Below are 72,089 nucleotides of genomic sequence, written 5' to 3'. Positions count from 1 at the left end.
AGTTTGCAGGTCTGCTATTTCGCAAACAACAATTTTGAAATTTGCACTTATAAACCAGTCCCTTCCCACTCCACAAGACCTTAAGGCTCCAGGAAAATCTCAGATCTGGACTCTTAGGACAGAAAGTCAACATGACTCCTAAGGAGAATGCACAAATTATGATTAACATTTGCACAACCCGAAATGCATAATTAGTGCACAATTCCACCCATTACAGGCAGTGAACAATGACTTGTTTCGTAATTAGCTTCTGCAGTTTGTGGAAGGCTTTTAATGTGTCAAATCAGGGGTGCAAACATCATAACATAACATTTGCATATGTAAAGCGCACCTCCACCCAAGGGTACCTTGGCTCTGCCTAACAGATGTTTATTATTACCCAACTCAATGGTACTCATTTTATCGACCTCAGACGGGTGAAAGGCTGAGTAAATCTGCCAGGATTTGAATCTGTGACCATGAAGTCGATCACAGCCACCAGACCCCTCAATCACCACCACTTATGCCAAGACCATATTCCTTTTTGGGTGCAACAGTATGAGTTTCCTTCTTAATCAGGGCCTGCATTTCTATGCTGGAGCCATGGAGATAGAAGTTTCATTTTATCCTGAGGGTTTGAATGAAATGAACATTAACATCCATCACCATGGCCCCTTGCTAAACCTCAATGTACTTACACAATCCACTCCATCATACCCTCCCCTCAGATCCCCACTCCCTCGTGGAAAGAAGATGACTAACACATTGGCTGTGAAACTGTACATCTTTCTTCACTTGGCTTCAGCTTGCAGCTGGGATCTGGAACCAGCTCCACCCCCTTGAGGCCTACCTGGAAATACCCCAGAATCCTGATGTCCCAGTCATGCTCTCAGGGTCAGGAAGATGCTGCAAGTAATTAGGGTGCAGTGTAGAGAAAGATTCATGACTGGGACTGTTATTACACTCCACCCTAGTTGCTAGCATGCTCCTGTTACAGAGGCCCAGAGAAGGGAATGTTTCTGCTCAAGTTGACCATGCATGCTAATCTGCCTTCCAGCATGCACTGCCCCTTTATTTATGTCCTGCAGGGTTAGATTGGGAGAAAAAATAAGCCCCGGGCAAGCCAGAAAATGTGGCCCACATTTGCAGATTGCGCCTTTCCGCAAAACACTGCTTCAGTGTTTTAAGTTTTATGAAAAGAAGGGGAGCGTGTCTCTAAAAGAGTCATGGGGGCATATTATCAAGGGGGGCAATAGGCACTTTTCGCCGGTTTAGCTGCCGTTTTCGGCCGCTAAGCGGCGAAAATTCTATCGCCCTTTTATCAAGCTGTCGCTAACAGCAGCTAGCGACAGCTTGAAGGCGATAGCGAGCGGTTTGGGGCCCGCTTTGCATGTCAGCGATATTTATTGCTAATGACATGCAAAGTGGGCGTACCCAATCCATTAGCGACTGAAAGCAGTCGATAACGTCGCTATCGCCTATTCACAAGGCTGGCGTAGCGATGGAAATATTCCCGCTATCGCCAAAAACTAACGCCTGCTCTGACCGGTTCTTAGCCATGTTATCTAATGGGAGGTGGATAACATGGCTAAGAGCATTTTGTCGCTAATGCGAGAATATCGCTATATTCTCAGCGATATTCTCGCATTACGCCGCTATCGCTGGATATTTTAGCGCTATGGAGAAAACTGTTGCTAATAGCTTGTTTTCTCCGCTAAAATATCCAGCGATAGGCAGCGATAAAAAAAGTCGCTAAGCGCATTTAGCGATAAATATCGCTAGTTGTTGGTAATATGCCCCATGTTTCCTTAAATAAATGGAGATAAAAAAATGCAAATGTTGCCTGCACTCTTTGTGCATGGATTAGTTCACTCTGGTGAACCACAACTGAATATGGTGAGTGAAAGTAAACGAGTGAAAGTTAGAGCCAACTGCTTCAAGATCATCTACCATCCCAATCTGTCAAAGCATCGAAAAAAAGGTTCAAATATAACACCCTTGAACAACTTTCTGATTCCCTTTACTTTGACCAATACCACAGCGGCCGATACGGGAGGTTAAAAACGTATCTAATTTTCTTCACCAACATCCTGGACCACTTTCTTCAACAACATATTTAATGTAACTTCCTCCTCCTCACTCTCACATGGGTACCAACTACAAAATGTCCCTTCTGCTTGCTTCAATGGATCACTCACTATCTACATGCATGACAATGGTAAGCTCATGATTCAAGCTAAAGACACATGTTTCTCTCTTTTTGACCACCTGTTTCCATCAATGCTCACCATACTTGGCTCTCCGTTCCCTCCTGACTCTCCAATGGACTCCTCTGTTGCTTCACACTCACTTTCTCTATCCACCTGGACACCAGAAGACAACATTTCACTCCTCAAGACCATCCTCAACTCCATCCAAGATTGGATGTGAACTCATCATCTATTTCTGAATCCCTCTAAAACTGAATTCCTTCTTCTCTCTATCTAAAACTCTCCTGTTCATTCACGGATGGATAATCTGAACATTCTTTACAACAAACCTACCATCATTGACAGTGCCAAATCCCTAGGTGTCATCCTAGACAAAAGACTCAACTTACATTCCCAAATCCACATCATAGCTAAGAACACACGCTACCAACTGCGCCTTCTCTTGGGGGTTTGGTGTTTCATTCCTGAGCTAGACCTGAAAACTCTGGTACAATCTTTGGTTCTCTCCAGACTGGACTACTGCAATTCTCTCCTTGCTGGCCTACCCAAAACCCTCCAATCCCCTCTAAAATACATCCTTCATTCAGCAGCACATTTTGTCTATGGGACCCAAAAAATGATCATATTTAAAGTGATTTCTCTTCGCTGACTTCCCATTGAAGCTAGGTCAATTTACAAGACTGCATGCATCACCCATAAAGCCATACACAATTCCACCCCTCGCTACTTGGCCAACCAAGTCAAAATATCAGGTGGCTCCAGACCTTCATGCAATGCTGAAAATGTACTGCTCGAAACTACAACTTTCAGAAGGGAAAGACTTGTGGTGCAGTCCTTCTCAGGTAAAGTGACCAGAATTTGAACTTTCTACCTCCAATTCTTTGGACCACTGCCTCATTCCGGACTTTCATAACAGATCTTAAAACTCTTCTCTTCCAAAGACACGTAATTTGACTCATCCCAGGTCATGACCCTGATTGCCACATGACACTCATGAGAGCTCAATTTTGTAAATATGTATTCTGTACTTGTATAACCCTAATTGGGCCACCTTTTCATATTTTGTAATCTTGAATGCATCTGTAACTTGTTAATATGTAACTGTCAACCCAAGTATCTATAAGTAATTGTGCCTACTTCCATGCTACTCTCATTCCTTATGTAATTTACTTCGCTCTATTGTAAAGCGCTCTGACACCTCTGGGTAAAGTTTGCTATAAAAAATGCATAAATAAATAAATAAAAGTTAGGCCACCTCTGCTCAGGCCCCTGATCAAGCTGCGTACATTAAAGAGCCGGTCAAGTGAAAGATGACACCTCTGCCTCCCCACCCCATCCCCCATTAGTAAATGGAAGGTAACAGAGACCCACCCATCTGCCTCCAGAATGATTGCTTAGGCCCCCACTGGGCGCTGGCGTCACCTAAACAGCACAGATAATGCAAAATCACCCACCATGCTACCCAAAAAGACAGCCAACAGTTGCAACTCAGATACCGGCCCTTCGCCAATTGCCCGCGTGCCCGCCTTACCAATTCGACCCTGATGTCCTGTGCTGAAGCACCTCTGGCCCGACCACTTCTGCCTAAGTTTAAGGTCACCTCATTGTGCAGCATTGACAGTGGAGAAATGCAAAATGATGGCTCCCCCCTGCAAAATGGCCTCAATGAGGGCTCCCTGAATGGGTGGACCCATCTACACTGCTGAGGCCTTCTCAGTAAAGCAGATTAGCACTCCCGAGCACTTAACTATTTCTTATTCCATGCCATTACATGCATTCTGCAAGGCATGCAATGGTATGGCTTAGAGGTTGAGCCCCCCCCTCCAAAACAACAAACCTTGCCCCCCACACCACAGGGGATACATGGGTCTTTGTGACCTCCCTGGGCATCGGATAAGTAGAAACAAACTCCATGACAAAGGATCTGTGTAAGACAGAGAGGGTTCATGGTTAGGGATGGAGTGGCATGTGGTTAAGGGGGGCGTGGGTAGAATAAATAATCAGATGGGTGTGATGAGAAGACAGGTAGAACTTGGGTTTTAAATTGAGAGCAGGTCTGCACCTTCAGTGGCTGTTGCTTAAATTCTGCCACCACATCCTGGAAGAGGAGGCATCTCAGCCTGCGAGGAGAGCAACAAAGCCAATATCATAAATAAAAGAAGATTCTTTTGGTGATGCAATTCCTGATAGCATCCCTGTTTGTATAGACAAAGCGACACATTTCAAATTACTGGTGCGGCCTTAAACATGGACCTGCGTGGACTTGACCATGAGCGGCACCTTTGCCAAAGTCACGGGTCTTGGGCATTATCTATGCGGAATGACATACATGGGCCTTGGTCCTTATATGATGGCACTCCATTCTTAGAACAGGACAAATGCCCTGGAATGGAGCGCTTTCTGCTTATTACTGAGAAAAGAAACATCTATGCAAGCTCCTACGACCCTAAAGCATATTTAGATCATCCTAGAAAGCAGTGTGACACCAAAGATCCCAATTTGTGGAGAGTGTGGGGGGTGGAGCCTGATGGGTGGCCCAGAAAAGTTGTACAAAAGGGGAGCATAGTCTTGAAGGGTCAAATAAGGGTCAATTCAGGTCTTCAGTGGGAGATGAAAAATAATGCTGAGAGCCCTGATGTTTTTGCATCAGAACACCAAAAACTCACTTGTGTGACCGAAGCCGTGAGGGGAACGGCGGCGCAGCGGAAAGCGCCACAGAACGCCGGGAGGGAGCGCGACCGGCGCACTACAATCCCCAGCAACCCCTGGGGCGGGTGCACGCCGGTGACGTCCAGAGAGCGCCCGGAGGCGCCTGTAAAAGGCTGACCCCCCGGGAGCCCAGTGGGGGAACACCAAAAACTCACTTGTGTGACCGAAGCCGTGAGGGGAACGGCGGCGCAGCGGAAAGCGCCACAGAACGCCGGGAGGGAGCGCGACCGGCGCACTACAATCCCCAGCAACCCCTGGGGCGGGTGCACGCCGGTGACGTCCAGAGAGCGCCCGGAGGCGCCTGTAAAAGGCTGACCCCCCGGGAGCCCAGTGGGGGAACACCAAAAACTCACTTGTGTGACCGAAGCCGTGAGGGGAACGGCGGTGCAGCGGAAAGCGCCACAGAACGCCGGGAGGGAGCGCGACCGGCGCACTACAATCCCCAGCAACCCCTGGGGCGGGTGCACGCCGGTGACGTCCAGAGAGCGCCCGGAGGCACCTGTAAAAGGCTGACCCCCCGGGAGCCCAGTGGGGGAACACCAAAAACTCACTTGTGTGACCGAAGCCGTGAGGGGAACGGCGGCGCAGCGGAAAGCGCCACAGAACGCCGGGAGGGAGCGCGACCGGCGCACTACAATCCCCAGCAACCCCTGGGGCGGGTGCACGCCGGTGACGTCCAGAGAGCGCCCGGAGGCGCCTGTAAAAGGCTGACCCCCCGGGAGCCCAGTGGGGGAACACCAAAAACTCACTTGTGTGACCGAAGCCGTGAGGGGAACGGCGGCGCAGCGGAAAGCGCCACAGAACGCCGGGAGGGAGCGCGACCGGCGCACTACAATCCCCAGCAACCCCTGGGGCGGGTGCACGCCGGTGACGTCCAGAGAGCGCCCGGAGGCGCCTGTAAAAGGCTGACCCCCCGGGAGCCCAGTGGGGGAACACCAAAAACTCACTTGTGTGACCGAAGCCGTGAGGGGAACGGCGGCGCAGCGGAAAGCGCCACAGAACGCCGGGAGGGAGCGCGACCGGCGCACTACAATCCACAGCAACCCCTGGGGCGGGTGCACGCCGGTGACGTCCAGAGAGCGCCCGGAGGCACCTGTAAAAGGCTGACCCCCCGGGAGCCCAGTGGGGGAACACCAAAAACTCACTTGTGTGACCGAAGCCGTGAGGGGAACGGCGGCGCAGCGGAAAGCGCCACAGAACGCCGGGAGGGAGCGCGACCGGCGCACTACAATCCCCACCAACCCCTGGGGCGGGTGCACGCCGGTGACGTCCAGAGAGCGCCCGGAGGCGCCTGTAAAAGGCTGACCCCCCGGGAGCCCAGTGGGGGAACACCAAAAACTCACTTGTGTGACCGAAGCCGTGAGGGGAACGGCGGCGCAGCGGAAAGCGCCACAGAACGCCGGGAGGGAGCGCGACCGGCGCACTACAATCCCCAGCAACCCCTGGGGCGGGTGCACGCCGGTGACGTCCAGAGAGCGCCCGGAGGCGCCTGTAAAAGGCTGACCCCCCGGGAGCCCAGTGGGGGAACACCAAAAACTCACTTGTGTGACCGAAGCCGTGAGGGGAACGGCGGCGCAGCGGAAAGCGCCACAGAACGCCGGGAGGGAGCGCGACCGGCGCACTACAATCCCCAGCAACCCCTGGGGCGGGTGCACGCCGGTGACGTCCAGAGAGCGCCCGGAGGCACCTGTAAAAGGCTGACCCCCCGGGAGCCCAGTGGGGGAACACCAAAAACTCACTTGTGTGACCGAAGCCGTGAGGGGAACGGCGGCGCAGCGGAAAGCGCCACAGAACGCCGGGAGGGAGCGCGACCGGCGCACTACAATCCCCAGCAACCCCTGGGGCGGGTGCACGCCGGTGACGTCCAGAGAGCGCCCGGAGGCGCCTGTAAAAGGCTGACCCCCCGGGAGCCCAGTGGGGGAACACCAAAAACTCACTTGTGTGACCGAAGCCGTGAGGGGAACGGCGGCGCAGCGGAAAGCGCCACAGAACGCCGGGAGGGAGCGCGACCGGCGCACTACAATCCCCAGCAATCCGTGGGGCTGGTGCACGCCGGTGACGTCCAGAGAGCGCCTGGAGGCGCCTGTAAAAGGCTGACACCCCCTCTCGCCCCGTGAGTCGCGCGCGGGAGAAGCCCGGGACAAGGGCGGGGCCGTCTGTGGCCGTCAGGGGCCTGAGGAGGCCGGGCAGGGCCACCCCCCTTGGCTCCAACTGTGAGTACAATTGACTTACACATCGTGGAAACATCATTTGGTCCCCTTGTTTTAATTAACTTTTACTGAGACTTCTGACTAAGCCCTGAAAATATGAAAAAGGGGTCCCAGACAGAACACAACAAATTACTAAATTCACAGTATTTAGGTTGGATTAATTCAAAAAGATCGAATCAGGGTGCAAGGTGTTTTTATTTTCACCGCACCTGTCCTAAACATTCAATAGATCATTAGTCAAAACATAAATATATACACAGTACACACAAATTCAATACGCCCACAAGGGAAAGGGGAAGGTGCAGGGAAAATGATATACATTTTTTGATAGTTCAACATCACTAGTCAAAAAATTCCTCAATTGTATATGTCCACATTTCAAGATCACAGGAAAAATTAAATAAATCCCCATACGAGGGGTCAAATACAGCGTATAAACATCAGAGTGGATTTTAAACAGAATCTCCTATTCAGCGATATACATTAAACTGTTCTGTTGGAGTTCAAGTTAGTAGAGAAAGTCTACGTTTCGACCCATAGGATGTAGGACGGTAGATCCTTACTACGCGGGTCTTCGTCAGGACGTGAGGGAAGGGGAGGAAGGTGGGGCTGTTCCTAAAGACAAAACAGTGAGACACGAATTTAAAAAGGTCTCTGAACAGAGTCCCTAGACGTTATTCAACGCAAACATTTAAGAAGATTTGGAAGGTATAAATAAAGGAAGTGACTAACAAGGAGGTATTAATGATGACACGGCCTACACGATGTTACCTGCTGAGGAGTCAGATGGCGGCCTGAGAAAACGTGGTCCTGGCCAATGCCGTGCGAATTAGTGGAAGTAGCTGTATCTATGAACCAAATAGTAAAGGCGCCAATCAATTGGTGTGTTCGCCAAAACAACGTTTTTACATTGAAAATCACTTAACCAGATAGCCTACCTGTAGGAAGGGGGAGTCTCTGGTTGGCGCAGTGCAACACTGGCGACAATCAGGGCCTCTCTCTTCCTCGTCAGGGCTGAGGGTTACCTTCAAGACAACCTCTGCTCACCCTCTAGGTAGTGTGGCTTAAGCAGTCTTAGGCTAATCTCTGGGGCATGTAGGGTTAAACATTTGCAATATTACACCATCACCACCAACCCACCACACAATGACACCAAACTGTATTCTGTAAAAATATATGTTCTTTATATAAATTTCAAGCAGGCTTGTAAATACAGTCTTGGTTCACGTTTTAAAGGCAGGTTCCAGTTACTCTTTAACAAAATGCCACAGTTCTGGTTCAGCTCTTAATAGTCTTATCCTTCTTTCTCAGAAAGGGGGGGTTTCAGGCTCTTCAATGTACTTTCTCTGTCCTTCAGACACGGAGTCTAACCATCCAGGGTTACCCCGGGCTGTCCGAGGGCCTCTCTGCGCCCCTGGGCTCCTCCGCGTAGGAAAAGCGGGCCCGGCCTGCCCACTCTTACGCTTCTGGCGGGAGCGGCGGCCGGGGAGTCAGCGTCCGCCTCTCTCTGCGAGCTGCACGGCTGTGCGCGGCTGGGGGGGGAGAGAGCGGGGGCTCAGGGAGCGCTCTCCACGCGGCTCCGAGGGCTGGGCGAGGCAGAGGGCGGTGCGAGCGAGGATGGCAAGGACTCGCACCGCGGGGCAGGAAACAGTACCTTTTCGTTGAAGCAGCTGGGCGTCTGTCAGCGCGGCGATCCGCGTCGCGGTGTCTTCCTTCCGACGGTGGAGCGAGCGGCGGCTCGGCTCTGGCTCGGGGGTTGGCGTTGCGGCGCGGGCCGGGTCAGGCTGGTGAAAACGCCTCGGGGTTTCCTCACAGAAGGGGGGACACACGCAGAGGGCAGTGATCCTCAGCGCAAGCCTCTGTCAATCCAGGCGACGCTCAGGCACCCCACGCAGCAGCTGTTTCTCAGACAGCGGCGGCGCGTTTAGGGGCACAAGACACGAAGGGGGGGGCAAGCAGGCACCGGGCACGGCCTCCTCTTCACGATGCGAGCTGCAGCTCGGGGCCAGTCACGGTGTTAGGATCAGCTGGGCTGGTCGTCACGTTGCTTCTGGGCCAGGCAGGCGGCAGTCACTTTGTTTAGAGCGAGGGCAGCTCCCAGAGTGGTGCTAGAAAGCGCGATTGTCAGAGCGCGCTCTGCTTTTCCTGGAGAGGCTCGCAAAAGGAAATCAGCGTCTTGCAGTGGTTCCTCTGTCAGGGGGTAGCGCTCACTGTTCCTGGAGCGCTGGTCAGGGGGCAAGTTCACAGGCAAGCCCTTGGAGATCTTTCAGCAGAGTTTGGCACAAAGTTCAAATAAGCAAAAGTCTTTGGTAGTCTTTTCTTTCCTCTCCTTTGGCAGCAAGGCACCAGACACAGGCCAGAGACAGCACTCCTCCTTGTCCTTCCAGGTCCTTCTCTTCGGGCAGAGTTTCTTCTGTAGCACAAACAGGATCTAATTTACAAGGAGCAGGGCTCCTTCTTTTATACCCAGTTTCTTTTGTTCTAGCAAGCCAGGGGGGCCTCTGCATAACTGCTCCAGTCTCTGAGTACTTGTTGTGGGTACTTATGACTTCTGCATTCAGTGTGAGGGCAGGCACATCAGCCGCTCCCCAGGGGGGCGGAGCCGGCATTGAGAGGGCAGGAGTGGCCTGAGTACTTTGTTGACAGGCTTCGGTCCTTCCTGGGCCAGGTGCAGGCTGAGTCATCAGTCGCTCCCCAGGAGGGCGGAGCCAGCATTGTGGTGGCAGGGGCACAGCCTGATGCATCATTCAGGGGAAACTCCCACCACCCATTAAGGGGTCCTCCTGCTAATCACTACCTGTCAACTCCCAGCCCTGTCACTCACATACACCAGACAGTCAGATCCACATCCAAGCAGAGGCGGGCTGAAATGGTTAGGCAAGCAAATGCTAACTTTCTAAAAGTAGCATTTGCAAACCCAGGATATTAAAATAAACTTTACTAAAAGAAGTATTTTATTATTCTGAGTCCAGGCATACTAAACACGAATTTCTACCATGTTCCCTGGGCCTGCTGGGATTATAGAGTGTAATAATTCCAGCAGCCCATCTGGCCTAGAAGGGAACAGGTAGCCTTACAATAGTGAAAAACGAATTTGGCAGTAATTCACTATTAGAACATGCCACACACATCAGGGCATGTTCTACCTTACACTTACAATGCACCCTGCCCTCTGGCCTACCATAGGGGTGACTAACATGAAGGTTAAGGGAAGGGTTAGGGGCTGGCAAGTGTGTGCACTTGCCCAGCCAGGGTGACAGTACCAGACTGCACGCAGGTTCTGCAATGGCAGACCCTAGACACATTTTAAGGCTGCTTCTGTGGGTGGCGCAACCAGCGCTGCAGGCCCACTAGCAGTGTTGGCATTCACAAGCCCTGGCACTCCTGGTGCACTTTACTAGGGACTAACAGTAAATCCAATGAACCAATCATGGACATCAATCATATGTACACTTTACAGTAGGGAGCACTTGCACTGCGGCACGGGTTGGCCGTGGCGCAGTGCCCTGAGTAGCAGACACCAGCAAAACATTTGAGGCACAACAGCAAAAAGTGGAAGGGAAACTCACGCCAAGGTGCCAGGTCTAACACGTGTCCCCTCCAGCTGAAATGTGGGGAGAACTACCCTTCCCCAGGGAGTTCCTCATCACTAAGGCGGAAAAATCTGGACAGACCATCGGCGTTGGCGTGATCTGTGCCAGGGCGGTGTTCCACCGTGAAGTCCATACCCTGTAGGGAGATGGACCACCTCAACAGTTTTGGGTTCTCACCCCTCATTTGCATCAACCATCTGAGGGGCCTGTGGTCCGTCTGAACCCGGAAGTGAGACCCAAACAAGTAGGGTCTTAGCTTCTTCAGCGCCCAGACCACAGCAAATGCTTCTCGCTCTATTGCACTCCACCTACTTTCCCGTGGAAGTAACCTCCTACTGATGAAGGCTACGGGTTGGTCCCAGCCCTCCTCAGTCATCTGTGAGAGAACAGCCCCTACACCATGCTCTGAAGCGTCTGTTTGCACTATGAATTCCTTGGAGAAATCAGGAGCCAGGAGCACGGGCGCCGTGCACATGGCAGTTTTCAGGGTGTCAAAAGCCTTCTGACAGGTGTCAGTCCAAATCACATTCCTGGGCTGCTTCTTAGAAGTCAGCTCTGTCAAGGGGGTCACAATAGTGCCATAGCCCTTGACAAACCTCCTGTAATACCCAGTGAGCCCCAGGAAGGCTCTCACTGCAGTCTGGGTCTTGGGGGGTTCCCAAGCCAGGATGGTCTCAATTTTGGGTTGCAAGGGTGCCACCTTGCCACTCCCCACTTGGTGTCCCAAGTACACCACGGAGCCCTGCCCAATCTGGCACTTGCTTGCCTTGATTGTGAGGCCTGCCTTGCGCAGCGCCATCAACACTTCCCAGAGGTGCCGCAGGTGTTCTGGCCAGGTGCCACTGAACACTGCGATGTCATCCAGGTAGGCGGCACTGAACTCATCCAGCCCGACCAACACCTGGTTGACCAACCTCTGAAAGGTGGCAGGGGCATTCTTCATCCCAAATGGCATAACCCGGAACTGGAAATGCCCATCTGGTGTGGAGAATGCTGACCTCTCCTTTGCCCCATCGGTCAAGGCGATCTGCCAGTACCCAGACGTTAAATCAAACGTGCTGAGGAACCGGGCAGCCCCTAGCCGATCAATGAGCTCATCAGCTCTGGGGATAGGGTGCGCGTCAGTCTTGGTGACTGAATTGAGTCCTCTGTAGTCCACACAGAACCGGAGTTCAGGTGTGGCTCCCGGCGCAGCAGCCTTTGGGACCAAGACCACGGGGCTGGACCAAGGACTGCTGGAAGACTCAACCACCCCAAGAGCAAGCATCTTGGAGACCTCCTCCTTGATGCAGGCCCGGACCCTGTCAGTTACCCTGTAGGCCTTATGCTTCACAGGTAAGCTGTCTCCTGTGTCCACATCATGGACGCACCAATCTGTGACACTAGGAACCAGGGAGAACAGGTCTGGAAACTGCCCCAGCAACTGGCGGCAGTCTTCCTGTTGCTCAGGGGTCAGGGTGGGTGAGAGGTTAACTCCATCCACTGACCCATCCTTCTCACAGGCCACTAAGAGGTCAGGAAGAGGCTCAGACTCCTCTTCCATTCCATCATCAGTGGCCAACAGCATGCCCACTTCGGACCTTTTCAAGTGGGGCTTGAGGCGGTTGACATGTAAGACCCTTAAAGGATTCCTGGGCGTCTTCATGTCCACCAAGTATGTCACTGAGCTCTTGCGCTCCACGACCTCAAATGGGCCTGTCCACTTATCCTGAAGTGCACAGGGTTCCACTGGGGCCAAGACATACACCTCCTGTCCAGGCTGAAGCTCTACCAGAGTGGCATTCTGGTCGTACCACCGCTTCATCTCCTCCTGGCTAGCTTCCAGATTTGCCTCAGCAAGTTGTCTGAAGCGCCTGGTTTGGTTTCTGAAGGCCAGCATGTAGCTATATACATTCTGGGGAGGTTTCCTGGGAGATTGCTCCCAGCCTTCCTTTACCAAACTCAGTGGTCCTCTCACGGGGTGGCCATACAGCAGCTCAAAGGGGCTGAACCCTAGAGACTTCTGTGGCACCTCGCGGTATGCAAAGAGCAGGCATGGTAAGAGGACGTCCCACTTACGCCTCATTGGACCTTCCAGGCCCATGATCATGCCCTTCAGGGTTCGGTTGAATCTTTCAACCAACCCATTTCCTTGTGGATGGTAAGGTGTGGTGAACTTGTAGGTTACACCACACTCTTGCCAAAGGGACTTCATATACTTGGATATAAAGTTGGTCCCCCTGTCGCTCACCACCTCTAGAGGGAACCCCACTCTGGAGAAAATTCCCATTAGTGCACGCCCCACCACGGGGGCCGTCACTGTCCTCAGAGGGATGGCTTCAGGGTACCGGGTGGCATGATCCACCAAGACCAGGATGAACCTGTTGCCCATGGCTGTCTTGGGGTCCAGAGGCCCAACAATATCAATACCCACTCGTTGGAATGGCGTACTGACCACAGGGAAGGGTTGGAGGGGAGCCTTGTTCTTCCCTCCGCTCTTCCCACTTGCCTGGCAAGTTGGACAGGTCCTACAATGAGCATCTGAGCTCTTGTGCATTTGGGGCCAGTAGAAGTGGGTGACAAGCCTGTCATAGGTCTTGTCCATCCCCAAATGTCCTGCTAAAGGCACATCATGAGCCAGTCCCAGTAGGAAGGCTCTGAACTTCTGGGGTACCACCAGCACACGGGCTGACCCAGGTTCAGCAGCCTTAGGCTCTGAATACAGGAGGTCATTCTCCCAGTACACATAATGTGTTTTGGCCTGAACACCATTGGCCTGGTCTGCAGCCTGCTGCCGCATACCCACGAGAGAAGGGCATTCTTTCTGCTCCCTGCAGAATTCCTCCCTGGAGGGGCCTCCTTCTTGCTGCCAATGGGTCAGCTCGGGCAGGTCCCCCAGTTCGGCAATCTGTTCCCCAGTAGGCTCCAGGGCATCCCCCTCAAGGTCTGCTTCCTCCTGGACCGTGGGAACTTCAGGGGCCGGTTTCCCGCGCACCCTGCGCCTTCTCCCTAAGGCCGGTTCCTGGGCCTCTCCGTCAGGCCCCAGGACCTCTTGATCACCCCTACTGGCTGCCATTGACCGGGTGGTCACGCACGCCCAGTCAGGTAGACCCACCATCTTCAGGTGAGTCGTTTTCTCCACCTTTTCCCAAGGGGAGTCCTCCAAGTCGTTCCCTAGCAAACAGTCAACAGGCATGGCTTTCCTCACACAGACCTGCAGAGTACCAGAGACCCCCCCCCACTCGAAGGGAACTTGAGCCATCGGACACTGACTCTCTGAATTGTCAGCGTTGACAACCCTACAGTAGGCATGGGGTACAACCTGCTCTTGAGACACCAGGTGATGCCTCACTGCAGTCACACTGGCTCCTGTGTCTCTAAGAGCCTCAGCTTTTTTACCATTGATGGTAACCACCTGCCCATATTTTTTAGTGTTAGAGGGCAGGTAGCTTGTAGGGACCATCTCACTGTCTCCTAGTGAGACTAGGGTCATCTGAACAGGATCTCCACCCCCCGGGACCATCACTTCTTCTCCTAAGTGAACACTGGTCACTTGTCGGGGCGGAGCACCAGTGGGTGCTGGTTTTCCAAACAGGCGACACTTGGGGTCACTGGCTATGTGCCCCGGGTCACCACATTTGTAACAATTGAAGGGCCCCTTTGGAACAGGTCGACCTGTCGGGGCCCCATTCTGCTTAGGGGGTGGGGGAGGCTGAGAACCTTTCTGCTGGTCCCCTTGGGGATTACTTTGGGGGCCTTTTTGGAACCCTTTCTGTTTTCCCTTGTCCCCCCCACTCTTCTGCTGGGGACCCTGCCCACCCTTGGCGGAGTCTCCCACTGGACCCTTGTGGACCCTGGTGCTGAGCCAGCGGTCCGCCTCCTCAGCAAGTTTCCTCGGGTTGGACAACTTGCTATCAATCAGGTGCTGGCGTAACTCAGGAAAACATTGATCAGACAAGTGCTCCCATGCAATTAAATCAAAGAGACCTTGAAAATCATTCACTTTGTTACCCTTCACCCAACCATCCAGTGCTCTGCAAAAAAAAGTCACAAACTCCACATAGGTATTCCCAGGCCGCTTATTACACCCCCTAAACTTCTGTCTATACATTTCAGGGGTAAGCCCATACCTGGTCATTAAAGCTTCTTTCATATGGGGATAGGATCTCTGGTCTTCAGAGGGCAAATCTAGCAGGGTGTCCCGCCCTTCGCTAAGGAACCTTCCCCATAACCCCGCTCCCCAATCCTTCTCAGGGACCCGGTGGGAAAGCATGGCTACCTCATATGCCCTAAACCACTGTCCTATGTCATCCCCCTTAAAGAACTCTTTAACTACATCTTTGGGGATGTGCACTCTTGACTCTACCTGCACCGGCGTTGTGCTGCCACCAGAGGGAGGATGATCTAAGGTTTTCTCTTTCAGACTCATCTCCCTCATTTTCACATCATACTCCAACTGGAGTTTTCTCTCTTCCAGAGCCATTCTTTTGCTTTCAAGCTCCATTTGGCCCTTCAAATTCAATTCTGCCATCTTGATCTCATGATCCCTGGTTGCCTGTCTGTCTGCCAGCTCCTCTGGCGACAGGCCTCTGCCAAAGCTAAGAACGCTGTCTGGTTTTTCCAGACCCACAGGATCCACAGGTGCATTCTGATCCTCAGGTGCCTTCCTAGATTCAATCCAGGCTCTCATGGCCTTGTAGAACTCAGGTTTGTTTCTGCATCCTGCGTGTGGAACCTTGAGTTTCCTGCAAAAATAACTCAACTGCTTCTTTGTGTAGTCATCCAGCTTTGATGCATCCCATTCTAGCCCCTGCGCACTAGAGGCTATGGACTCTCCTCCATCAATGCTGTTTGTGCCAGGCATGTTTGCAACACTAGGGATCTTCTTCTTTAGCAAAATTAAAAAATCAAAAAGTCTGTGGCTAAGTTACTGGACTGTAATCACTATGCAATGGTCAGTAGCTAAGGTAAAACACTGCAAATGTAAATTCGCGAATCCTCACCGCTGCGTCCAATGTAGGAAGGGGGAGTCTCTGGTTGGCGCAGGGCAACACTGGCGACAATCAGGGCCTCTCTCTTCCTCGTCAGGGCTGAGGGTTACCTTCAAGACAACCTCTGCTCACCCTCTAGGTAGTGTGGCTTAAGCAGTCTTAGGCTAATCTCTGGGGCATGTAGGGTTAAACATTTGCAATATTACACCATCACCACCAACCCACCACACAATGACACCAAACTGTATTCTGTAAAAATATATGTTCTTTATATAAATTTCAAGCAGGCTTGTAAATACAGTCTTGGTTCACGTTTTAAAGGCAGGTTCCAGTTACTCTTTAACAAAATGCCACAGTTCTGGTTCAGCTCTTAATAGTCTTATCCTTCTTTCTCAGAAAGGGGGGGTTTCAGGCTCTTCAATGTACTTTCTCTGTCCTTCAGACACGGAGTCTAACCATCCAGGGTTACCCCGGGCTGTCCGAGGGCCTCTCTGCGCCCCTGGGCTCCTCCGCGTAGGAAAAGCGGGCCCGGCCTGCCCACTCTTACGCTTCTGGCGGGAGCGGCGGCCGGGGAGTCAGCGTCCGCCTCTCTCTGCGAGCTGCACGGCTGTGCGCGGCTGGCGGGGGAGAGAGCGGGGGCTCAGGGAGCACTCTCCACGCGGCTCCGAGGGCTGGGCGAGGCAGAGGGCGGTGCGAGCGAGGATGGCAAGGACTCGCACCGCGGGGCAGGAAACAGTACCTTTTCGTTGAAGCAGCTGGGCGTCTGTCAGCGCGGCGATCCGCGTCGCGGTGTCTTCCTTCCGACGGTGGAGCGAGCGGCGGCTCGGCTCTGGCTCGGGGGTTGGCGTTGCGGCGCGGGCCGGGTCAGGCTGGTGAAAACGCCTCGGGGTTTCCTCACAGAAGGGGGGACACACGCAGAGGGCAGTGATCCTCAGCGCAAGCCTCTGTCAATCCAGGCGACGCTCAGGCACCCCACGCAGCAGCTGTTTCTCAGACAGCGGCGGCGCGTTTAGGGGCACAAGACACGAAGGGGGGGGCAAGCAGGCACCGGGCACGGCCTCCTCTTCACGATGCGAGCTGCAGCTCGGGGCCAGTCACGGTGTTAGGATCAGCTGGGCTGGTCGTCACGTTGCTTCTGGGCCAGGCAGGCGGCAGTCACTTTGTTTAGAGCGAGGGCAGCTCCCAGAGTGGTGCTAGAAAGCGCGATTGTCAGAGCGCGCTCTGCTTTTCCTGGAGAGGCTCGCAAAAGGAAATCAGCGTCTTGCAGTGGTTCCTCTGTCAGGGGGTAGCGCTCACTGTTCCTGGAGCGCTGGTCAGGGGGCAAGTTCACAGGCAAGCCCTTGGAGATCTTTCAGCAGAGTTTGGCACAAAGTTCAAATAAGCAAAAGTCTTTGGTAGTCTTTTCTTTCCTCTCCTTTGGCAGCAAGGCACCAGACACAGGCCAGAGACAGCACTCCTCCTTGTCCTTCCAGGTCCTTCTCTTCGGGCAGAGTTTCTTCTGTAGCACAAACAGGATCTAATTTACAAGGAGCAGGGCTCCTTCTTTTATACCCAGTTTCTTTTGTTCTAGCAAGCCAGGGGGGCCTCTGCATAACTGCTCCAGTCTCTGAGTACTTGTTGTGGGTACTTATGACTTCTGCATTCAGTGTGAGGGCAGGCACATCAGCCGCTCCCCAGGGGGGCGGAGCCGGCATTGAGAGGGCAGGAGTGGCCTGAGTACTTTGTTGACAGGCTTCGGTCCTTCCTGGGCCAGGTGCAGGCTGAGTCATCAGTCGCTCCCCAGGAGGGCGGAGCCAGCATTGTGGTGGCAGGGGCACAGCCTGATGCATCATTCAGGGGAAACTCCCACCACCCATTAAGGGGTCCTCCTGCTAATCACTACCTGTCAACTCCCAGCCCTGTCACTCACATACACCAGACAGTCAGATCCACATCCAAGCAGAGGCGGGCTGAAATGGTTAGGCAAGCAAATGCTAACTTTCTAAAAGTAGCATTTGCAAACCCAGGATATTAAAATAAACTTTACTAAAAGAAGTATTTTATTATTCTGAGTCCAGGCATACTAAACACGAATTTCTACCATGTTCCCTGGGCCTGCTGGGATTATAGAGTGTAATAATTCCAGCAGCCCATCTGGCCTAGAAGGGAACAGGTAGCCTTACAATAGTGAAAAACGAATTTGGCAGTAATTCACTATTAGAACATGCCACACACATCAGGGCATGTTCTACCTTACACTTACAATGCACCCTGCCCTCTGGCCTACCATAGGGGTGACTAACATGAAGGTTAAGGGAAGGGTTAGGGGCTGGCAAGTGTGTGCACTTGCCCAGCCAGGGTGACAGTACCAGACTGCACGCAGGTTCTGCAATGGCAGACCCTAGACACATTTTAAGGCTGCTTCTGTGGGTGGCGCAACCAGCGCTGCAGGCCCACTAGCAGTGTTGGCATTCACAAGCCCTGGCACTCCTGGTGCACTTTACTAGGGACTAACAGTAAATCCAATGAACCAATCATGGACATCAATCATATGTACACTTTACAGTAGGGAGCACTTGCACTGCGGCACGGGTTGGCCGTGGCGCAGTGCCCTGAGTAGCAGACACCAGCAAAACATTTGAGGCACAACAGCAAAAAGTGGAAGGGAAACTCACGCCAAGGTGCCAGGTCTAACACTACCTCTGCCGTAGTACTAGGTAGGATTCGACCATTCAGTTTTGTGTATTACTCTCCACCATTGTAGCGGGGTTTTTTTTTGTCCGTAATTAGGTCCAAAAAGCGTCAATGTATCCCATCAGTTTATCTGTAAGTTTATAAGGAGCCGAGTTAGTGATAGCGTTAGATTGCGGCTGAATCAAAAAGGGAGGTTAGTCACAGACGTCAAAAGACGCCGCCTAATTTTCACTCACCCGAAATGATTTTGGTTTGGGAGCGTACGAGCCAGCGTCTTCCCCCGTCAGTGAACAATCAGGAAGTGCTGCCTAGGTAACCCGAGGTCTTTTGTAAACCCGCATGAAACGAGACTAGCGTTACTATGGTTACACAGAACGCATCCAGGAGTTTTGTAAACCCGCATGAAACGAGACTGGCGTTACTATGGTTACACAGAACGCATTCAGGAGACATGAATGTTGGAAGAAAGACTGACAACCCAAAAAAGGAGGGGGGGGCTAAAAAAAAAAAAAAAAAAAAAAAAGGTTTCAGCATTTGTTATTAAGACGTTATCTACCAGGTTGAAAAATCAACATAGCTCAATGATTTACACAAAATTGGCAAGATCACAAAATCGGCTTTTTAACAAAAGGGTTTGCACATGTTAAGCGCGGACCTGCCGAATACAGGGTAGTCAAGGCGCACATTGGGGCACAGAACATGTTGTATAATCGATATTTACACAGACAGCATTCAGGAAACATGGGGGCCCAGGGCATGATAGGGGCCCAGGGCATGATATCTCATTGATGGTATATTTAGGCAATACACGTGCGGACCTACCATGCAAGGTGGTCTAAAGCACGGTATCTCACCACAATTATATGTCCATAGGAGATTGAAACAAGACCAAATGGATTACAATTACCAATTATTACATACCGATCTGTCCTGGATTCACATTTGTGGTGTATCATATTGGAAGACAAGTAATGTAATTAAGCAAATGCAATGACAAAAAATCACACAGAGTCTATGGTAAGGAAAAAACCACTAACGGTGTCACAAAATTGGCGTGAACCTACCACATGGTGGTTAAGACGCACAATTGATTTAAAGGGTGGCCATCTGAGCAAAACTGCTTTCGGATTCATTAAGGCCCATGCGCACTGAATCAAAAAACCGGATCCATTTAATCTCTCTGACGTTGAGGATAGGTTCTATACTCCCACCCCTTGGACCCAATCTCACTTGTTCCAGAATGGTCCACTTAAGGCTTTCCGGGGGGTGATCAAAGTTTTTACAATGGTCTACTAAAGGAGCTCCCTCAACCTTGCATCTTATACGACTGCAGTGTTGCAAGAAACGCACTTTGGCTCGTTGTTGTGTCTGGCCAATGTATATTAGATTGCAGGGGCAAACTATACAGTAGATTACATTGGATGAATTACAATTGGTATGCGACTTTAGTGTCACTTGATGTTGTCCGTGGGAAAAGATTTTGGTCTGAAGTGTTGCTGGACAGGCTTTGCAAGAGCCGCAACGGTAGTGACCCACAATGGGGGGTAAGTTCCACATTGATGTTATAGATTGTTCCTTAGGAGTCGTCAAGAATGAGCACACCACGTGGTCGCGGATATTCTTCGCTTTCTTAAAAGCGTGAAGGGGTGGGTGGCTGCAGTTGAGATCCTCAGAGATCAAATGCCAGTATTTATTGATGGTTTTCTTTATTGCATTACTTTTAGTGGAAAAAGTGGTTACACAGATAATGCGTTGTTCATTGTTGTTCCGTTGAGACCCAGATTGCAGTAAGGTTTCCCTTGGGTTATATCATGCTCTCTTTTTGGCTTTTTTGACCAGTCGCCTAGGGTATCCTCGTTCAAGTAAACGTTCCATCAGGATTGTTGCTTGCTCAATGTAATCGTCTTTTTTACTGCAAAGACGGCAAATCCGTAAAAATTTACCAAATGGCAAGTTGTCACGGAGTCCCCGTGGGTGATGGCTTGAGTATAGAAGCAGGGAGTTCCTCTCCGCAGGTTTCCTGAAAAGGGTGGTTTGTAAGATCTCATTCTCCACGAAGATAGTTAAATCCAAAAAGTCAATAGATTTTTTGTCATATTGAATAGTGAACTGTATGTCAGAGGTATGACCATTTAGCCAGTTGAAAAAAGTTCCGATATCCTCTTCATTACCCGTCCAGATACAAATGATATCATCTATGCATCTCATCCACATGCTTATTTTGGATCTGAAGGGGTTGACATCGTTAAGTATGAACACGTCTTCATACATGGACATGAAGATTATGGCCAGGTCTGGAGCAAAGGCCGCCCCCATCGCAACGCCCTTGGTCTGAAGGTAAAAGGAATTGCGAAAGATGAAAAAATTCCTCATCATTGCAATCTTTAGCAATAGAATGATAAAGGATGTTGGTACTCGGGTCGGTGCCTCCCGTTTGTCAAGTGCAATTGTCATAGCTTTCAGGGCCTCATCCTGGGGTATGCTGGTGTACAGTGACACGATGTCACAGGTTACCAAAAGTTCCTCATGTGAGTTGTATGGACGTCCGTCAATCAAATTAATGATGTGTGTGGTATCTCGCAGGTAAGTTGTAGTTGCTTCTGCTAGAGGTTTTAAAAAGAAATCAACATACCTACACAATGGTTCCAAAAGGGAGCCGCACCCAGATACTATGGGTCGGCCTGGAGGCTGGTGAAGATCTTTGTGTACTTTCGGTAATGTATAGATGGTAGGAAGGCGTGGGTTCTTTTGATTTAAGTACTGAAATTCATGTTCAGACAAGAAACCTTGTTGTAGGCCATCCTGTGTCACTCTCAAGATCTCAGCTTTTAGCTCTCTAGATGGATCCCCATCTAATCGTTTGTAACTCACCCCGTCACTCAATTGTCTCATAATCTCACTGGTGTAGTTATCCAGGTCCTGTACAACAATTGCACCACCCTTATCGGCAGGTTTCACTACCACATCGGTGTTGTCCTTTATGGATTTGAGCGCAAGTTTCTCGGCTTTGCTAGTATTGAACTTGACAAATTGTTTTTCTTCCAAAATTTTGTTCACGTCCCGTAGGACGAGGCTCTCATAGGCCAAGATTCGTTGGGTCATGGCGTAGGTAGAAGGTACGAAGGTGGATGGTGTCCTGAAATGTGTCCTGAAATGTGTCGCAGATAGGGACTGCTCAAAAGGTTTATCCTTGAAAAAGTATCTTAGACGTATCTTACGAAAAAACTTGTGGAGTTCAACTATGGTGTTGAAGGTATCTGGTTTTGAGGTTGGAACGAAAGATAGACCTCGGCTGAGTACTTTGATTTGACAAGTACTCAGCCGAGGTCTATCTTTCGTGACCCAACGAATCTTGGCCTATGAGAGCCTCGTCCTACGGGACGTGAACAAAATTTTGGAAGAAAAACAATTTGTCAAGTTCAATACTAGCAAAGCCGAGAAACTTGCGCTCAAATCCATAAAGGACAACACCGATGTGGTAGTGAAACCTGCCGATAAGGGTGGTGCAATTGTTGTACAGGACCTGGATAACTACACCAGTGAGATTATGAGACAATTGAGTGACGGGGTGAGTTACAAACGATTAGATGGGGATCCATCTAGAGAGCTAAAAGCTGAGATCTTGAGAGTGACACAGGATGGCCTACAACAAGGTTTCTTGTCTGAACATGAATTTCAGTACTTAAATCAAAAGAACCCACGCCTTCCTACCATCTATACATTACCGAAAGTACACAAAGATCTTCAGCAGCCTCCAGGCCGACCCATAGTATCTGGGTGCGGCTCCCTTTTGGAACCATTGTGTAGGTATGTTGATTTCTTTTTAAAACCTCTAGCAGAAGCAACTACAACTTACCTGCGAGATACCACACACATCATTAATTTGATTGACGGACGTCCATACAACTCACATGAGGAACTTTTGGTAACCTGTGACATCGTGTCACTGTACACCAGCATACCCCAGGATGAGGCCCTGAAAGCTATGACAATTGCACTTGACAAACGGGAGGCACCGACCCGAGTACCAACATCCTTTATCATTCTATTGCTAAAGATTGCAATGATGAGGAATTTTTTCATCTTTCGCAATTCCTTTTACCTTCAGACCAAGGGCGTTGCGATGGGGGCGGCCTTTGCTCCAGACCTGGCCATAATCTTCATGTCCATGTATGAAGACGTGTTCATACTTAACGATGTCAACCCCTTCAGATCCAAAATAAACATGTGGATGAGATACATAGATGATATCATTTGTATCTGGACTGGTAATGAAGAGGATATCGGAACTTTTTTCAACTGGCTAAATGGTCGTACCTCTGACATACAGTTCACTATTCAATATGACAAAAAATCTATTGACTTTTTGGATTTAACTATCTTCGTGGAGAATGAGATCTTACAAACCACCCTTTTCAGGAAACCTGCGGAGAGGAACTCCCTGCTTCTATACTCAAGCCATCACCCACGAGGACTCCGTGACAACTTGCCATTTGGTCAATTTTTACGGATTCGCCGTAATTGCAGTAAAAAAGACGATTACATTGAGCAAGCAACAATCCTGATGGAACGTTTACTTGAACGAGGATACCCTAGGCGACTGGTCAAAAAAGCCAAAAAGAGAGCATGGTATAACCCAAGGGAAACCTTACTGCAATCTGGGTCTCAACGGAACAACAATGAACAACGCATTATCTGTGTAACCACTTTTTCCACTAAAAGTAATGCAATAAAGAAAACCATCAATAAATACTGTCATTTGATCTCTGAGGATCTCAACTGCAGCCACCCACCCCTTCACGCTTTTAAGAAAGCGAAGAATATCCGCGACCACGTGGTGTGCTCATTCTTGACGACTCCTAAGGAACAATCTATAACATCAATGTGGAACTTACCCCCCATTGTGGGTCACTACCGTTGCGGCTCTTGCAAAGCCTGTCCAGCAACACTTCAGACCAAAATCTTTTCCCACGGACAACATCAAGTGACACTAAAGTCGCATACCAATTTTAATTCATCCAATGTAATCTACTGTATAGTTTGCCCCTGCAATCTAATATACATTGGCCAGACACAACAACGAGCCAAAGTGCGTTTCTTGCAACACTGCAGTCGTATAAGATGCAAGGTTGAGGGAGCTCCTTTAGTAGACCATTGTAAAAACTTTGATCACCCCCCGGAAAGCCTTAAGTGGACCATTCTGGAACAAGTGAGATTGGGTCCAAGGGGTGGGAGTATAGAACCTATCCTCAACGTCAGAGAGATTAAATGGATCCGGTTTTTTGATTCAGTGCGCATGGGCCTTAATGAATCCGAAAGCAGTTTTGCTCAGATGGCCACCCTTTAAATCAATTGTGCGTCTTAACCACCATGTGGTAGGTTCACGCCAATTTTGTGACACCGTTAGTGGTTTTTTCCTTACCATAGACTCTGTGTGATTTTTTGTCATTGCATTTGCTTAATTACATTACTTGTCTTCCGATATGATACACCACAAATGTGAATCCAGGACAGATCGGTATGTAATAATTGGTAATTGTAATCCATTTGGTCTTGTTTCAATCTCCTATGGACATATAATTGTGGTGAGATACCGTGCTTTAGACCACCTTGCATGGTAGGTCCGCACGTGTATTGCCTAAATATACCATCAATGAGATATCATGCCCTGGGCCCCTATCATGCCCTGGGCCCCCATGTTTCCTGAATGCTGTCTGTGTAAATATCGATTATACAACATGTTCTGTGCCCCAATGTGCGCCTTGACTACCCTGTATTCGGCAGGTGCGCGCTTAACATGTGCAAACCCTTTTGTTAAAAAGCCAATTTTGTGATCTTGCCAATTTTGTGTAAATCATTGAGCTATGTTGATTTTTCAACCTGGTAGATAACGTCTTAATAACAAATGCTGAAACCTTTTTTTTTTTTTTTTTTTTTTAGCCCCCCCCCCTTTTTTGGGTTGTCAGTCTTTCTTCCAACATTCATGTCTCCTGAATGCGTTCTGTGTAACCATAGTAACGCCAGTCTCGTTTCATGCGGGTTTACAAAACTCCTGGATGCGTTCTGTGTAACCATAGTAACGCTAGTCTCGTTTCATGCGGGTTTACAAAAGACCTCGGGTTACCTAGGCAGCACTTCCTGATTGTTCACTGACGGGGGAAGACGCTGGCTCGTACGCTCCCAAACCAAAATCATTTCGGGTGAGTGAAAATTAGGCGGCGTCTTTTGACGTCTGTGACTAACCTCCCTTTTTGATTCAGCCGCTAGCTAACGCTATCACTAACTCGGCTCCTTATAAACTTACAGATAAACTGATGGGATACATTGACGCTTTTTGGACCTAATTACGGACAAAAAAAACCCCCGCTACAATGGTGGAGAGTAATACACAAAACTGAATGGTCGAATCCTACCTAGTACTACGGCAGAGGTAGGCTATCTGGTTAAGTGATTTTCAATGAAAAAACGTTGTTTTGGCGAACACACCAATTGATTGGCGCCTTTACTATTTGGTTCATAGATACAGCTACTTCCACTAATTCGCACGGCATTGGCCAGGACCACGTTTTCTCAGGCCGCCATCTGACTCCTCAGCAGGTAACTTCGTGTAGGCCGTGTCATCATTAATACCTCCTTGTTAGTCACTTCCTTTATTTATACCTTCCAAATCTTCTTAAATGTTTGCGTTGAATAACGTCATTTGACCCCTCGTATGGGGATTTATTTAATTTTTCCTGTGATCTTGAAATGTGGACATATACAATTGAGGAATTTTTTGACTAGTGATGTTGAACTATCAAAAAATGTATATCATTTTCCCTGCACCTTCCCCTTTCCCTTGTGGGCGTATTGAATTTGTGTGTACTGTGTATATATTTATGTTTTGACTAATGATCTATTGAATGTTTAGGACAGGTGCGGTGAAAATAAAAACACCTTGCACCCTGATTCGATCTTTTTGAATTAATCCAACCTAAATACTGTGAATTTAGTAATTTGTTGTGTTCTGTCTGGGACCCCTTTTTCATATATACCGAGCAATTACCCAGGTCCCACTGACTACATGGGTCCAACCCCAAAATTTATAAGGGCAATGAAGTGCGTTTGAACTGTACGCTGACAGGGGGTGACGTCTCAAATTTTATACCTAACATAGAGCCTTTTATTGTGGAGAATAACATGTCCATATCTAGGGTTGAACTGCCAAATGTTAGCCAAGAGAGAGGGAAGTTACCTTGTTATATTGCTAGCTGGAATATTGCCGGAATTGTGGCCAAGGAGGTTGCGTTAGGATGGAAGGATTTTGTGCATTTATTTTCTATTCTGTGCCTACAGGAAACATGGTGCAAAAATTTTAAAGGCATTGATGGGTATGTGTCCTATGAGCTTCCAGCATTGCCCTCAACCCATGGTAGAGCTAAAGGAGGGTTGATGGTGCTAATTTCAGTTAAACTACCCATCCCAGTGAAAAAGTTTGTTAATGTGGGGGCGCATTCACAAATTCTATGGCTTACACAAGAAGCTGGCAGAAATATTCTACTGATTAATTTTTATAACAATGTTTTTGATAGCACTAGATATGTTGCAATTAACGAATTAGATTTGGCATTGAACAATTTCGTGAAGAATTTTAATGGTGTATTTGAATTTATTTTTGTGGGGGATTTTAATGTCTGTGTATGCCCATTATCCGCCCAGAAGGTTTGTGGTGTGTATAACCGACTGGGGGAAGCTGAAGCCCATTTTCCCCATCACACCTATGGGGAAACCTTGAATAATTTTCTGATACAATATGATATGGAAATTATGGACAATGCTAAAAACGATATGGGCGAAAATATACCTACTTTTAAAGGAAGGGGCGCTAATACTAGTATTGATTTTATATGTATGTCTTCAACCATTGCTCCGCTATGTCCAATGCCCAAGGTGATCGATATTATGCTGAGTGATCATAATTGTTTGTCTACTGAATTAACCTTTTGGAAAGATGACTATGTCTGTGAACAGGGTATCATTGCCAATATCGAACCTCATAGACAGAACGGATATAGACTGAGGTGGAAAGGGGAAAAAGCGGACATAACATCAGATTCCATCATTTCTAGTTGTCTAACAGAGATTGTGGCAATTTTAGAACAGGATGACATCTCGTCCGACAGTATCGACCACTTTAATAGGATCAACTCAAGCATCAACAAGAAATTTTTTAAAGAGGCTGGGTTTAAGGCCAGGTGTAAAAGGGGATGGTTTGATCATGCCTGCTCTACTGCACGGAATGATCTTAAAGAGGCTCTTGCAGCGAAACCAAGAGATAAGAATTTGGTGGTCCAACTTAGACAGGGATATAATATGACCCTTAAAAGTAGAAAAGCTGAATTACAGCAGGAAGCCTGGGATAACCTTACACAAGCTGCGGACACGAATAATTGTACCTTGTTCTGGTCCACGGTGAATAGCCCATTCCTAAAAGACGACAAGGTCCCTGAACTCACATCTAATGTGAGTATGGATCTGTGGATCCAGCATTTTTCTAACATCTTTGACTCAAGTAACCTAACAGTTTCCCACGGAGAAGGCTGGCCCATCTTAGCCTTAGATATTACTATTGCAGAAACCATGGCTAGCATAAGAACCAGTAAAGGAGGCAAGGCCCAGGGGCCGGATGGCGTCCCCATAGACGTGTATAAGACTGCACCAGAGATTTGGGGCCCACTGCTTACCAAAATCTTTAACACAGCTATCTGTTGTAAAATACCGTCTACTTGGGAAGAGTCAATAATCGTCCCCATTTATAAAAAAGGTGACCGGGGGGACGCTAAAAATTATCGACCTATATCCTTACTGGACTCATCGGTCAAAATCATGAGTAGGGTCCTCCTTGTAAGACTAGAGGAGTGGGCAGAAACCGACGATATCTTAAGTAACTGTCAGTTTGGCTTTAGGAAAGGCCGCGGTACTATTGAACAGTGCCTGAACTTAGAGCTACTGGTAGGGAAATATACCAAGGCAAAAAAAGGGTCTCTTTATTTATGTTTCGCTGACCTTAGCAGCGCTTTTGATTTGGTAGATCACACAATATTATGGGCCAAATTATTGGAAATGGGAGCTCCTGAGGGCATTATATATTTCTTAGCCCGCCTGTATGAAAAGCTCCGCACCAGTGTCCGTTATGGACCCAATGGGGAATGTACGACCAAGTTCGGGATTGGAAGAGGTATTAGACAGGGGTGCGTTTTAGCACCCCTACTCTTTACTCTCTTTATTAATGAGGTTGAATCCGCCCTGCAGGCAGTCGCTGCGGATGCCCCTAGAGTTAATAATTTTAATATACCTGTATTACTCTATGCGGACGACGCAGTGTTACTGTCCAGAACACCCTTGGGTCTCCAACGCCTGATGGATTGTTTTTCATCTTTCATTAAGAGTAGGAAACTGGTGATAAATAAGTCTAAGACATATGTAATGGAGTGCAGGCCGGGAAAAGCAAAAATTAAAGGCAATACCCAATATTTAATTGACGGTGACCCGGTTAAAAAAGTCGAACATTTTTGCTATTTGGGAATTACCTTCTTCAATAATGGGAGCTGGGCCACTGAACATAAAGTAGTCAGAACTAAGATGATTAGGAGTTCCAACGGGGTCTTCTTGTTCGCCAAGAAGCTGGGGAATAGACGTATCAAAGATATGTTAAAAATTTATCAAGCTAAATGTCTTTCTGCGGCCATATATGGGGCAGGCGTTTGGGGTATTTCATCTGCCAAGAGCCTTCAGGTAGAGGAGAATCTCTTCCTGAAAAAGCTCTTGTGTTTACCCAAGTCTACCTCCAACTCCTTGGTTCATAAAGAAACAGGGATTCAAGCCCTAAATGATTTGATTATGTTAAGGCCCCTATTACTGTGGCGCTCTATCTGGCTTAGTGATGGTACCTCCTTGAATAGAGCTATTATCAAGGACTGTCTTTCATTGGACCATCACCTGAAGATCCCCTGGATCAAATATGTTATTGAATGTTTACAAAAATTATTTGGGATCAATGTGCTGATGGACCCTTACAGTCTCTCGGACATCCCCAAATCTAATGTGAAAATAATCTTTTTAAATCACTGTAATGAAAGGCACCTTCTAGAGGATTCTAAGTTAACCACATGTGTACTGTACAATAGCATGAATGAATTTATTGGTTTTAGTCCATATTTGTCACATGTAACAAGAGGCTCGCACCAGTTTGTACTAACCAGAATGAGGATGGGTGTTGTACACTATCTGGTAGCGTGTCCTAACATCAGAAAGCGCCCTATCGGCCCATGTATATGTGATAATAAAACAGAACAAAGTACTAAGCACTTTTTATTGACATGCGAATTGTATAGGGAGTTACGGAAATTCTACTTGAAGCCTTTGTTGAATAGATTTGGAGTGAGAAATATCGCGGAGGCCATGAGTTTGCTTTTTAATCTGAATCACCCGGACATCTGCTTTTTTACTGCTTCTTTTTTGCTTAAAGCCATTAGCGCCAGGAAAAGCATGTGTTTTTAAATTTTGTACTTTTGTACATTTTAAATATTTATTCCTTCCCCCTCAGGATACTTTGTATTATGTGTTTCTTTTTATGGAGATATGTATTGTTTAATGTATTGTTTGTAATTAATAACTGTTTATTTTTACATTATGTGTTTTCTTTAACGAAATATGTATGAATTGTCTGTATCTGTAACTATATGTGCTTTTATGGACATGTTTTTTGAATGCTCCGAATAAAGCTTTATGAAATGAAAATGAAATGCATCAGCACCAGTGGCCTCAGAATGTATAAAACAAAAGACATGCAGTGCTAAAGTGTTTAACTATTGCTGTACCTGTGGTAGACGAAGTGACCAAGACTTTGGGATGGATTTTAGTTCCTTGATGTGCTTGCTCTCTCAGCTAAAACAAACACATGGAACCACTTACCCATTTAATTTTCAAGTGTCAACAAACCATCTTGCCATTATTCTCTATCCCTTTCTTCTTCCTCTCCAGCTTCCTTCTCTCCATCCATCAGTCCTTCTACCCTTCAGTCTGACAGTCTCTTCTGAGACGTTTGTGAGTATCATGGGTGCTGAAGGATTAGATGTCATCTTTTGATACCCCTGGTGGCTCAATATTGGTTGCATTGGGGTTTGTCTTCTTTTTTGCTCCTGGATAAACTCCACATAAAGTGCCCTGGTGGGATGATGGTGCCTTCGAAGAGTCAGCCACATGTCGCTCCTGGTGACCTTACGCCTTAGTGATGCTAACGTGGGTCGCTTCTGGGTTCACTCCCTAAACATTTTCACGGCGGCCTATTAATGTCTGCTTTGGGATCTTTCATCTTGTTGCTCAAGGATGGAATTCTTATAATACTCCAGTTGGATTCATGGTGTTGTCAGTACGTTTCGGGATCTGTCTTTCTTGGTGGACTCCATATAATATTCCCTGGTGGCTTGTATGGAGTCCACCAAGAAAGACACTTGATGAAACTTACCAGTGGTTTGGCTGTATGTCATCTAATGCTCCTGGGTGGCTTAATAGTGTCCGCCTCAGGGCTAGTCCTCGTATTGCTCCTAGGACGGCTTCATATAGTACCCTCTTGATGGCTTAACAGCATCTCCAATGGACAAGGAATTACACCATGAGAGTGGATTCCATATATCATAGAAGACCCCATCGATGCGCACTACGGGCAGTTTCTACGTAGCTACTGCCACCTCTGTTTACAACGCTCACTCTCAGCGCAACACCTTATGCGCAGTAATATTTTGGGGCACCATGCTTGCCCGCGTCTTAATACCTTTCACACCTCACCCAACATGTACCATATAATACAAAGAGCAAATAGACTCTCAGGGGCAGATTTACAAGCCCCTTGCACTTCTTTTACGCCGCTTGTGCGTCACTTTGGTGATGCAGCAACGGCGCAAAGCAGCCCATGGTGCGGGGTCCTTACAATGTGAAGCATCTGGGAGTTGTGTCACGTTGTAAAGCCCTGTGCCACATGTAGGCGTTCCGGCGCAAGAGGGGGCCTTCCGGCACAGGAACGTCTCCTAAAAGTGGAATCTACAACATTTCATTCAGCCACTTTTAAGGCCATGCTGCGTCAAAACCCTGTGCCTATTTGAAGAAGGCGTAAGGTTTAACGCAGCATTTTAAAGATGGGGCACCTCCGAGCCGTGCTGGAGCTGCGTCACATATGCGAAGCAACTTCAGCAATGTGCCGCCTTTACTGCAGCAGATGCGTCATGCATATGTCCATTTTTGCCACATGGTGCGCCGCATTGTAAATGCGGCACATCCATGGTGGCGAAGCCGTGACACACAATAACTGGTGCATCCCTGCTGATATGCAGGGATGCGCCAGTTATTGTAAATCTGCCCCTGAGTAAGAAAAGCAACACAGAGAGTGTTTTTGGTCATGCTAGGGGTAAGGAAGCGCTGCACAAACACCAAAACGATACAATAAAAAACAATACAATGCAGCACAACACAATATTAATAATACAAATTTGGAAATCGCTTGGGATTTTTACTAACTGGGATCATTGTCAGAATATCAGCAGAAGAGGGTGAGATGTGCAAGAAATGTGAACAATCTTTGTTCAAGTGTTACCGGTCCCTTATTCATGTTGGGGGGTCACTAAATGAGAAAAATACACTGTGAACTTGTACAGAATGTACAATCCAAGGCTTTGCTGGAGACTCTTCTTTCAGAATCCTTTCCTCAAACTGGCTTAAGGTCATCCTTACCTGCCACACTTTCCAATTCGTTGAATATTCAATGCTACCCTTAATTGTTAGTTATGGGGACATGTTTGTGTTTCCTTCCCAAGCTCATAAACCCCTAAAGGCTTTTCACTCAGAGCTCAGGCCAACCACCCACACACATCTTTAATTCATGCACTCGTTAGGTTCAACTACCAGTGAGCTAACTAAATCCATACAAATACCTTCTTTTGAAAAACATGTCTTGTACTACACTGAATAAAAAGGTCGGATTTCATGTCTAACGTGGATACAATATAAAAGGTAGGTGTCAAAAATGATGTTACAAAGTCTCTGTAACTGAATTTTCGGTGCAGTATTAAAGAACAGAAGCAGACGCATTGTAAGAAAAATGACTTGCCCTGAACCCCCAGATGTAAGAGAAAGGGGTGTACTGCTGAATTTCGACACCAAGAATATTGGGGTACAAGAATATCGAGGAAAGAATATTGAGGGAAAAATATTGAAAGGCAAGTGCATAAAGGGAAGTCTAGATTTGCTATTTCTAACTCCACATCCAAGTACCTTCTACATCTATGAAACAGCTGGTACATCTAGCTGGCAATAGAAAAACTAAACTTCCTTCCCTGTCTATATTTTTTCATTATTGTGTCCCCAACATTCTGATCCGCAGGTATTATGGGTTGGATATTTAGGGTGCTCACCAGAGGGAACACTTCAGGGGTGGTAGACATAGCTGTCAGTGATACTAGTGTAAAGGGGCAGGAGCCAATGGCTGTAAGGAGCCCACTGTACCCCAATACCGCACCTCAGTTATGGCCCCCTTTTTTAACCAGTATGAAAGTAGTGGACACTTTCTTTGCTTCCTTCAGGTCCAAGTCACCTTGCTGAACTACTGGAGAGGCGAGTGCAGCAAAATTCTGGAGACGCCCTAGAAGGCAACGGGACCATATATGGAACCTAGGAGAAGGGCTTGGTGTTGGACAGTCACTTTCATGAATGCGTAATGACCTAGAGGGCTTTCCATACTTTGTGTGTCTTGCATGGGAGCCCCAGACATTATGATTGCTTCTCCCGGTTGTGAAGTGGGCCTGTTGGGAGTCTGGTGCCTTTGTGACCGCCGTGTTGCCTTTTGACCCAATCACAGCGCAGTTTTGTACTTTCCACATTAGACAGGTGTGTTTTTCTGCGATAGTGCTATGTTGTTGGGTATGTAGATAAGTTAACATTGAGCGAAACTAGATTGAGTGCATTTGAAGCAGTGGTCTTTACAGTCTGAGGCGTCTGTGTCCTAAGTGCGTGCTTGGGGGGAGGGGTTGATCAAGAGGGCCACTGATTGGTGGGGGGGGATGCATCAATGGATAATCACCCCATGGCTATTCAGTGTCCAAGGCTGGCTTTAGCGCTGGTGGCTCCTGGTGCAACAATCATTTTTTGGTGCCCCCCAATAACCTTCTCCTCGGCACCCCTCACTACCACCCGTCAAAAGTGCCCCTCATCTCTCTCCAACGACTCTCCCCCACATACATTTCATTTGTTTTAAAGTGCTGGTAAAGGCTAACTTTTCTAACCCACTCAGCTATCCACATAAAATACAGATATGTCCTTTGCAGCAGGCACACTAACCCTCTGTGCTACTTTATGGCAAGTCAAAACTGCCACTAGACAAAACTCCCATCTCTCTCTCTAGCAAGAACATTAATCACAAGAGTTATCTTGACAATTTTTATTGCTGACTGAAATCTGGAACTCTTCAGAAAGTGCTTTAAAATTGTAAGTGATCACTAAACTTTGGGGCCGATTCACAGAACTAACTTAAGACAAAATCCTAAACTTACTACTTTTGGTATTCACAGAAGTTAGGATTTTGTCTTAAGTTTGTCTTAAGACAGACTTAAGACAGACTTAAGACAGACTTAAGACAAAATCCTAACTTAAGTCTGTCTTAAGTCTGTCTTAAGTTTGTCTTAAGACAAACCTAAGACAAAATCCTAACTTCTGTGAATACCAAAAGTAGTAAGTTTAGGATTTTGTCTTAAGTTAGTTCTGTGAATCTGGCCCTCAGTGCCCCCCTCAGGTCAGCGCCCCCTCTAGGTCAGCCCCTAGTGGTGCAGCACCATTCCCACCACCCTAAAACTGGCCCTGTCAATTTCAGTTGATTTACCAAACTTTGAACCAGTGGAGTTTAGACCTTCCAGGAAGTGACCAAGTCCTAGGGTCATCAGCGTGTCGCTGGCTATGTATGAGTCTTCTCAGCTTAACATGGGATGGAGGTGTAGAGCTGCTGTCTCAAAGGTAGGTAAGCCTCGAGGTTCCCCATGACTATGTCAAGAGTGTCATAGGTGGGGAGTTACCGTGAAGGGGGTCTCCCATTGTAGCGAGTATTGTGGAGATCTTGTACTGTCAAGGTACAACCACAAGTGATATGTACACAATTCTATGACAGAACAACATAGGGAAATACTTTGCATGCCTGTACAACACATTTTAACCCGCATTTTTTTAGAACGCATATGCTTTTACAATGCATGCCATTACCACGCATTGTTCATGTATATAAAGATGATGTATTTGTGGGGGGATAACCCCACCCCTCCAACTTACCTTAAATGCGTGGTGAAGACATGCATTGTAGAGACGCATATGTTGTAAAAACATGTGTGCTAAGAAATGCGTGGTAAAGGGACAATGTGGTAAAAACCTCCATGTAAAGGCCGATTCCCGTGTCCACTTCATATACATGGACCGAGCTATGTGTCAAAGCTTACTCAGAGGTCCTGGCCCGGGTGCCTATGAGGAAAAGAATACATAGGATATCATGCCAAAACTATCATATTACAATATAAAAAGGCCATTCAACAAAATAATAGATGGAAAAGGATATTTCTCTAGTGACAAGATCTCTGGTGAGAGAGGGACCGATTCACAGAACTAACTTAAGACAAAATCCCAAACTTACTACTTTTGGAATTCACAGAAGTTAGGATTTTGTCTTAAGTTTGTCTTAAGACAGACTTAAGACAGACTTAAGACAGACTTAAGACAAACTTAAGACAACATCCTAACTTAAGTCTGTCTTAAGTTTGTCTTAAGTCTGTCTTAAGACAAACTTAAGACAAAATCCTAACTTCTGTGAATATCAAAAGTACTAAGTTTAGGATTTTGTCTTAAGTTAGTTCTGTGAAACGGGCCCTACGTCCTTTGCTGAGGTTTGCAGCATGGGTGCCTCATTCTGGAGGTTTCAGGCCTGATGGAGATTTAGTCCATGCTGTGTGTTGTCAGCCTCGGAGTTGGGGTTTCTTTCCCTCCTTTCAATGGCGGGTGACTTCTTCCAGCCAGTCCTTTCCGTTCTATGGTGGGTGTCAGAGAGTCCGTCTCATAGGGTTGGGCGTCGGGGTGAATGCTTATGTTGTGTCCCAGTGGTGGCTGTGTCCATGTTCCTGTCCTCTAGGGAGTCCAGGAAGACCTCCAGCTGGCCAGGGTCATTGCATTCCAGGATTTTTCTGTTATGCGTATACACCATGATGACCTGATTTAGATCTCAGCGGATGAGTTACTCCGTCACAATGGTGACGGATATCGAGTCCGTCGAAATATAAATCTCATAGGTTTTAATGGGATTTATATTTTGGAGGATGGGATATCCGTCATGATAGAGCAACCCGTCGCTGAGATCTAAATCAAGCCCTGAGTCTAAAAGCCTGCACTGTATGTCTAATTGTTTCAGAGGCAGTCTGAGGGCCAGGAACTGCTTTCCGAATTCCACCATTGTTATGTTATGCACATTGTTATGTTTTTATCTGTAAAGCTTGGGTTACCAGTTGGTTATCACAAACTCTTGTGATTCTGGAGTTTAGAATTGTTTTCCTGTGGGTAGTTAGAATCCTGGAGGGTAGTTGCCTGGAGGATGCTGAGCAGCTAGCAGTGGTACACTAGTGGGTATTTCACGACTGGGATAAACATATTTAAAAATACAAGAATTGGAGTGGATTTACTTTACAACTGTGTTGTGGGAAAGCTCTCGTGAAATCGTAATGTGCATGATTTGGTTTTGGTTGTGGCCATGTTTCTTCGCTTCCATAATAATTTGGCATGCCTGAGATGAAGAAGGAAGCATTTAATGATCTGGTCGGGCCTCTTTGATGCTGTTGGCTGCCTGGTTCTTATTCTGTGCACCCTTTGAAATTTCAAGGGTGGTGTAAATTTGAAGGGAGTGAGCTCAGGCAGAAAGGAGGCTATGGAATGCTATCATGTCCATGCCTTCCTGTTGTTCTTTTACTCCGGGGAAGTGGAGGTTGTCCCGACGGCTTCGGTCTTCCAGTTTCGTCAATTTGCATTGGCGAATCCAATGATCATGTTCCCAATCAATGGATGATGCTATTTTATGCTCAACCATTAGGAGTCTATTCTATGCTGATTGTAGGCGAGTGTTAAAGGAGACAATGTCTATGCAGATGGAGAGGATGTTGGCCGCAGTTTTATTAGTGGTCTCCTCCACTTTAGCCATGGAAAGTCGTAGGGCAGAAAGTTCAGAGTGGATTTTGCAGATGAGGAGATCTGCTCCTTCTGTGCTTTGGACATTTTTCCTGCTTTCCCTGCTACAGCCTCTGGAAAGAGCAGCTATAGTGCAGGCTTGGACATGGTTCCTGGTAAGTCGGAGTGGAGAAAATGTTCCACCCAGCTCGGTGAGTGGACGTGCTGTGTAGGGCTGTGGTGGTCACCTGGTGGGGGCCTGGTAGATAGTCTCTGTGACTATATGAGGTGAGGGGAGGGGGCAGTGAAGCCTTCCACTGGTTTCCTCATGGATGGTATGGTGTAGAGTGACAACGTCGTCACCAGCTCAGTAGCTACAACTTGGGATGCTTTGTCGCTCCTGTGTATGCCAACTCTCCCAAAGCATGAGAGGTGTGAGGTGTCCCAGCTCTCTTTGTTTGTATATTAGACAGTCAGTTCTCGCGGGCCCCACTGGCATATGCCAGGATAATTCAGGGCCAGAAAATGGGAAGCAGTGCCAGGTGGGGCCTGTGTGACGAGCACTTGGTGGCCACTGGTCATGTTGACCGTCTGTACCGGAGTGATCCACTCACCGGGGACCCCTTCTTAATTGACAGAGGCCCGGATGTGGCAGTCCAGTCTTGTAGGTAATGAGGGGACCTGTCCAGGCCCCTGTACCTAGCGGTTCTGTGGCTGCTCCGCCAGCTTTGGCAGGAATCATATAAGTAGGCTGGAGTCAGTTGTAGGCAGTGCCTGCCTTCCTCGTGTGGGGCGACTGCTTTCGGAGCTGGGAGGATGCCACTCTTGGCCTTGTAAACTCACCCCTTGGGCTTTTAAATGAAATCTGCTGGAGGGTGGCAAGGCTGCTGGTATCCAACAGTGAGGCAGGAAGCGGCCCGTGGGGCCAGGCCAAGTGCTCCGCCGCCCCGCCTCCGTGGTGGTGCACGGTAAGTCCCAACAGCCTTTTCCAAGCTGCCCTAGGCAATGGCATCTGGTGGTGCATGGGTCCAAAAATGCCCTCTGTGGGTGCTACATTCTTCAAGGAGCAGAGTTGACACTATCTTCAGCGCCCTCTGACGCGCTAAGGCCTCCCAAGGATGCCAGGCTTGGTAAAGCTCTACAGGGCAGCCACCAGCTTTTCTGGTTCGTGACTCTGCTCCTCCTCACCCACTGTTTCACGGCACTACATAACACTGCCCCAGGATACCTAAACAATTGCATCTGCTTGCACAAACCTTTCAGACACCTCCATTTGTCTGGACTGCTAATTGAAAAAATCCCACGCATATTGATAACCATATCTGGTAGTCAAGCCTTCTCACACCCTGCTCCTAAACCATGGAATTACCTGCTTCTACACATAAGAGCCTTCTCCTCCCTTCTTGAATTCCACAAGAAGCTGAAGACCTGGCTTTATAAATTGTTCCAGTGTGTGAACAAAATCCTAGGCAGTCTTAGTAGTAGACAACAAGTAATGATACCCACTTATAGCTAGGACCTGGCGTGCAAAGATAACATAATCATACGTAAAAATTCAACATATTTTTAATAAACATTATAAAATTCATATATAAACAGTGCTCAATAACATAAAATACATTATAACAATTAATTAAAAAGACATCACAATCAATTTCCACAAGGTGCCTAAAACAATGAAGAAGAAATTGTTCCACAAGGTCCTAGGTGTGCCTAGACTCACACCTGCTCAACACCAGGATACCCTCCCGGGTGATTGTGCGCACTACAAATACGCATAGCAAACATAACATAATTTCCTTCAGTCTCAGCGGTGAAGGGACCTGTGAGGGAGAAGACCATGAATAGCCGCAAGCATGTGAGATATTCCCTGAAAGAGCAAATATAAGCAAAGGGGGCATATCATCAAGGCGCCTCGATGAAATTATCGCAGCTTTAGCGTCCGTTTTTGGGCGAAAAGCTGCGATTATTTTATCGCAAGTTCACGCTATAGCGTGAATCCATGCCTCAGCGCCTGTTTCCTTAACGCCCAGCATCTCAACGCTAATGAGATGCATAGTAGGCGTTCCTCACTAAAATTACGTGAGAAATGTCGCTAACACAACTTTCTCCTATCATCAATGTAGCAGCTAACCCGCGTAGCGATAATAATAATAGTGCTAACCGCGCTTATCGCAGGTTTCTTTACGCCTGCTTTGAATCTGACCCAGCCATTATATCCTATGGGAGGTGGATTGTATGGCTAAGTCCAACCTGTCCTGTCATCAAGGATTCGCCCATCGCTGTGCGATTATCGCTGGATATCCAGCGATAATTGCACATTTAGCCGCTATTGCTGGATTTCATATCGTATTGGAGATAAGCGTTGATGATAACGAGCTATCTCTGCAATGAAATCCAGCGATAATTATCCTCGCGCAAAGAGCGCTTAGCGATAATTATCGCTGGTGGTTGCTGATATGCCCCCAAAGGAGTTAAGGGTTTTTTAACCTCGTAGGACTAGCTTTAGAAGAAATATTGAGAGAACACAAACTTGCACAACTCAAGAGGTTGAATCAAACAAGCTCCTTTGTCTGTCAACAAGAAAGCCTGGTGAATGCCACTCTGAGAACTGACAAAACGTCATAATAAGTAGATCTGTAAATCTTGCTCTGGGCTTTGCCTTTGATGAAGCTAGTTTGAAATTAAAGGGTGGTTTTAGCTTATTTGTGGAAGTAATCAGTCAGAGAAGGCGTATTGACAGTTGGCACTCAAGGGGTCCTATCCGTCAGAGGATCCTGATGAAACCACTATTTTTAATATGCAATCAGTATGCAGATCCACAGGGGGTACAGCATTGTTTGAGGGAGAGTAAATTTTGCAGATATGCAAAATATAATTAACAGTCCAACATCAAAAGAGACTGAAGCAGCTTAAATTTGCTTAAAAAAACGAATTTATGTTTGCATTATAAAAAAGTTGAATGAATCCACTTTTTTGAATATTAGTGTTTAAAGTAGCATTCATTATTCAAACATTAGAAAAGCAATTCATGTCTTTTGTACACCTTAAGAGGCATATCAGCAAGAGCCTGCAATAATTATCGCTAAGCGCGCTTAGTGCTAGGATAATTATCGCTGGCTATCGCTGGATTTTATCGCGAAGATAGCGCGCTATCAGCGACGCTTATCTCCAAAGCGATAAAAATTCCAGAGTTAGCTGCCAAATCTGCGATTATCACTGGAAATCCAGCGATAATCGCACAACGATTGGCGATACGTTGTTGATAGGTCAGGGCAGACTTAGCCATTATATCCACCTTCCATAGGATATAATGGCTAAGTCAGACTGAAAGCAGGCGTAAGAAAACTAGTGATAAGCGCAGTTAGTGCTACTTTTCTTATCGCCATGCTAGTTAGCGGGAGGTTTGTTGATTGGAGAAATGTCGGTTAGCGACATTTCTCACGTTATTCATGGGCGGAATGCCCACTTTACATATCATTAGAGATGCACAGCTGGGCGTTCAGGGAAATGGCGAAAAGGCATGGAAACACAAGTTAACGTGTCCATGCAGATAGGGCGTTACGATTGTCGCCGCTTTAGTGGAAAAAGTGCTGCTAAAGCAGCGATACTGCCCTTGATGATATGCCCCTAAGTTCAGAATATCATTGAAATGCTCAAAGAGTCACAATGAAATTAACACCAACAGCTTCTCTTTCTGGAAAACCAATATGTGTTTTGCGTTGTCCAAATCACAACCACTTTATCAGGGCAGTAAAATGGTACACATAAACATAATTTACTTTTACTGTACAATGGCGGAGTTGCCCATAGTTGTAAAGTGAACTTTAATTTTAACACACATAAAAACTTTAAAAAGGCATAAATATTAATAACATATAAAATTACTCTCACATATATAATACAAATATGTTTTCATTGCATTTAAAAATACCGCAATGTTCAACTACACTAAACACAATAAATTATAATATTATAGGTTTTCTATTTATACATATACATATTTATAGCTATATCTAATTATCTCTCTCTCTCTCTCTGTATATATATATATATATATATTTATATATATATATATATATATATTTGTACATATGTATATGTATATGATCAAAGCTCCCTCCAAAACAACGGTGTGGGCACTCACGGGGTCAAACTACTCAATTTTAATCATCCTGCAGGCAAACACGTTTCAGCGGTCTTCCTTTTTTAACGCTTACTGTAATGAGAGACAACTTTCAATAGTCTAACTAAATTCAAGCTGCACTCCCATTGGCGGAATATCAGTAGACATAAAGAGAGGAATTCGCCATCTTAGTGCGATACTTCTTTTATGGGCGACATATTGACTTGCCCATAAAAGTGAGGGACATCTAGTAACGACTAGTGGAGCTACAGCTTGATTCAATGCTTTTGCATTTGACTTGTGAGGGACACCTAGTAACGGCGAGTTGAGCTGCAGCTCTTCGTAGAATTATTTTGATATTGGATACTATATTATTCACTGCCCACTGATAATCTCGTCCCATAATGCTTTGCAGGGCCTTTCGTTGGGATTGTAATTTTGCCCATAATACCTATGCTTGGGGTGGTCCTAAGAGGATGGGGCCATCACTGAATCCTTCAACAAGATGTGCTCTTTGTTTTCAAGGCATCTGCTTGGTTCTCTCAGTAGGTTAGGGAGGATCCCAAAATCATCGCCTCTCTCACTGCTTGCTAAATTTTCATTTTCACTTTTGTGAAATGACTTAATGCATTTTAGAATGTAAAGTCAGAGATACTTGATATTTTACCAAAAATATATGAGGTCTCTGTTGACGGAGCGAAGTTGACAGAGTTTTTGTTCAACTTCGTGGAGTTCTGTGTAGTAGTACTCCGCCAACTATGCCCACCCTCAACTATGCCGACCCTCAGTTAAAATTAGGAAATAAAATGTAATAAAACCTTAGAAATGCACTTAAACAGCCAAAGGTTACAGGGATGTTATAGTTAAAAAATAGAATTTAGAAAACATTAGAAATTCACTGAAAAACCAAAGATTACAGGGGACGTTATATTTAGGCTCAGATTTCACTTGTGCAAAACAAGTGGAATTCAGCAGTTATAGTTACCTGAGATAACTTTAACTTATGCCCCCCACAATGACCTGCTTATTATCTCACATATTACATCACTTATGATATGATCAGTGACAACACTGATGACATTTTAGATGACATCTTGAATGACATCACTCATGACATCATCCAGTGAGTTAAAGTTTTTGTAAACATTTCTGAGACTTAAAGATATACACTAAGCTATATCATAAGTTAAATTGCTATTATTTGTGTACAAGTAATTATTCATACTATTTCTAACATCTTATCTGAGTGGCTGTGTGACCTTATCAGCATGTAAGTAGATGTATGAGTGGCTGTATGGGTGTGTGAGTGGCTGTATGGATATGTTAGTGGGTGTGTAAGTAGCTGTATGGGTGAGTGAGTGGCTGTGTAAGTGACTGTATTGAAGAGTGAGTGTGTGTGAGAGTTGTTGTATAGCTGAGTTAGTGGCTGTGTGAGTGGTTGCATAGGTGTGTGAGTGGCTGTATGGGTGACTGAGTGACTGTATGAATAAGGGAGTGGGTGTGTCAGTGGCTGCTTGGGTGAGTGAGTAGCTCTTTGAGTGTGTGTATGAGTAAGTGAGTCGGTGAGAGTCGCTGTATTGCAGAGTGAATGTCTGTGTGAATGGCTGCAAGGGTGAGTGAGTGAATGGGTGTGTGAGTGTTATATGAATAGGTGAATGGGCTTGTAAGCAGTTCTGTGGGTGTGTAAGTGGGTATGTGAGTGGTTGTACAGGTAAGTGAGTGGCTGTGTCAGTGGCTGTATGGGTAAGTGATTGGGTATGTGAGCAGCTGTATTGGTGAGTGAGTGGCGGTATAAGTGGCTGTATGGGTGAGTTTGTGGATATGTGAGCACCTGTATGGGTGAGTGAGTGGCTGTGGTAGTTTCTGAATGGTTGATTGAGTGAGTATGTAAATGGTTGTAAGGGTTGAAGAACAGGGTCAATCAGAACCGGCGGCGTCAGGGACACGCCCAATGTCTTCGGATTCCCCTGTCCTGGCAAACAGAGACACGGAATGCTTCTAGGTGGCGTCAGAGATCAAATTTATTGGCTGCAGCCAGTAACAGAAGTCCTAGAAGTCATCACGGTATGAGTTCTCAGGAGACTGCTCAATTTTACAAAGCAAGTCATCCCTTTTTATGCCAAACATTGTGCTTCAGGCAAAGATTCCTAGTTTACAGTCCAACCAATCACATGTTTTCACAGCAATAAGTATTGCATAACGACAAACCCATTTTACAGTTGTCCGGCCCAATCACTGAACAAACCCAACATTCTTCTTTCGACAAGCCGGACAAACCCATAATAAAAAAGGACCAAAACCCATATCATAAATAGACCATAAAAGGAGGAACAGAAAACAGATAGAAGTAAGATAAGGCATTTTTGTGTGCAATAAAATTTACGACGTCCTGTGCTCTGATCCTTAATCTAGATCAGCTAAAGGGCAGGAACTGGTTCAACAAGGTTAGCTTCAGGCAACAGGGTCAGTTCACTCAGGTCAAACAGAAGTCAGCACAAACTGGAGCTAAGGTATACGTGTACTTAAAAAGACTAGTTCATCCACAGTCATCGGCCTATGTGAGGGCAACCACAAAATGGCTGCCACACACAAAATGGAACCCAAGGGTTCAAAACGAAATCCCTAAATACGTAGTGAATCCATCGGTCTAAGATGACGAAAACACTCATACTTGCCGTATTAACTAGTTACGGTTCGCTAATATCAAATTCGTAACAAAACCATGCCATTTATAAATCGGGTTCAGAATTCACGGAATCACAGGGTGTATAAGTGGATATGTTAGTGTCTGTATGCCTGTATGACTGGGTGTGTGAGGGACTGTATTGGTGAGCGAGTGGTGAAGGACTGGACTTTTAACAGTACCAGCGGTGCCAGGGAACAACACCTATAACCTTCATGGGATACCTGTTTCGGCGCACAAATTACAGAGACACGGGATACTTCCTTCGGCGTCAAAGATCAGCGTTTATTACTGCAGGGAGGCAAAAGTCACAAGAAGTACAACAGTGTGTAGGTTCTGAGAGTCTGCTTCAAATTGTATTGTAGGTCGCTCTCTTTTATACAAAATGTTGCCATTGCACAACGTGTGAACAAAAGGTTACAATTCAGTTCCCACAGTAAAACTTCAAAAGGGTCGCTTTCATGTGTTCAGAATCCCGGAACATAATTACAATAGCAACGCCGGTTCCCAACTGTAAAAGCACATCTTCCCACCATTAGGCACACCCATTAGAGTTGTAAATGACAAAGAAGAAGAGACAAGAACAGCTGCAAGGAAGTCAGACACGTGTAGAGAAAAGAGTGTGGGGGTAATATCGGAAGCATGATCGTAGGATCAAAGAGTTGGATCCATCGCCTGCAAGGCTGTCACAATAAGCCGGCACGACCAGATTACCCTCAAGCTGAGCCATCTGCCTTCGCTGTGTCATTCCTCCGGCCATAAAGACGCATGAAAGGAATATGCGTCTTCCGCAAGGCTTGGGAACTAGAGGGTCAGGGGGCGAACAGTTATCTGCTCGCTGACTACGTGAGGGCAAGAAACAAAATGGATGCTGTATCTAAAATGGAACCCGAGGGTTCAGATGAAGAACGCCTAATATTAGACGAACCCTGGCAGGTAGTGTAGCGAAATTTCGCACACTTGCCGAACTCGTCATTTGCGGTTCGTAGATACCAAACTCGTCCATATTCGGCAATGCCCAGAACATCGTAATAATTTTTACGGAACCTCAGACGGTCCTTTTGCCCTCATGTAGGCAAGCACTAGTCGGAATCATAATCGATTTCGATACTCATCAGATCATTTAGATGTTGCTGATACATTATTCTATCCTTCAATGCCTCTTTGGTGACAATGGGCTGTCTTATACACGTCGTAGCACAAAGGCTACATAAGGCAGGACCACATTGCACACAAAGACAACACGAAAACAGAAATGTTACAACAACCCCTATGATCATCAGAATCTTCCAACCCCAAGTCGACATCAGACCCCAAAACCATCCCAGAAGCGTCCAATTTCCTTCGTCCACGTGTATGGACTCCGAAATTTTGTGCAATTTAGAGATGGCTTGATAAACCGTTGGAGCGTTATCAGGTATGAATATGCAGCAACTCGAATGGATGACTTTACAAACCCCACCTCTATCTGCTAGCACGATATCTAGAACCATACGGTTCTGCAACATCATTAGTCTATCCGCCTGGAGTTCGGCTGTCAAATTACCAAGGGCATTTGCAGTTATGTTGGCAGTTGATTCTACTACACGAGTTAACTGTCTCAGGTTCCTGCTATTAACCATTGGTCCCCAGAACGGTAGAAAACCCTTAAAGAAGTCTCCAGCTTCTTGTCCGGAAGTATCTTCTTTGCTAATCACACCTCTTACAATTCTATTTCTGTGATAATCAGAGGCCACAGTGAAAGTCGGAGGCAAAAGATTTGCAATATAGCAGGTACCCGAGAAGTCATGAGGTAACCACGTATAGGCTCGATCATAACATACAAAGTAGGTACCCTTGGCAGGCAGGAAGACAGGGGAGGAGAGTGTGGGTAAGACATATGTCTCGGTACAAGCACTCTCCCCAAACTGAGCTCTCGGATTTCGACCAAGACCTTTCAAGCAGAAATTACCAAGGTGAGGTACAATCCATATCGTTGGTGAGCTTTTAAGCTGCCTCTCACCCACTGATAAGCTGTACTCAGCTTCACTTAGTTCCTTATATGCTCGCACCTCTTCCTCTGGGATGAGCGATGCGTCAAAAATATCTCTATCTAAGTCTGCAATAGCTCTCGCCAGAGTCTTATGGTACGGGCCAGGACCAGAGTTTGCTGAGCGTGGTTCTCGATGGGGATAGGAATCTAGTGCGCTACGAAACATAGTTTGTAATGCTCGAGCTGACCCTTGTGCACTATAAGGCAGAACTAAGTACGGAATACCTTTATCCATGGTATGTGGCATTAACCCACACACCCAACAATTGGTAGTGTTTACCACTAACTGATGCTGATGCAGGAGTTGGATAAAAGAGTTGTTTCTGAATTCCGCACGTCTGATTTGTTCGTGTTGAGGCAGAGGATAAAAGGAATGTGGAGAAACAGTAGAAACGAAATATTGATCATGAGATGGAAGAGTAGGTGTAGCAGAAGACAATAAGAACTGAGACCCATAATATATTCCTCCTACCAATAGCATAGATATGGTGAGAAACAGTATGATTACTTGTGAGAAAAACCATTTTGTATGACATATTTTCTGCAATGTAGATCTTTGCGCCAACATTTCTTCTCTTTTCGACAGCTCAGAAAATGATGATTCCATCCCCTAACGACCGTCCGCGACGTTCTTGACGCACTTCGTTCTGAGTAGCGGTTATCAATTCCCAGGAGTTCCCAGAAATTGATAATAGAAACCAACCTTGTGTCGATAGCTGCTAAACAGAAGGAAGTACCCGCACGGCCTTACGGTCAACCTGGATGGTAGGTTCTAGCTAGATAATGTTCTTGGCTGTACGAAAAAGAAAAAGATACACAATATATAATGTCCACTGTTTTCAGAGCAATGTAGAACCTATAAACAAAAAAATCTTTTTATTTATGGCTTGTTCGTGGGCGAAGAAAATATCGGCTACTTCCAGGGCGAGTCTGATCTTCAAACAATGGATTGGACGGCAAAGGAGTGTTCAATTGTTCAGGCAATTGTTCAACAGTCAAATTTTCCAAGGTTGACGTGGAGGAAATTGTTTGAGAGGAGTCAGCAACGGTGTCAGATACAAGCCGAGCTTCGCTGAATGGAACGAAACGTGGTGCAGTGTCGGTCTCAGATGAAGAAAGACCTCTTCTTATCCAGGTGTCCGACGGCAGAGGAAACGGGACTCGCTTTGTGTGGGTAGCATGTACCCAGTTCCGACGTCCGTGTAGTCGAACCGCCGTCCTTGTAGCCAGCTGTACCTGAAACGGGCCCACAAATCTTGGTTCTAGGTTTCGTTTTCGTCTGTAGTTTCTAACAAGGACCCAGTCCCCTGGTTGAAGTCGATGACCAGGACCCTCTGTTTGTGACGGCAGAGACTCAAAGACCTGTTGATGAATCAAACTCAATTTAGCAGTCAGATCATAGAGATAATCAATCAACATAGGGTATTCAATTCTGTCAAATTCCTTTGGTCTTGGGACTCCCCATACATTAGCAGGACGGCCGAACACAATCTCATATGGGCTGAGCCCTACTCGAGAGTGTACAGTTGCCCTGGTCGACAGGAGAGCTAGAGGCAAAGCGTCGGGCCATGATAAACCAGTTGTTGCCTGAATTTTGGCCAATTTTTGTTTTAGGGTGCCATTATATCCTTCCACCAGGCCTGCTGATTGTGGATGGTTTGCACTATGAAATTTTTGTACTATCCCTAAACCGCGACACACACTCTTCATCACACTCCCAACAAACTCACTTCCGTTGTCCGACCATACGACCCGAGGCATTCCGTAGCGGGGAAAATACTCTTTGAGCAAAATTTTTGCCGTGGATAAGGCCGTATTATCCTTAAGGGGGTGGCCTCAATCCATCTAGAGAATGCACACACCACAACCAACACATACTTCAAATTATTACATCTCTCCATGTGGATAAAGTCCAACTGAATAACTTCGAAAGGGTACGTAGGAGGGGCAAAATGGCCAGGTGGAGTGGGGGTGCCCTTACCAGGATTGTGCATCAAACACACCATACAATTCTTAACCAATCTCTCTGCACATTTAGTAATCCCATCATTCTTCCATACATGAGACAACAACTTGCATATACCTTTCGTGTTGATGTGCGCCATACCATGAGCCATTGTAACAACAGCGAGCACATACGCATCCGGTAACATCCATCTCTGCTTCTCTGATAAATCAACCCAACATCCATTCTCATCCAATCTTCCCGTGCTCTCTCTCCATTTTGCCCTTACCGTCTCAGTGGCTTCATTCTGTATTCCTTTCACACTTTCAAATGTGTCTTCACACATACCAGTCTCTGTTGGCCATCTCACTGAGCTCGTAACATACATTCTGTTCGTCAAATCTTTAGCCGTCTCTTTAGCCGTTTCATCCGCAAATGCATTACCACGACCCACATCATCTGTTATTTTCTGATGTGCACTACATTTGACTATGGCCACTTGTTTAGGCAATGTGAGTGCATCTAAAAGATCATTTACAAGCTGACCATGTTGAATCTTCGTGCCATGCGACGTAAGAAATCCTCTCTCTCTCCACAGTCGTCCAAAACTATGTGCCACACCAAACGCATACTGGCTATCTGTAAACACATTCACCCGTTTATCTTTAGACAACACACACGCTCTTGTCAAGGCGACTAACTCGGCAGCCTGAGCTGATTTCTGACTTAATCTTGCGCTTTCTACAATAGTTTTCAATGTTACTACAGCATACGCAGTTGTCACATCACCGTTCGGCAATTTAAAACAGGAACCATCCACATACAAAGTACCATCGGGATCTGTCAATGGAGTATCTTTTAGGTCAATACGACCCTTAGTTTCCTCTTCAGTTCTGAGATAGCAGTCATGTACTGCTTCACCACTTAATTCAGTGTCGATCGGCAGCAATGTTGCTGGATTCAACACATTACATCGTTTTATCCGTATATGACTGGCCAGCAACGTCAACTCATATCCAGACAATCTTGCGCTTGTCAGATGTTGAGTTTTCGTTCGATTCAATAGAGTGTCAACTGCATGCGGAACCATTACCGTAAGCATATTATCCATGACTAAACCTGCGGACTGTCGAATGGACGCCGCAGCTGCCGCCGTTGCCCTTAAACAACTTGGCAAGGCTCTTGCTACTGGGTCTAAAGTCGAAGAAAAATAGGCACATGGGCGTTGTTTGCCGCCAAAAGGTTGTGTCAGAACACTCAATGCACAACCATCCCTCTCGTGAACGTATAGTGTAAATGGCTTACTGTAGTCAGGAGTGCCCAACACAGGAGCCGAACACAACGCATCACGCAATTCAGAAAAACCTTTCTGACACTCTTCAGACCAAGGTACTGGGGATGGGACATCCTTGCACGTAAGGGCTATCAATGGTTTCGCCAACAATGAAAAATTTGGAATCCATTGTCTGCAGTAGGACGTAATACCTAAAAAGGCACGAACATCTCTCTGGGTTTTTGGCACAGTCATTCGGGAAATCGCTGCAATTCTCTCTGGGGTCAACCTTCTCCCTTCTCTTGACAATAAGTGACCTAAATAGGTAACTTCTTGACAACAATACTGTAGCTTTGAAGGCGATACCTTGTGGTGTAAGTCATGTAGATAGTGTAACAATGATACCGTAACCGTTTTGCAAATAGCTTCTGTATCAGCTGCCACTAAAAGATCATCAACATATTGAATCAAAGCTGCACCTTTAGGTAAAACAAAGGCATCAAGTTGACCTTTAAGTGCTTGGCTGTAGATTGATGGACTCTCACAGTAGCCCTGTGGAGCGCGTTTTAGCCTAAAACTGCGACCACCTAATGAAAATCCGAATAGGTCTCTGCTTTCCTCGGCAATCGGAATGCTAAAGAAAGCATTCTTTAGATCGATCACTGTGAACCAGGAGGCAGATGCCGGAATCATTGTTAGTAAGGCCGTAATGTCAGGAACCACAGGAAATTGTGGAACCACTATTTTATTTACCTCTCTCAAATCTATAACGAAGCGATACACAGGAGGTTTACTGGGGTCAGTTCGTTTCAGAATTGGCAATACAGGGCTATTACACACGTTTCCACGAGTTTCTTCAACAACACCTTTTCCAATGAGATCATGAACGATTGCTAACAGTGCTCGTTCGCCCTCAAGAGAAATACGATATTGAGGTAAACGCGGTAATCGCGCATTTGGTTTCAATTGAATTACATAGGGTGGAATGTCTAACAGGCCCACATCATTGGGACCTGTGGCCCATAAGGACGCAGGGAGGGAACACAATTCCGGTGGGAATTTATCGACCGACAAATACATTGGAGAGATCACTCTCCGTCCCAATGTAAGCTCCACTCCTTCTGGGGAACAGTACAATGTTGCATATAATCGTTTCAACAAATCCAGCCCCAAAAGATTCTCACCACAACCTGTAGATAGAATCAGTAGAGCCGTTAGCTCACGAGGTCCAATCATAAGGGGTAAAGGACTAGAGACTGGGTTACTAACAGGGGCGCCAGAGAATCCAACGGAAACGTTTGTTGAGCCAGACAAAGGTGCGCGAGGGAGTTTCGAATGCATGATGGAACTTTTCGTCGCACCAGTGTCTAACAGAAAAGGCTCAACTACACCCGATGTAGCCACTGCAACGTAAGGCCCACTCTGATCGACCGGAACTGACACTACTCCCTCTCTTTGTCGTTGGCTGTCCTAGTAATGGTCATTTGCAACAGTCTCATGCTCTACGTAATAATCGTCCACATTATACTGTGCAGATCGGACTGATCCTGCATTTCGCTGGTCAAAACAATTATTTGCATCTGATTGATTTTGATAACGATCACTCTGATTGTGGGATGAACCACGACCTCTACCTCGTGATGCCTGTTGGGGACCACCACCGCGGTTTCCTCGTGCTGACACACCATTTAGGCGGTCCCGTAAGGCAAGACAATCATATTTTAGGTGTCCCTCTTTCTTACAATATGCGCACTGATTATACCCAAGTGAAGATCTATAATCAAAGTTGTCAGAGCGCGGCTGCATCCTATCGGGCTGTGCTCGTGGTCGATACTGCTGTTGTGACTCAGTTTGGTTTGATCGTGGAGGGTATGCTTGCTGCAACAAAACTTTTGTTTTGAGCTCCTTCGTTTTCTTTTCTACACGATCACTTTCTTCCTTTTCCCTATTCTCATAATACTGGGCTGTTGCTAGTATTTGCGCAGGGGTTGAAACTGCCCACGCACTCTCTGAATTCTTCAGTTTGTTGCTTAATTCAGGCAACAAATTCGACACAAATTTGTCAACAAATAATCGCTGGCCTCCCTCAGTTCCCATGTCCTGACCGCTGTGGTCGACAAACGCTTCCTCAAACCTTGTAAAGAAATCCGAGACACTCTCGTCTTTCTTTTGCTTACAAGCTGATAACTTATCCCAGTTCACCTTCATCGAGGGCATGATAGTTTTCATGAGCGTAATGATTTTCTGCGGCAAGTCTAAGATTAGCTGGTCGGGCTTAGCCCCACCAACTTGTAATGCATCAGCCGCTAGCAGTGCAGCCCAATCACCCCCTAATTCAACTGCGTGGTTGGCTTGACGAATTTTGGCCCAAACTGGTTGCGGTACAATATTGCCAAACAACATGTCGATGTCGGCAAGGTTCATAATAGAAGCTTCCACCAGTTGTGATAACTCCTTATAATAACCAGCCGGATTTTTACGCGGATCGGGTAAGGATTGCTTCACTTGCAAAACTTCCGATCGTTTCCATGGAAGATGTATCCATACCCTTCGAAAATGCGGTAGAACCACAGGGTTTGCATTAGGATCACCAGGCACCCACAGTGGCGGAACCTCTCTCATAGGATACTGACCAGGAACCGCTTTCCAATTCTCGGTGGTATCATCTGAGGACACCCGAGAATGTGCTGTGGATCTAAACGCTAATAAGCGTTCCACGGCACGTCGTACATCTTCACCTATGATCATACCGTTGGAAAAGTGACTCTGAAGTTCAATTATGTCGGACGGTACATTATCTACATCATCATTATACCATTCTTCCCTCAAAAAGTTACACATCTCCTCAAACACGAATCTCTGCGTAGGCTCATTAAACTGAGAAAATGTGTCAAAGACCACACGAGGAGTGTAATTAGCAGGATGTCTTATCCACCTATGTGCCATGGTTATTAATGTCTCTTTCTCCCTACCACTAGGGATCTGACTCCGTCTTTGAGGAGTTTCAGATAAATTAGACGAAAATAATGGACCAGAAAGAGGTGAATAAAGGGTAGCAACAGAGTTAGGAACACGCTTACAAACAGAAGGGGAAAGAAAAACAGGGGCAACAACACTGGAGGTGAAAGAAGGCATAGTAGGAACTGACAATGTAGTCGGAGTAGCAGAAACAACAGTCTGCGAAGGTACAGGTACAGGAGCAGTAGGAACAAGGACAGGTGGTGAAACAAACGTAGGGTTAACAACGGGCTGACCCGCAGCCGCTGGAGCAACAAGGGGTACAACAGGAGGAACAACAGGAGCAGCTACAGGAGCAGTAGCACCCTGTACATAAGGAGGTGGTGATTTCATCAAATATGACAACAAGGAATCCTCCTTCAAATCTTCTTCTTTCTTTTCTAGATTATTCGGTAAAACCGGGTAACATTTATCTATTTTCATATGATGCAATCTAGTAGAAATTTCCATTTCCTTTTCTTCTTTGTCCTGTTTACATTCTTTTATAGTTTGCATTATCGGAACGAACCCTTGCTTTTGATCCCTTTTAAGTTGTTTGATTTCTTTCTGCTTGGCCTCTTTACGCCATATCCGAAAGGAATCAAACATGGCTGGCCTAGCTTTCTTTAAAAATAATTTAGCCTCAAGATTATCTAAAATCGAAAGTTCAAAAGTTCCATGTGGTGGCCATCTAAGGTCACCGTCTTTCTTTGTATAGCGGACCCAGTAATCATTATATATTATAGGACCCACCCCATGTCGACTATAAAGATCATGTATCGGAGTTCCAACTGGAGGTATCGGACACGAGTCCTCCAACCGGGAATCCATTGCGCAACATTGGAAAATACGAAACAAACCACTATGGCTAGGCATCATGCACACTAACCTAGTATCAAACTTCAAGGATTACCGAAGCAATAGAACCTCGTGTAAGTCAAAACCCTCGGTTTTTGGCAATTGCAACTGTCAAATAATACTAAGGACCAATACTAAGAACCACAAATGCAATGGAACCATGCAATACAACAAAGCCTTAAGGCTATCACAAAGCTCGGAGAGCTAACCACAAAGCCTGAGGAGGCTATTACAAAGCTCGGTGAGCTATTACAACAAAGCCTTAAAGGCTAACAACAAAGCTTTCAAGAAGCTAGAACAACCACTAAGGACTGGGAGCGACCCACAAATACTTAACTCAGAACTTCAATGGCGTCACCAGGAAGGCCCGTCTGTCGTCTCGCTTGTACATAAGGTCTGCGCCGGGCGTCGAAGACAGGTCGACAGTCAGGGCATCGGTCCGTCGCAGCCGTCAGGAGGCGGGAATCTTCGCAGGGAAAAACTTCGGGCCACTTATTTCGACAACAGGATCGATGAAGCGGGGTGCACCTTCCCTCGGAGATTTCACACGAAGTTCCTCACGATCATCAGGCTTTGGACCGGTACCGCTGAAGTCGCCCCACGTTGGGCACCAACTGAAGGACTGGACTTTTAACAGTACCAGCGGTGCCAGGGAACAACACCTATAACCTTCATGGGATACCTGTTTCGGCGCACAAATTACAGAGACACGGGATACTTCCTTCGGCGTCAAAGATCAGCGTTTATTACTGCAGGGAGGCAAAAGTCACAAGAAGTACAACAGTGTGTAGGTTCTGAGAGTCTGCTTCAAATTGTATTGTAGGTCGCTCTCTTTTATACAAAATGTTGCCATTGCACAACGTGTGAACAAAAGGTTACAATTCAGTTCCCACAGTAAAACTTCAAAAGGGTCGCTTTCATGTGTTCAGAATCCCGGAACATAATTACAATAGCAACGCCGGTTCCCAACTGTAAAAGCACATCTTCCCACCATTAGGCACACCCATTAGAGTTGTAAATGACAAAGAAGAAGAGACAAGAACAGCTGCAAGGAAGTCAGACACGTGTAGAGAAAAGAGTGTGGGGGTAATATCGGAAGCATGATCGTAGGATCAAAGAGTTGGATCCATCGCCTGCAAGGCTGTCACAATAAGCCGGCACGACCAGATTACCCTCAAGCTGAGCCATCTGCCTTTGCTGTGTCATTCCTCCGGCCATAAAGACGCATGAAAGGAATATGCGTCTTCCGCAAGGCTTGGGAACTAGAGGGTCAGGGGGCGAACAGTTATCTGCTCGCTGACTACGTGAGGGCAAGAAACAAAATGGATGCTGTATCTAAAATGGAACCCGAGGGTTCAGATGAAGAACGCCTAATATTAGACGAACCCTGGCAGGTAGTGTAGCGAAATTTCGCACACTTGCCGAACTCGTCATTTGCGGTTCGTAGATACCAAACTCGTCCATATTCGGCAATGCCCAGAACATCGTAATAATTTTTACGGAACCTCAGTGGGTCCATGAGTGGCTACATGGGTGAGTTAGTAGGTGTGTGAGTGGCTGTATGAGTGAGTGGATGTGCGAGTTGCTCTATGGATGAGTGATTGTGTGAATACTGGTATGGGTCTCTGAATGGGAATGTGAGGGGTTGTGTGGCAGTGGTAGTGGGTGTATGAGAGGTTCTATGGGGTTTGAGTCGGTGTCTGAGTGGTTCTAGCTATGATGCCATCAGTGATGTCATCAGGGATATAATTTAAGATGTCATCAGGGCATGCGTTATAGTTACATTAGTGCACACATTATAGTTACTTGAGATGACCATAACTATAATTGCTGAATTTCAATTGTTGTGTGTGTGTAAAATGTCAATCTAACTATAACGACCCTGTAACCTTTTTTCTTTAGTAAAGATATATATATATATATATACACATATATATATCATATATATATATATATATATACACACACACACACACACACATATATATATGTATAGGCAGTTATATTTAAGACTTGATTTCTATGAAAAAGCTATTTTTCAGTTGCCTATATCTTTGGTGCCTGTTGACAAATCTTCACAACAAATTCTCAAAACATTCGTCACTCACTTCGGCTTGCATCTGGAAAGTTTCGGGGTGGCCCATCAATTGGGGGTCAAGAAAAAGGGAGGGTCCAAAATCACGTTTTCCCCATGTTAATTCCCATATGAGTTTGGAACACAACTACAGTCCAAACCACCGGATGGAATGACACCTAATTTAGCGGAAAGGCAGATTTTATTCTGCAGATCATGCTTTTTGGGATTTAGTGTAAATCTGTTCAGTAATTTTAGAGATATTAACCGCAATTCAAAATTGTATATATATGGGGACGCAGATCCGACAGTCCCCACGTTGCAATCTTAATGGACTTCAACCAGGACGTGTTAGCAGCCATCTTGGGACTTGGCTTGAGCCGAGTTCCACAAAAAGAATTTAAAATAAAGAAAAGGGGGCAAGGTAGGAATACCCTGACCTCCTAGATGTTGTGATGTCGTCCCAGAAGACCCAGCCCGGGATTAAACAGTTTTATTTTCAATTTGGCTTCAAATTCTCAGGCAGATCCATGGATTTGCAGCAAAAAATGAAAAAAAAAAACAAGCAAGTCACCTGTGATTTTTCTGAAATGAGGCCCTAGGTGGGCCAGGTCCTGGAGGCATGAAGAGATAGAAAATAGAGGAGGGTGCACAGGGCCCCCATCCTTGGGTTTATAAAAACCCTGTGTACTGCCACCCCCCGGAGCACTGCTTTTCATGTATGTGGGTGGTCCAAACTGGCACCCCCATCTTCCCAGGGCAAATCTCTAAAAGTGAATGCAGTGTGTGCCCTCTACAACCCCTGGTACCGCCACCTCTCTGTCTTTGTGGTGATTAATTCAAATTTAGGGAGCATGCCTCATAGCTCCAATGACCACCACCTGCCGAGGGCTTACTGATCCAATGGAAGGGGCGTGCGGCCCCCTCATGTAGCCCTGGGTGACCATGGGGTCTACCACCCCTCAGCATGATAAACATCGTTTACAAAGTGGTGTTTACACCGCACGACCTTTACCACGCTGCCATGCGCTGGATGGCGCGGTTGGTTAAGGAATATTGTAATTTTCTATTCCAACACCTTCCCTACTGTTACCTGGACAGGTGTTGGAATAGAACATTATAATAATCCTCAATCCACGCCCTCCAACGCAAGTCATTGTAACGACTTGGTTGTAAAATCCGCGATGTAAAGTACCGCGATCAAAATGATCGCGTTGTACTATCATACATCCCTCAGCATTGGCTACAGCTACGACCTGAGGTGCCTACCCTCAGGAGGTAGCTGTTTGCTTTTGCGAGCAGCTGTATGGGTGTATGTGTGGGTGTGTAAGTGTCTATGTCTGTATTACTGGGTGAGTGAGTGTCTGTATTGGTCAGTGAGTAGGTGTGTGAGTGTTTGCAAGGGTCTCTGATGGGCTATGTCAGTGGTTGTGCAGGAGTGGGTGTATAAGATGTTGTATGAGGGTGTAAGTGGGAGCGTGAGTGGTTCTGTAGATGATGTAATGAGTGATGTCATGAGTGATGTCATTTGAGATGTCATGAGTGATGTCATTTGAGATGTCATGAGTGATATCACTGACCATACCATGAGTGATGTAATATGTGACTGAGGATCATCAAGATCTTTATTCTCAGAATAACCAACTCTTAATTAACAAAGTAATTATATTACTAGAAAGAGGGAACCTGCTTCCCTGGGAGGAGTATCCCTGGTTAAGATGACTATGTTGCTCCTGTTTATCCTTTTATGAGTCTACCCATAATCCTTTATATCTAGTTTTCAAACACAGTAATTTCCCATATTGCTGCATACATGTGGAGTAAAAAGCATACCAGGCTAGCTACAACACAATTATGCTGACCAAGACGTTTAGTGGACTCGCTTTACCCGAAATACAACTCTACCTGGGGATCTGGGTTCGAGTCTCGGTAACAACGCCAAAACCGCCTGTGATTCTGGGCAAATCACTTAATCTCTCCGTGCTTAAAATGAATGTGTGTCCTCATGTAATGTAACTGGTGCTATGTAAAGCACTCTGATACCCGATTCGGTTCGGGTCTAGTTCGCGCTATATAAAACTCTGCAAAAAAAAAATATATATATATTTTGCGTCATTCACTAGTTACTGTTCTGCATGGCTAATTTCTGAAATTCCGTATATGTACGCTAACACTAACCTCGAAATAATGCTGAACACCTCTATTCCAAATATCCCACGTCCACTGAGGTGTCCAAAGTTCCCAATAAAGTCAGATATAAGACTCTTTCAGTATTTTCCAAAAGAAAAGAGGAATTTTTTTCTCTGACGGATGCAACTGCCGCTCGGCAATATCAAAATTAGGCCCATAGTGAATTTCACTGCAGTATTTCTCCAATATTACCACTCACGTTGCCCTCAGGAAGCACTAACACTTGAAGTTCCACCTCAACGTGACCCCTCAGAGAGCTTGTTTTAAAAAGCCCAGATGTGCAGGACTTACAAATGTGGGCCACTTTTTTCTACTACCTAATTCATAGGTGTGGGCATTGTTGATGCCGGGTCTGGTGGCTTAGTGGACTAATGCGTCTATTGTACAGTCCAGTGTTTGACCAAATGGTCACAGGTTCATATTCTGGCAGGCCCACTCAGCCTTTCGTCCTTCTGAGGTCGATAAAATGAGTGCCATTGAGTTGTATAACAATAAACATCTGGTATTTAGCGCCAAGATACCCTTCTGGGTGAACGTGCGCTTTACAAATACACATGTTATGTCATTTTGGTGACCAGATCTTTATTCTATTCCAGTCGTATAATGTAAAGAAGCAGTATTGTAACACCGGATGTCTTCTTGACACTCAAACGCCATCTCAAGTAAATCACACAAAGACAATTTCTTGCAGATTTCCAGGAATCCTACACCTACAATAAAAGCTTCACTCGGTATTCAAGTGCTTTTTCGCTTTTTGATTCTCTGACTTTAGTTTTCAGGAGCAAATCAACAGGTCGTTTGCTGGCTAACGATAGAAGCCAATCTCACAATTAGCAATGATTGCAACCTTGGCTTGTGTGTATCACTCCAAAGCCTGAGGAAATTGGGCTTCCTTCACAACCATATCATCATGGTGTCAGGTTATTGACATTTTAAAATGGCCGCGCTGCTCAGCACTGGGAAGACAACGCGATCAAAGGTGCTCAGCAACGTGGAACAAACAGTGCTGGATTTCAGAAAAAATCAATGTATCAAATAGAGACTGTCATTTTTGTCATAGTTTTAATAAATTATGTATTTAGGTATGTGCTACTTCACTAATGTTGTGTATTGTGTAGTTTTGCATGTAAAATATGCATACTATGGGTCATGAGCCTATTTGAATTTAACTCACGAGCACTGGTGATTTACACCTACTTTTGGGAAGCCTGCATGTCTTGCATTCAGTTTGCAGGTCAAGAGTTAGTAAAATTAGATGGTTAATGATTTTTTTTCCTTTTTTTTACTTGAATTAAATCATGTTTTTACATAACCCTGGGCACCGGAGCGTCAGCTACTAAACTGCACCCACAAATGCTTTGATAAAACAACTTTACATGCTAAAAGCATATAACCAACTCACAAAAGTGTACTTTGAAAATGAAAAATATCAGGCAATGAGAGAGGTGATGATTCTGGGGTCCCCCCTAACCTATGGGAGGACCAAGAAGATGCCTTGAACACAAAGAGCATATCATGATGAACGATTCAGTGGTGGTCCCATCCTCTTAGGACCACCGCAAGCACAGTTATGGGCAAAAATACAATCCCAACCAAAGGCCATGCAAAGCATTATGGTACGAGATTAGCAGTGGGCAGTGAATATTATAGTATCCAATATCAAAACATTTGTCAAGGGGCAGGGCATGTCCTATTCAAGGGCATGATGTAGGCCCCTACACCCGCCGCTCTGCAGGGGAGTTCCACTCTTGCGGGGACCACATTCAAGGCATCTGCTTGGTTCTCTCCCTAGGTTAGGGAGGATCCCAAAATCATCACCTCTCTCACTGTTTGCTAAATTTTCATTTTCACTTTTGTGAAATGACTATATGCATTTTAGCATGTAAAGACAGAGATACTTGTTATTTTACCAAAAGTATATGAGGTCTCTGTTTGATTAATTGGGAGTCAGACGAAGCGAAGTTGCAGAATTTCCGTATAGTAGTACTCTGCCAACTACGCCCACCCTTACTTTTACACACCTGGAGCTCCATTCCTATTATGGAAAAGCTGATGAAAGTGGTGTATTTTCATATACTCTCTGCAACACATTAGTTCAATCTATGTGGGTGTATCTTATGACCCCAGGTGCGTGTTTATGTGCATACCTAAAAGTTTATGAAGACTTAAACACTTTCTTAGGTCTTTGCATAATTCAGGTATAAGACCTGATCAGGCAAGATTGTTACATCCTGGTATTTCCTCTGGATTTTGGGGGTTTTGGTTGCATAAAAAGCAAAGGGCATGATGTAAGCTTTGGCAGACGGAGATAAATTCTTCTGTATGGTGGAGTACTTTACCTCTGCCATACTGAGGGGCATTTATACAAGCCCCTATCGCCACCACAACATCACTTTTAGTGATGTTGTGGTGTCGATAGAGGTTTCGCCTTATTTACATTTACTTAACGCTGCGTAAATAGGAGGCAGCACCAAAGTTAAGACCAGGGAAAACCTGGTCTTAACGCAGAAAAATGCTTTACAGGCGAAACGCGGAAAAATACTTTATTTCTACTTCTTTTTGCTGTTTCCCTGTGTGCTGCGTTATACAGCACACGTAGAAACAGCAAATTGTCATTGATTATTTATGCGCAGGAAGGTGGCCCTTCCTGCACATAACATTCGAAAAAATTACCCATCCTGAACAAAAAAAATATATATATATGTTTTGAAACTTCTATGTATGCTGCATTAAGCAGCAGACATAAAAGTTACAAAATGCCATTTAAAAAGTGTTTATATGCAGGAATGGAGACCTTCCTGCTCATAAACAATCTTCCCCTCAATGCAGAATAGTGCAAGGGTGCCTGCGTTGGCACTAGCCAGATAAATTTAGCGCCAGCGCAGAATGAAACGCAGGGCTACACCATACTGTTTTAAATATGGTGCAGCCCTGCGTTTCTGAAGTGGCGGAGCGGGGCGTTAAGCCAAGGAGGCTAACGCTGCGCTCCGCCACTTCGTTATATATATGCCCCTGAGAGTCCTCTGCCCGCCAAACTAAGAGATGTTTGCCTGCTCAAAGGATATCTCTTAAGATTGCAAGTACCACTGTAACAGCAGTTCCTGTCAATGTATTAAAATGATGGTACAGTCCGTCAAACTTTTAACATGTTTTTTTATGTTCAAAAACTAAATCCCGAAGCGGGTCATTTTTCACTGCCTTTGAAACACTGGACATTTGACCGCCCACTCTCAATGGGGCATGGGGTCGAATCATCAACCTCTGACGACCCTTACTCTGTAAGGATACTAGAGGAGGATGCCAGTGATGGAGACATACTAGTAAGTCAGGTGAGCCCACCTTCAGTTTGGCAGAGAGGGTGAAACCTCACTTCTCACATCTTTGTCCCCATCACAGAATATTGACCATAACTTGGAACTCCTTCTGTTAGCTACCCCATCTCTCACATATTATTAGCCCCTCCCACTTCACTGGAATAGCTTTTGTACACTGCCCTTCCATGTTGCAGTTTCAAAATGCCCCCATACAAATGAATACAAATATGTTTGATTATTAAATTCAGATCCTTCAAAAAGGCTTTAGTTAATAATTTCTTAAAACTGACCCTATTCAAGGGCATGATGCAGGCCCCTGCACTAACCCTGGGCGTAGTTTGCGTAGTGGAGCTACGCGTAGCTACGCAAAGTGCACTTCGCACTACGCAAGCAACGCGTAGCTACGTGAACTGCCTAGTGCACTGTGCAAAATGCTGTTCGCACTGATTGCACAGTGCCGGATGCTTGTCCGCACTGTGCAATCAGTGAAAATCTCATCTTGCACAGTGCAAGCGGTTGTATTCTGCCGGTCGAGTAGATTTGTACTCGAGCGGCAGTTTTCTCAACGCCGACTGGTAGTTTCTCATCCCCAACGGTCGCGAGCATACGCGACCACTTGCAATGAGAAACCTGACCTCCCCACGTTGAGAATCTCCCCAGAAGGTTTATTTTTCACGCCTCGCGATTGGCAACTTGATGTTGCTGATCGCGAATGAGGAAAAAGTCTCGCCGGGATGTTATTTCGCTCGCTCGCAGTCGCCAACTTGACGTTGAGGATGTCGAGCAAGCAAAAAATGCCCGCTACGTGTTTTTGCACTGTGCTATGTACAATTTGCGTAGCACATAGTTGAACAAACTATGCAAGAGTAGCGTAGTCCTAGGCCCAGGCCTACTCTGCACACTCTACTGTGAAGGGGAGATTCCACACTTGCGGGCCCCATTCATTCACTGACCATAAAATATTTGAGTGATATGGAAGGCTCGGGGGTCCCTCTCCACATTTTGCATCGGGGCCCCATCATTTTTAGCTACCCCATCACTCCTAGCTGCACTTCAGCCCCACCAACTGATGATGTTGACACCTTCCTTAACACTCTGGGGCAGATTAACAAGCCCCTTGTGTGACTTTTGCACCGCCGTTGCATCACTTTTGTGACGTAGCTGTGGCCTAAATTTTGCATCCCATTTACAACGTGACGCATCTAGGGAGATGCATTTCGTTGTAAAGCCCGGCATCACATTATACCTGCGTCAGGTATAATGTATGCAGAGTGGGCGTTTCCCCGCAAAAAGCCAAGTAGAACCAATGCAGTGAAAAATCTACAAGATTTCACTGCCTCACTTTACACATTCACTGCGTCAAAGTCCCTACGCCTGCTCAGGACAGACATAAGGAATGACGCATGGCTTTTTGAATGGGACTCACTCATCCATTGTGGCGCATTGTTGGAGATGCGTCACTTTCATGAGGAACACCAACAATGTGTCACTTTTGCGCCAACAGATGCGTCAGAATTTCTGACGCATCTGTTAATCCTTGCACCATGGAAAACTGTATTGTAAATACAGTGCATCTATAGTGGTGCGAGGACATTTGGCACTGACGCAAGGAAACTGACGCATCTATGCAGATGCGTCAGTTCCTTGTAAATCTCCCCCTCTGAATTCAACTCTCAAAACTCCTGCTGATGCCCAGGCACCAACCACTAACCAAACGAAAGCCCTGCTCTTGCTTAGTAGTCAAAAGAATGAACACAAGATAACAGACGATGAGGAAACCACAGACGGCCTTGTTCTCCTTCAATTAAAGGCGCTTGGGCCCTCAATAGCAGCATACTAAGCCAAGCCTGATGCTATCCTAAATCATCTTTTTAAAACCGTAATTTTTCAGTTTTACAAAACAGTACCGCAAGCACAAAATATCAATAGCGGCTTACACGATGGCAGGTACAATACATGACTGAAGACAATTTAATGGTAAAGTCACTGGGATATTGGGCGATCAGACCACCCCACAAGTAGAAACTGAGGGGCACATTAGCAACAAATAGCGATATTTATCGGTAAATGCGCTTAGCGCATTTTTTTATCGCTTCCTATCGCCGGATATTATTGCAGAGATAACATGCTATTAGCAACGTTTATCTCTAATGCGATAAAATATCCGGCGATAGCGGCTCAATACGTGACTATCGCTGGAAATCCAGCGATATTCAGGCATTAACCCTAATGGGGACTTAACCTGAATATCCATCCCCCCATTGGATAAACAGGTTAAGTCATGGTCTGAGCAGGCGTTAGGTTCTGGCGATAACCGCGCTTAGCGTGACTTTTTTAATCGCACAGCCTGCCTTGCTAACAGCCAATAGCTGTGTTAGCGACTGCTTTCAGTTGCTAACAGGTTGGGTACGCCCACTTTGCCTGTCATTAGCGATAAATATCGCTGACATGCAAAGTGGTCCCCAAACCGGTCGCTATCGCCTAAAAGCTGCCGCTAACTGCTGTTAGTGACAGCTTGCTAATAGGGCGATTAAATTATTGCCGCTTTAGCGGGAAAAAGTCCCGCTAAAGGGGCGTTATCACCCTTGCTAAAAAGCCCCCTAGTTCTCCCCTGCAAGGCGTCATACTTCACAACTGCTGCTCAGAGGCTTTGGAGTGCCCTATCAGGATATCAACCCCCGTCATTTGCGGCATCACTCTCCAATGCAGTCTTATCCTAATCAGGATCTAGGTAAGTGCCAACCAGGGCCCTCCAGTCAGCTAGGTTGTCATTCAACTTATCGTCCTGTCTATTGAGATTCATCGGAATCTCCTCTGCTAAGGCCCACTCCTATATGTCTTTATTCCACACTAGCAGCCTGTCCCGACGTTGCCCGGGAATGAAATAGAATGTGTGTAATGTGTGTATTTGGCAGGGGCAATTTATTTTAAAATCTTGCGGTAGACAACATTTTTTGTTTCATTAGAATAGGGATGAAGAAGGCCCAGCTGCAGTCCTGGTTGATGTTAGCAGGCGCGTGTAATTGGTGTAGTGATCCACTGCCTGAGCCCGGCTACAGCCCTGGTTGATGTTAGCAGGCGCGTGAGAGAGTTATCAGCCGCGGGTAAATCCGTTTAATGAGAGAGTTGAGTGACAGCGAGTAGTAGAGGCTGCAGTAATTGTCCCCGCAGACACGCTCATTTGCGTGTTCCCCCACTTGAGGCCCAGATGCAGGCCTGTTTGATGCTAGCAGGCGCATGTGTTCCCCCGCTTGACGCCCAGCTTCAGCCCTGGTTGATGTTATCAGGCGCGTGTAATTAGTTTACTGATCCGCCATCTGAGCTCGGCTAGAGCCCTGGTTGATGGTAGCAGGTGCGTGTAATTACGTTGAATGAGAGAGTTCAGTAACAGCGTGCAGGAGAGACTGCAATAACGTTACTTACCAGGCCTCCAGGTGAACGCGTTTGTCACGCCCCCAGCACACATCCACAGCAGACGATCTTCTGATTAATGTACGACCCACATGGCATGAAGGGCGGAACGTAGCACACGTCCCCAGCGTTTCTCACGCCCCCAGCGTGCCCCTTGATGCGGCGCAATTGTGTTCACATGGCATGAAGGCCGGACACACGCCCCCAGCGTTTCTCATGCCCCCAGCGTGTCACGCTCCCAGCGTGTCACGCCCCCAGCGTGCCCCTTGATGCTGTGCAGCAACGTAATTGGCGCTTGTATGTACGACTCACATGGCATGAAGGGCGGACTCACACCCCCAGCGTTTGTCACGCCCCCAGCACACGCCCACAGCCCATGATGTGATGGCCATACCACACGCCCCCAGTGTTAGTCACGCCCCAAGCCCACGCCCACAGCACAACGCAGACACGCCCACAAGGAACTACTTTGCTGGCACGGTTCTTTTACCTTTTAAATGTATAGAGGAGATGGCCTAACGGCTAAGGCGCTCGAACTCGGACCTGGGGATCTGGGTTCGAGTCTTGGTAACGACGCCAAACATCCTGTGATTCTGGGCAAATCACTTAATCTCCCCATGCCTAACAAAAAAGAAAGCGTGTCCTGGTGTAACGTAACTGGTGCTATGTAAAGCGCTCTGATACCTGATTCAGTTCGGGTCAAGTGCGCGCTTTATAAAACTCTGGTGGCCGTCTGCATAGCCTATGTCCTTCTGCTGCAACTGCCCTTTCCAACGCTGTATTGGGTGTTGTGATTGGTGCTGTGGTTACTGAGATTACCCGCCTCAAAGGTTTGGGCTCTCTCTTTATAATATTAGTATGGATTGGGACCTCGGGTACCCTCTGCCTCATCCAGGCGATAGGGACCCTCCATTGTGCTAAAACCAGTACAAATTGTAAGAATTTGTAGTGCATCTTTCTGTCTTTCGGCCCCCTCACGTTATCATGAAGGCTGCATTGAGAGACTAGCGTAATGTTCAAGTGCATGGTCCTATTGATGTTGAATACAAATTGTCGCATGCATTATAAGTGAAAAGCCTGCATGTCTCACCAAAAGATCAGAAAGATGTTGTCTATGTAGCATTTCCAAATAAGGATGTTGCTACAAAATGGGTTAATTCTGGAGAGAATAAAGTTGTTCTCAAGGCCGTCCATTAATAGTATGGGAAAACTGGGGACAAAACGCCCCACATAGACGTGCCTTTGATCTGTTGGTAATAATGGACATCAAAGTAACCCATGCTTCAGGGTCAAGACTGAATTTCATATGGCCAGGTCTAAACTGGGGTGTCATGGTGAGCAAAAGAATGATGGATTTAACCCAGATCTCTTGACTAGGGGTGAATATTTTAATCTTTTCTGCATTCCGTCCATCAATTGTGTCTTTTGCATATCCCGATCCGCATGGCTTGCTTTCACATACCCAAATTTTAATTACATCGAATGCACTTTTATAATGTTCTGGTTAGCTCTGCATTTGGTCATCTGTGCTGGTTCTTCACTTATAGTGCATGCAACATTCTGCACTACCAGGGTCATTGGGTTTCTACTGTTCATGCATAATTCTCCACAACAAGCATAGGTTTCAATTGAGGAACCAGGTTAGTGATTGCCTCCCCCGCATATTATCTGTTCTTTTGGTCACACATGATGGCTTTTCACTTATAATGAATGCAACAATTTGTATTATCAGAGTTAACTCTTAGCTCTTTGTGCACGGTTCTCCATGTAAACATAGGGCTCCATTGCAATATGGTCAGCGATTGCTGCCTTTCATTTCATTTTTTGTTGCATACATTTTCATCAGCTCTAGGCTCTACGCCCATTGTCAGCCTTGTACATGATGGACCGTGCCCTCTATGTCTACCTAGGTGATTATTTTCCTTATTGGTTTATTTATCATTTGTCAGGTGTCCTGAGGATTGATCGCATGATTTCTTAAGGATCAAAACATCATCAACTGTAGTACCTAGAGTCAAAATTTCCTATAGTTTCTGTTTTTGTTGTTTGTTCCCACACTATCATTTGAATTTTATGCATAATATACACTCATGAATCGTCCATTGGACAATATATAAAGGTTTAATTGTACCCTATTTGTTTGTCTTGTATGAGGAACCTTTCTTCCTTTACAAAATACATGTACCCCTGGTCCCTCTTTATCTATGAGTTTTGCTTGTTATATATAAACCACCTTGCTAAAAGACATTTTCAGAATTGCAACCTAAAATCCGATATCACCATAAGTTAGGATTTTGGATTGTGATTCCAAAGACGCCAAACATGAACTGGTTATCTCTTCCCATTTTGGAAATTACACTTATGAAATGTGATAAGGCAGCTCCAATGTTATCCTATGGGAGTGATAGGCTTTGCAGTATTGAAAAACACATTTAAGAGGTTTTCACTACCTGGACATGGAAAACTTAAATGTACATGACGTACGTTTTAAAGACATTGCACCCTGCCTTCTGGGCTGTCCAGGGCCTACGCCAGATGCAACTTATTTGCAATAAAGAGGAAGGTGTCGGCCTGGCAAAAGGTTTGTTTTGCTAGGTTGTAATGGCAGTTTAGATCTGCACATACAGGCTCTGAAAGGGTCCAATTTACAAGACCTGGGTACATGTAGCACCACTTTACTAGTGACTTATAAAAGTAAACTAAATATGACAAGTGGGGATAAGCCAATAGTACCATGTTTAGAGCAGAGATCATAGGCACTTTAGCACTGGTTAGCAGTGGTAAGGTGTGCAGAGTCCTAAGACCAGGGGGGGGGGGATGGAGGTAGAAGGCTAAAAGTTGGGGGGAAGACCTCCCTAAGGCTGACAGGTCTAACAATGATGACAAAGGCAAAGCATCTATTCACAGGAAACATTATGCTAATCCACTTCTACCATCCATCACCCCCAATTATTTAGAAAATTGGACCAACATTAATGATCAACAAATAAACAAATATAGCATGACAGTGAACAAGGAACCATCAATACAATACACCCTAACAGCATTGTGGTTCCACATTTTTTGAAACTCCTCATCACAGCATTCTTCAATACCTCAGCGCCACATTTTATGCTCTTGACACCCTACTCTGCTTTTCCCCACACTGCCTTTGCTCTCTTTCCAGACGTCAGTAACTCTAGGTTTATTTTTCCAAGTAAAGGGGGATGGGGAACCTTATCTCTCGGTGGTGGCAGGGTTAGATTCTGTGGGGCAGCGAGCGACTGCACAGATTAGGTCTGAAGCGAGGGGCCACAGGCATCTGCATGGGTCCAGCTGAAGATGTGTGGTTATGCTAGGGGTCAAGGAAGGAAAGCTCTCTGTGGGTTAAAGTGCGGAGGGAGAGTTTAGCTGCAGGGGCCACAGGGACCCTATGACAGGGGACGGAGTGTTGGATCTTGTAATGTTGCCCCTACTGGGCCACCCCACCCCACAGTGTACAGCGAGGGGTGTGGTCCACGATACCCCCACAATGCCACCGCAGTAGGCTGGCCCAGCGTACGCTCGGCCAGCACGCAAGCAATGTAATAAAAGGCCCAGGGACCTGGGCGTAGATCAGCACGAGTATGGCCACTACCTGAACCAGTTATGTGCATGTGTTCATTATTTGTAGGCCCCATACTGAGGACACTACATAGGGGACGAGGTGGCTGGATCCTGGTGCTGCCAAGCTTGTGGAGAATGGGCCCCTGTCACCTATGCCAGCAGGACCCTCACGCTCACGGAGCAACGCTACTCGTGATTCGAAAAAGAGGCCATGGCGATCTTGTAGGGTTATCGCCACTTCCACATTTATCTGTACGGATGCCCATTCATGGTGGTGACTGATCACAAATTCCTCATTCCGCTCTTTCAGGGTTCCTCATCACGTCCTCCCCAAAGATAGAAAAGTGGGTACTTCAGCTCCAAGAGTTCACATTCACTGTGGAGTACAGACCAGGCACCCACAACCCAGCTGACTTCCTGTCCAGACACGCCAGACCAGTCACAGAGCCAGAAGCGGCAGAAGTGATAGCCACCGAGAAATACGTGCGGATGATCATCGAACGGTCAAGGCCCCTCCCAATCTCGCTGGAAGAAGTTGTACAGGCAACCAAGGAAGACGACTGCCTCCAGATTGCCATCCGGGCACTCTCCTCAGGAGACTGGAGGCCGCTCAAGAACCCAGCATCGTTTCGCACCACAGAGGCGCAGATGACTTTAAAAACCCTGCACCAAGTGCGCCACAAACTATCAGTGTGCGCTGATGGCTGCCTTCTGAGAGGCCCTCACCTTGTCCTACCAGGGCGCCTGACCCACCAAGCCGCCCTCCTCGCACATGGAGCGCACCAAGGGATTGTGAAGTCGAAGAACCGCCTCAGGAGCAAGGTCTGGATTCCGGGTCTTGATCAACAAGTCGAGTCGATCATCCAGCGCTGCCCGGTGTGCCTGGCTACCAGCTTTCCCAGCCGACCCGCTCCAGTCATCACAGAAGCAGGTCCCAACTCCCCATGGGAAAAGGCTAGCGCGGACTTCGGCAGCCTCCCCGGAGGAATGTATATGCTGGTAATTGTAGAAGACTTTTCAAGATACCCAGAAGTCGAAATCATCTCCTCCACGGCAGCTGGAGACGTCATCCCTAAACTTGAGAAGGTCATGGCACCCCACGGCCTGATTGGGGAACTCTGAACAGATAACGGCCCGCCGGTCACCAGTGCAAAACTTTCAGACCACCTGGCGTCCCACCGAATCAAACATCGCAGAGTGACCCCCAGATGGCCCCAGGCAAACGGAGAAATGGAACGGCTGATGCGGACACTAAATAAAACAATCCAAATAGCTCTGGCCGATATCCATGGTCTTGAGCAAGCTCTGTATCAGTTCTTCGGGAATATCGCCTCACACCCCACTGCACCACGGGAATCTCTCTGATCCGCCTATGTTTTGGTCAAACGGTGACCGACACCATCCCACACCATCCTGTACGGACAGAGTCCCCAAACCCTCCAAACCATTCGCTAGCACGGCGGACAAAACCAACCAAGATGCCTCATGGGAGAGACACGCTGTAGAGAGCACTATTATGGTGGGCGACCAAGTCCTCTTGCAAGATCGTCACCCTGGAGCGAAGTTCAGGATGCCGTTCGAGCTGGATCCATGGACAGTAACAGACATCAAAGGCACGATGGTGACAGCCTCCCGGGGATATGAGAAAGTAACCTGGAATGTGTCATTCTTCAAGAAGATCCCGACCAACGAGTCCGAGGAATTCCCAGTGCTCAACGGATTTAACACCACAGAATTGGACAGTCCATGGGAACCAGCAGAAGATAGTGACCGTCCCATGTCTGTCAGCAGAGAAACCAGCCGAACCACCCATGCTCCAGAAGGACCCCAAAGTCAGGATTGCTGAAGCGGTCAGCCAACACAAGAGACTGGAAGTCATGCTGATGTGCCTCTGACCCCTTCAGCCCGGAACAGCCAGAGCCGGTACAACCTGTGGCCCCATCCTCGGCCATCCCAGAAGTACCAGGACTTTGTAGCCCGCTGTCGATCCCTGTAAGCCAGAGCCAGAGAAGTCACAGCAGACCAAGTAAGACTATTCCATGAATATGTTTATCTTTCAGAGACTAATGGTTACATTTTGAGTTGTACTGTTTGCACAGTTTGGTTTGTTTATTTCTTAGGTAAAGGAGGAATGTAATGTTGCCCCTAGTGGGCCAGCCCACCCCGCAGTGTACAGCGAGGGGTGTGGCCCACGATACCCCCACAACGCCACCACAGTAGGCTGGCCCAGCGTACGCTCGGCCACCACGCAAGCAATGTAATAAAAGGCCCAGGGACCTGGGCGTAGATCAGCACGAGTCTGGCCACTACCTGAACCAGTTGTGTGTGTGTGTGTGTCCATTATTTTCAGGCCCCATACTGAGGACACTACAGATCTGAGTCATGGCAGATCCCCCCTACCCCCGGTTTCACGAACAGCAGCCGCTGTTGGTAGGGGAGTACCTGCCGGGCGGGGCGGTGATGTAGGGAGGGGGAGGGGCAGGGTGGGGTTTAGTAATGTATGGATAATGGAGGTTTGCAGGTAAGTAAACATTTAAATAAATCAAACAAATTTTGTTGCGCGCACTGCATCCCCAAATGCAATGCAGTGCGCGCAACGAAATTCGTTTGATTTATTTAAATGTTTACTTACCTGCAAACCTCCATTATCCATACATTATTAACCCCCACCCTGCCCCTCCCCCTCCCCACGTCACCGCCCCGGCAGGTACTCCCCTACCGACCGCGGCTGACGAACAGCCCTTTGCTGCAGAGCTGTTGATTTCGCACTGTGAAGCCCATCCAAAGAAACTGCTTCTTTTGTATTTTTACACTTCATGATCTTCACACCTTTGAAAAAGGTTTCAGGAACACCCCTTCAGTGGGTTCAAACAGTGGAACTTGTTAGCTTGTAAGTTAAAATAGCTATAGATAAAAGTCAGGAAAGGACCCTAGGACGGCCCTAACAAAATGCTGATACAATGAGAAACCTTTCAACGCCCTGATGCAAATGACACATCTGCCTTCATTCCCCTCTGCAGGCCTTAATGGCTGCCCATTTTATCTTCAGAATAGCTTCTGAAAGTCCTCAAATAAAGTTGTTGTGTAAGAGCTGAAGCAGAATTTGGATCATTTTCCATGAAACTTGTGACGTTCTGTGGAGCAGGAGGCTGCTCCATATTTACGTGGCCGCACGAAGCCACTTTTTTTTACTTAATGCTGACTCGTAAATATTGTCCCCTTTAAAACATTTTTCTACATTAAAGGGGCGTGCAATGGGTTTGCTGGGGGCGTTCCCAGCAACATCCATGGCTTTTTGACAGTGCCCCAGATTTACGAGAAATCTTAAATCTGAGGCAGTGCCAGGGAGGCACAACGAGGAGAAATATCTTTATTTCTCCTCGTTTTTTGTTTTTCCATGTGTTCTGCATTGTGCAGCAGACATAGAAATAGGAACAAGCCTCTTGTGATTGTTTATGTGCAGGAAGAGAACCCTTCCTGCACAAAAATAATCATCCCCGCAACCCAAAGGTGCCTGCATTGGTGCACGGTAGCCCATTGTGCGCTGGCGAAAAAGACAAGAATGCATCATATCTGATAGATACGGCGCATTCCTGCCTTTTTCCTTTACAGTAGGGCAGCGCAGCTGGAAGGTCTGCAGCACTGCCCTGCGGTAAAACCTCATAAATGAGGCCCCCTGTTTCCCATTGGTAATTATATGCTTTCCTGGTTGACAGGTGATGCAAAGACTGGGGGGCATATTATCAAGGACCGGTGTTAAAATTATCGCCGTTTTATCGGCAGGAACCTGTCGATAAAATGGCGATAATGGGCTTGATAATACGCCCTTCTTAATTACCATAGAAGCCCATGTTCTGATGTTACCATGGGCTTCTATGGGAATTAACAAGGGCGTATTATCAAGCCCATTATCGCCATTTTATCGGCAGTTTCCTGCCAATAAAACGTCGATAATTTTAACACCGGTCCGCGATATTATGCCCCTGGATTCCTTCCCTGGCAATATCAATCGTGCACATTATCATAGATCTAAATACGCAAACGCCATTCCAATAGGTGCATCCTTGTAAGAGGGTTTGTAATTATGTTATTGGCCTAAAATAGGGCAATGACTCGAGCTGGGGGTCATTCCTGATCAGCTGCAAGTTCATGTATAACCGCATAGACAAGACAGACTTCATTTTTCAGCATGGGCAACCTCCACCACCCATGTTTTCTCTCTCCGAATTGTGCGCAATAACTGTGAAATAACAGTGAAGAAGGTGCAAGGCAAAGTCCAAGGGCCATATGTATCAAGATACCCATTTGCGATTCACAAATAGCGATTTTTAACAAATCGCTATTTGAGAATTGCAAATTCACGGAATTTCGGCCTTTGCGAATGCGAATTTGCTTGATACATATGGCCCCAAGTCCCGTGCCATGAACACATGAGGTCATCCATTCCCCACGATCCCAGTAGATCAAAAGTCTGAATGTAGGTTTTTGTCCTGGGATGTGGAAAGACCAAGCACCAGAGGGAAGCCCATCAGCATATGTCTTCCTGAACTATTGGAGCACATGAGTTCAGATTCACAATTCCATTGAGAGAGACTGTGATAGGAATAATCGCTGTGTCCACAGACCTTTCCTGAATCACCTTAGATTATTCCTTCCGGTTCAAGGGCACCATCTTGTCCTCTTCTGCTTAATATTCCAGTGTTGTTGAAGATGAGGAGAGGTTCTTTCCTAACGGCCAGAGCTGCTGACTTTGGAGCTAGTGAACCAGGTTCGAGTCTCGGCGCCGGGTCAGCTTCCTATGATTCTGGGCAAATCACATAGTGCCTCATTTATGAGGTTTTGCCGTGGGGCAGCGCCGGAGGCCTTACTGCTGCGCTTCCCTACTGCAAAAGAAAAGGGCAGGAATGCGCTGTATCTATAAGACATGGCGCATTCCTGTCCTTTTCACCTGCGCCGGCGCACAGTGGGCTGCCGAGCGCCAACGCAGGCACCTTTGCACCATGGTGCAACAGTCCCTGCCTTGCTTGGATGATTATTTTTGTAGAGGAAGGGCAACCTCTCTGTACAAAAATATTCACAGGAGGCTTTTCCTCTTGATACGTGTGCTGCAGAATGCATCACGCATAGAAAAAGGAAAAACGAGGAGAAATAAAGATATTTCTACTCGTTGTGGCTCCTTTCCGGCTCCCCTGGTGAGACGTAAGCTTTTGGCACTGCCTCGGATTTACGATTTCTCGTAAATCTGTGGCAGTATCAAAAGGCCATGGATGTTGCTCGGAACGCCCCAGCAACACCCATTGCACGCCCCTTTAACGCAGAACTCTGCGTTACAGGGAACAATATTTATCAGGCAGCATTAAGCCAGAAAAAGTGGCTTAGTGCTGCCTGATAAATATCACGCAGGCTTCTGCGTAAAGGGCCCTCCAACTGTATCCTGCATTTGTACTATTGAAAAGCTGCATTCCCATCACTGGAGAATTTTCCAAAGCAATGGAGAAATTAAGCTGACCCAAATGATCATGAATGTATCATCAATGTCTTGAAGTACAGCACAGGGGAGACACAAGCATTACATAAGATGGACATGATTCTCCATGCCTACCAACTGAGTGACATACCTGGCAGTGGTACCAATTGGTAAATTGCTTGCAGGTGAAGAGACTGCTTGTTTGCCATTTGTTGCTGTTGTCTTCAGCCCCCCCGCCTTCTCATGGTGGAACATTCCAATGCGTTCTGCTGTGGGCAGCCCAATCCAAGATGGCCTCCTGTCTAACGTGCTGAAATGCAGAGGAATGAGCAATGCACGCTGTAAAAGTAGGCTCACCACCCCCGCTCTGGTCAGCTGAAGAATGTTCCATCTTCTCCAGTTTGCAGGTGCACTCTCCCTGCCAAACGTGCAGCATATTTGCTGCAAGTGAAGCACCAAGTGCCCCGTAAACCATACCCTGTGAGATCCAAGTGGCTGGTTTCTGAGCTGGGAGTTGGTCCTTCTGTCCTGACGGATCCTTACCCACACCCTAGAAAATTTGTTTCTACCAGAAAA

This window comes from Lissotriton helveticus, chromosome 9 (assembly GCF_964261635.1).
Source record: "Lissotriton helveticus chromosome 9, aLisHel1.1, whole genome shotgun sequence".
Classification (NCBI taxonomy): Eukaryota; Metazoa; Chordata; class Amphibia; order Caudata; family Salamandridae; genus Lissotriton; species Lissotriton helveticus.
This window is presented reverse-complemented; position numbering follows the sequence as displayed.